General features: G+C 33.9%; 1 protein-coding gene and 1 long non-coding RNA gene across 2 annotated transcripts; one reads left to right on the top strand and one right to left on the bottom strand.

Annotated features, from left to right (window-relative positions):
- Positions 1-28,326: 28,326 nt before the first annotated feature.
- LOC112729291 (uncharacterized) lies at positions 28,327-29,939 on the bottom strand. Its single transcript, XR_003166463.2, has 4 exons — positions 29,646-29,939; positions 29,306-29,397; positions 28,839-28,991; positions 28,327-28,746 (listed from the first exon to the last, which is right to left on the bottom strand). It is a non-coding gene; the product is annotated as an uncharacterized lncRNA (long non-coding RNA).
- A 1,191-nt stretch (positions 29,940-31,130) lies between these two features.
- Positions 31,131-56,773, top strand: LOC112730165 (uncharacterized). The gene is made up of 3 exons (XM_072209413.1): positions 31,131-31,602; positions 36,034-36,263; positions 56,350-56,773. Exons 1-3 carry the CDS (start codon positions 31,263-31,265, stop codon positions 56,626-56,628), a joined length of 849 nt encoding a protein of 282 aa, XP_072065514.1. The 5' UTR covers positions 31,131-31,262; the 3' UTR covers positions 56,629-56,773.
- Positions 56,774-72,089: the final 15,316 nt, after the last annotated feature.

Here is a 72,089-nt window from a genome sequence, read left to right on the forward strand (position 1 = left end):
AAAAAAAATTCTAAAAAATCAAAGACCAACTTATACATAGAAAAAGGTCCATTGCAACATAAATGACTTCTTTCTTGTGCCTAACCAAGCCACCAACTCTCAAGAGCTGGCCAAGCTACTTTCCCGACATAATAGAAATCCCAACATAATAGAAATAGTATACGGATTACAAGAAGAGTTATATTATGAGAATATCTACAAACTTAAATCTATACCTTATAATTCACCTAATAATAATAATTCTTCAATGAGCCAGCGGTTTGATTGGTAGCAACCACCAGGACCACATGGAATCTAAATGGAAGTTGTCAGAGAAACGTGGCTGCCGGGAGAAGTTCGGTCTTTCAAATGGGAGCTGTGTTAAATACATGGACATGGACCTATGATTAGGAAAGGAATGTTAAATACATGAGTAATACTAAAGATTCAACTTTTTTAAGTCAGTTAAATTTTTAAATTTATTTATTTATTATGAATTATAGATTTTTAATCATAAATTCTCAATATTTGGATTATAATTTTAAATTTTCTAAAAACAAAATTTTTTAGAATTAATAATATTAACTAATTAAAAATTAATTCTGATTTAAATAGTTCCAAAATATTTTAAACTATTAAATAATTTTAGCAATAAAATATATTTTTCAATTTTTTTTAACAATTATCAAATATTTTTTTAATTTTATTTATTAATTAATTTTTTATATATTATTTAATTTTATAATCTTAAATTTAATTATTTATTTATTTTTTTATTTTTTAATATTTATTTATTTTATGTTTACAACTTTATCAATAACAATTTAATATTTAATGTTTTTTTAATTTCTATTTTGAGTTTGAAATTTTAATTTTTTATTATAATAATAATAATTTCATAATTTATCATTAATTTTTTAATTGTCTAATTTCAATAACTCTAATTGTTTTATGAATGTTCTTTACCTTTTACCTTTTATGATAATCGATTTGGATTTTCAGGATATGTCTAAAATAAGTTTAACAATTTTGTGCCGATTGAATGTGCTTTATTGTTATAAATTATTAGATTTCATTAAATATAAATTAAAAGTTACTACAAAAAAAATATTGATAGACTATAATAAATATAGAACACATTAGACATTATTAGTATATAAATAAATAAATATCTTTTAATATACAATACTTTAAATAAAAAACATAATTTTTTATTTTTAAATAATAAATATAAAATATATAAATACAAAAAATATAAATCTTTTTTATTTATTAAGATCAACAATTATCATGCAATAAAATTTTTTATAATATTAAAAAATTATATTAAAATAATATTTTTAACTACAACATAAAAATATAAAATAATTAAATTTTATTTTATATTATTTCATAAATAATTTAGATTGTTATATTAATATTTTATTAAATAAATATTTTGTTAAAAATATTATTATATAATACAAACTTTTATTGAAATATTTATACAAATATAATTTATTTAAAATATTTATTGACGTAATTAGTTAATAAATTTTCATTCCTTTTTTTTGTCGAAAATATTTCAATAAAAATTTATATTATATAATAATATTTTTATTAACTAATTACGTTGATAAATATATTTAAAATAATTTCCTGCAACATTCTCATTTCAATTTTTCTTTGTCGGAAGCTACACTCTTAAAATATTTATTGACGTAATTTATTATTAAATATATACAATAATATTTACTCTTTGTAGGAAGCTACACTTTTAAATAAATTACATTTTTATAAATATTTCAATAAAAAATTATATTATATAATAATATTTCTAAAAAAATAATTATTTAATAAAATTTTAATATAAAAATATAAATTATTTATCAAATAATATAAAATAAATTTAATTATTTTATATTTTTTGTTACAGTTAAAAATATTATTTTAATATAATTTTTTAATATTACAAAATTTTTATGGCATGATAATTGTTGATCTTAATAAATAAAAAAATTTATATTTTTCGTATTTATATTTATTATTTAAAAATAAAAAATTATGTTTTTTATTTAAAGTGTTGTATATCAAAAAAATATTTACTTTTTTATTTATATATTAATAATATCTAATATATTTTATATTTATTATAATATATTAATATTTTTTATAATAATTATTTATTTATATTTAATAAAATCTAAGTTAATAATATCTAATATATTTTATATTTATTATAGTATATTAATATTTTTTTATAATAATTTTTTATTTATATTTAATAAAATCTAAATTTATAATAATAAGACACATTCAATAAGCACAAAACTATTTTAGACATACCCGACTTTTTTTAGTTGTTGCTGTCGATGTTCTATAATTCTATCAGCTATAAATTTTGTTGTTCTTTGAAATCACACAAAATTGCACTGCGCCGGCAAAAGAATCAATTTGTTGAATTTAGTCATCAATTATTGGTTGGTTAGCTTAGCTGGCAATTGTATTTTTTTCTACAACAATAATCCATTATTTTTACATAGATGTGCTAATGTTTAGTTTCCGTCTAACCAATTGATTATATTATTTACCCGATTGGTTGATCTATCTAATTGATTAAATCTCTATAACAAGAAATTGACTTTTATATATATATACACAAGTATAATTATCCGTACCATACACGTGATAAGATTGAAATTATAATTTTAAATTATTTTTTTTAAATTATAATAATTTGATTAAAAAAAATAACATGTTAATTATGTATTTTTTTTTATAAATTTAGTGTTAATTGGATTAACTCTAAAATAGTTATTAATCGATTTTAATAATCTATTTTTTTAATAAATCAGACATATATACTGAATGTGATCATAAATAATATAGTAATAGTTAAATCCACCAATAAATATATTAGTTATTATCAAACTATAAAACAAATTAAATATAAAGGCTATTAGCACTTATAAATCTATAAAATCACACTGTCTTTGTTCGCGTGCAACGGTGCAAGGGTTTACTTATCAAATAAACTTAAAATATGAACCAAAAATATTTATAAATTGGACCTAGCATCACTTGAAAGAATAATAGAAAATAATCAACTTATCTTATCATCCATGAGAGCCATTTCTATATAAGTCGTCTTGTTCTTGTCAAATTTGGATGAGACTTTCCATAACCTTATATATTAATTTTGTTAAATAATATATATATATATATATATATATATATATATATATATATATATATATATATATAATGGTAGTTTTTCTTAATATATATATATGTATACATAATACATAAATAATTCTATACAAATATACATAAATAAAAAATATATGAATTATATTTTATTAAACTCTATATTACCGGTTATTAAAAACATTAAAATATATGAACCAAAATATTTATAAAATGGACCCAACATCACTTGAAAGAATCATGGAAAATAATCAACTTACCTTACTATCCATGAGAACCATTTCTATGTAAATCTTCTTGTTCTTATCAAACTTGAATAGAACTTTCCATGACCTTTTATATATATATAAATAATTCTATACATATACATAAATAAAAAAAATATGTGAATTATATTTTGTTAAACTCTATGTTACCGGTTATTAAAAACATCTAAATCACATATATTAATTATTTTTTTGTTATAATTATTTCGTTTTATATATATGATTATTTTTTATTCTACAATCGTGCAATAATTTTTTATTTTTATATCTATATATATTCCTCAATTCCGACTCCATTCATACGCATATTAACAATTTTTTTTCTAATAGTGATGTTTCAATTTTTCGTTTTCCTTTTTTCACGTATCTTTCTTTTTTTTTTAAATAGTGATATTTTAATATTTTTTTCTTTTTTTTAAATATATTTTTCTTAATAATTACATTACTAATCTAAAATATAAAATGAAAAAGAAAATAAATTTAAAAATTAGAAAAAAAAGAAATTTTATATTAAAAAATATAAAAATAATATATTCAAAAAGAATAGTCATAATATATAAATTGAGTCAACAATTTAAATTTCTCTAAAACTAATTTAATCAAATACCAATATTAGAAATAAATTACTTAAATAATATTTAATCTATTCTAATCCTTAGACACGTATAGATTAGAGTCATTCTCATAACGACAACGAACTGAAATAACGTCGTAAGTTCGAACATTTAGAATTCGTGCAAATTCAGACAATTCCTTTGTTCTTTGAAAACCTTCTGTATCCCTGATAGAGTTGAATCAAAATTCCTTTTATGGAAAAAGAGTTACAGAGATGGCTTTGATGTGTTGGAGACCGAAATTCGAAAGTCACTATTTATATTTGAGTGTCACACCCATTAAACCCGAAAGACCAAATAAAATAGTATCTCTGGTTTTATTCTCATTTAATTCAACATTTATGATAATAAATGAGATGACCATTATATAAGTCATTTAATGTAAAATAGCTTAATTTACGATTATAATTAATATATGTATTGCCTATAAATAGATTAGAAAATAATAATTTTCTAACAAAATAATGATTCAATTTGAATTACAATTAATTGATTGATAGAAATTATAATAAATTATATGATATTTAAAAAATTAACCAAATCAATTAGTTGATATAATTAATTTATTATAATAAAATGAATTTAATGAGTTAAAAGAAATAAATGGAAAAACACCATCAGAAATATGTTACGACAGTTTTATCATTACGTGCAGAAATTTAATTTTTACATAATAGAATAGGTATTTACAGATTATTATATTAAACACAAACTAAAAAAATATACTAAATAAAATAAAAGCATCAATGGTAAAATATAACCTAAAAAATCACTTAAATTAAAAAAGAACCTGTGATGAATTATAATAAATCTATATAGGAGAAGTAAAAATAAAATAAATAATTAAAAATAAAGTAAAAAGAGCAATTAAAAAAGTGAAAGATATAAAAGATAATGTGTGGAGTAGATAAAAATGTATTGCAATAGAAGATTAATATAATTAATTAATACAAAGGATGAAAGAGAAAAATTAAAATGCGATCTTATTAAAAAATTTCAAAAAATATTTTAAAAAAGAATCCATTAATCAACTTTTATAAAAATATTACAAAAAATTTAAATTATCTTTAAATAAAATAATAATACCCTTAAGAATTATTAATAAATAAAAAAACTAATATAAAACAAAATCATAGAAAAATATTAGTAAAATTAAGATAAAAAAAATAAAAATAAAAAATTACAAATATTTTACCTGAAGTACAAAATAAAGAAGGAGAAAAGGGATATATAAAATAATAAGATAATAATTTGAATTAATTGAGTTCATTTATTTTATTGCTTTATATATTATTTATTAAATAATTTTATATTTGTCTCGATCATATTAAATAATAAATTAGTTATAATTAATTTGGTTTAATGAATCAAACAAAATTTAAAATAATTTGATATTTACTCTAATTAAATTAAATATTTAAAGTTATGATTAATGTAATTTAATGAATCAAATAAAATATTAAATGATGAAATATTTATCCTAATCAAATAAAATTACATAATTGATTAGTTATAATTAATACAATTGAATGAATCAAACACATTAAATTGAAAAATAATTTAGTTAATTTGTGTCTTAAAAACACATTTTAAAAATATTTATTTTGTAACAACTTTTATAAACGATTTTTTATAATATTTTTAATCTATGGTTTAAAGGCACAGTTATAATAACCCATTAAAAAGTACTTAATTAGTTAATACAAATAATCAATATAATTGATTTAGTTCAATAAATTAAAAGAAATAAATGTGAAATGAAGAGATAAAGAGAAAGTAAAATTATAAAAATGTATATCCATTAGAAAGCAATAAAAAAGCCCTTTTTAGTTTTTTATTTATTAATTATTAATTTATTAAATTCATTTTGATTTTGTTAGTTGAACCAATTTGGATTTATGTCAGGCAGATCTACCACTGAAGCGATATACCTATTAAGAAGGATGATGGAGAGGTATCGTAGTAATAAAAGGGATCTACATATGGTGTTTATTGACTTGGAAAAAGCGTATGATAGGGTACCAAGGGAGGTCTTATGGAAGGTTTTAGAAAAGAGGAGAGTAAGGATCGCATATATTCGGGCAATTAAAGACATGTATGATGGGCCACAACTAGTGTGAAGACTCAAGGTGGTGTGACAGAGGAATTTACTATTGGTATAGGATTACACCAGAGATCATCCTTAAGTCCATACCTTTTCACATTAGTCTTGGAAGTACTCACAGAGCACATCCAAGAGCCTGTGCCATGGTGCATGCTTTTTGCCGATGATATCGTCCTTATGGGAGAGTCAAGGGAAGACCTAAATAAGAAGTTGGAGTTATGGAGAGAAGCTCTAGAAGTGTATGGTCTGCGCATAAGCCGTAGCAAGACAGAATATATGAAATGTAAGTTCAGTCTGAGAAGGGAAAACCCCAATATAGAGGTGAAGATTGGAGAAAACATCCTAAGAAAAGTTAAAATTTTTAAGTATCTTGGGTGCATCATATAGGATAATGGAGAGATTGAACAAGATGTAAATCATAGGATCCAAGCAGGTTGGTCAAAATGGCGGAGTGCATTTGGTTTTATATGAAACAAAAAAGTGCCTTTAAAACTTAAAGGTAAATTCTATCGCACCGCTATAAGACCGGCTATGCTTTATGGTATGGAATGTTGGGCGGCTAAAGGGGAGCACGAACATAAGCTGAGTGTGGCAGAGATGAAGATGTTGAGATGGATGAGTGGTCATACGCGATTGGATAAAATAAGGAATGAAGATATAAGGGAGAGAGTTGGAGTAGCACCAATTGTGGAAAAGATGGTTGAATCGCGTCTCAAGTGGTTTGGACATGTGAGAAGAAGACCGATAGAATATCCAGTCAGGAGGGTGGATGAGATAGAAGATGAACAAAGGGCGAAAGGCAGAGGAAGACCTAAGAAGATCATCCATGAGGTGGTCAAACGAGATCTACATGTAAACGGTCTCTTTGTAAACATGATACATGACAGAGCACAATGGTATTGTTTGATTCATGTAGCCGACCCCACTTAGTGAGACAAGACTTTGTTGTTATTTTTTGTTGCTAAAAAAATTTTTTACATATTTTTTTTATCTAACAACTTAATTTCATTAAAAAAATATGAGGGTCATCTTGGTGTTTCGAAAATGTAATTTTTTTGTCTTTTTGATAAATAGAAAAAAGCTATTGCACATTACTATAGAATTTTTTTTAAAATAATTATTAAAAAAATTTTTGCTTTTACTTTTTAAAAAAAAAAGTATTGTTGACTTAAAAAAATTACATTATTAATTTTTTTAATAAAAATATTTTTTTAAATATCTAAACATATTTAAAATTTTATAAAAATACTTTATTTTAAAAAAAAATATTTTTTTACTAAAGAAAGTCAATCCAAATAAATAAATATATATATATATATCAGTACGACTCAAATCTTATTGAAGTGGGATAAAATTTGCTGCATTAGTGAGCGAATTTACTACTTTCCATGAAGTTTAACCAATATGAGAAGTGATTTTTAATACGAATCCTCAAATTCGTCATAAACAAAATTGTGGGAAATAAATCAAATAATAATTATTTTAATTTTAATTCAGAAAAAAATTTATATATTCTAATTTATTATATAATTATTACATGATACGTCATCAATTTTTTTTAAATTGATATTTTATCTTCCATAATATTACATTATCAAATCATTCTATCCATTAAATTTAATTAAATCGGTTTAATAATTTATAAACACATAAAAAAAAAAAGAAGACACATAAAAATAAAAAATATAAAAAAATTGGATTAACTTTCAGCTATCTAAAATAACTTATTTATCTAATAATTTTCTTTTACCTTTAAGGACAAATGGCAGAAATAAGCCTGCTTGCATGAGATTTTACATGATTAAGTCAAACAAAAAAATGAGACATAGATCAACCAAAAGTATGTCTCTATATAATTTGAATCAACTCCATTCGAACTATGAAACTTAGTAATTCGAATCAACTCGGTTCGAATTAGTGAGGGTATTTGCAGTCTTAGTAATTCGAATCACCCAAATTCGAATTATGCATGGGGAGTTTCAATCTACCTTATTCAAATTATATGGTGAGGAATTCGAATTATAGTTCGAATATAGCTGATTCGAATTATGTGTATGTAATTCGAAAATTGCTGTTTGTGCATTGTGTCTTGTTGTTGCCGTTTTGTAACCATCAATTGGCCATCAATAGTGTTTCTAATGGTGTGAGATTACATCCAATGGTGAGAGATCACTCACTTTTCTTTTGATGGTTAAGTGATAGCCACAAATTACAAAAGTTGCTGGCTCCTTAGACTTTCTCTTTATAATACTCCTAACATTTTTAAGCTATTTTCTAAAATTATTTTGCATAGAATAAAATATTTTTTTGTGACATAATTTAAAATTAAAAAATATATTTTATTCTATGCATTAAAAAAAATTAACAAAATATTTAATTACAATATTTTTCAAAATATTCATGAGCTATCAAGAATGGATGGAACGGAAGAGTACTTTATGAAATTCGAATTGATAGCTCATAAACATTTTAAAGAAGTCTCATAATTAAATATTTTGTTAGCTTTATTTTTAATGCATGGAATAAAATATATATTTTTTAATTTTTAAATTATTTATTTTAATAAATTTATTTAAATTAAATTATGTCACAAAAAAAGTATTTTATTCCATGCAAAACAATTTTAAAAAAATGGCTTAAAAGATGTTAGGAATACTATAAAAATTTGTAATGTCCTCGTGACTTAAGTAAATACATGATAAAAATAATTTTTTTTAATTTTTAAATTATTATTGACTATGTAGAGTATTTTATTTAAAATTTGAGTACATGCATGTATTTACCTAAGTCACTAGGACATTATAAATTTGAGGGATGTTAGGGAGCCAGCAATTTTTAGGATTTATAGCCATCAAATAGTCATTAATGAGGCTTTTAATGGTGTGAGATTAGTGTGAGATTTCATCCAATGACTCACTCTTCTTTGATGGTTACATGTTGGCTAGAATTTGATAAAGTTGCTGGTACCTTAGACTTTTTCTATAAATTTTTATAGTACTCCTAACATCTTCTAAACTATTTTTTTAAAATTATTTTGCATGGATTAAAATATTTTTTGTGACATAATTTAAATAAATTTATTAAAAATATTAATAATTTAAAAATTAAAATATATATTTTATTTTATACATTAAAAAAATTAACAAAATATTTAATTACAAAAATTCAAAATATTTATGAATTATCAAAATATTCCATGCATATATTTACCTAAGTTGAAATCAATCGATTAACTATCTAACATCCTCAAAAACAAGACGTAATTTTTAACTACAAGAGCTTCATCAAAACTCCATGTAGTTTTCATAGAAAAAGCAAAAAGAATGGAACCTTGATGCACTTGGAGTAGGTGGCAGAGACAGATGTGGAGGGAGAATTTCTCACTATGTAATTCGAATTTGGGTGATTTGAACTTTCCCATGCATGGTTCGAATTAGTATGATTCGAATTACTAAGACTGCAAACACCCTCACTAATTCGAACAGGGTTGATTCGAATTACTAAATTTCTTAGTTCGAATGGAGTTAATTCGAATTATATAGAGATATATTTTTGGTTGATTCATGTCTCATTTTTTTTGTTTGGCTTAATCATGTAAAATCTCATGTAAGCTGATTTATTTCTATCATTTATCCTACCTTTAACATATCTTGCTTATTTAAAATTTTAATTAGAGTATTCTTATCTAATAGTAAATATTTTAGGGTCTAAAAATCTCTTGTTATCTATAATAATATTATACATGATTTTTTTATTATATTCTATGTAATTAAAATTTATTTATTTTATACATTGTAACTGTTAAATAAATTCTAAAATTTTTATTCTAATTTTTTAATTATTTTACTAAATTTATAATAATTATAGAAATAAGAATGTAAAACCAATTTCTCAAAAATAAAAATAACAAAAATGTAGTTGGAGAATAGCATCATATACTTTGGCTCTTCTTAGGCTTAATATTAATTTTTTTCCCTTTTGTTTTGGTCACGCGGTGGTTTAATATTAATTTTCATCTGATACTGTTCTAGTAAACTAATGGCCTCTATGGAACGATTTTCATATACCATAACAATAAATATAATAAAAAGCTTAAAAAATCAAAGTATTCTCCAAAAAAAAAGCCCATCAATAGTGACCCAAAACTTACTAATAACTCATCTGTTTATGTGGCTCTCTCCAGCTGAATATGGCTTGCTAAGGAGTTTTTTTTTTTGGAAAGAAAGAGTTCAATACTCTAGTGAAGTAAGTACAGATAGATAAGAGACATAAATAACAACTCCTATGTCATCTCCGGCATAGCCATCGATAACGTGAGTTATTTATCACACCACTCTGTAGCACATGTAAACGCTTGATTCACACAATCTGCAACTTGTGTTGTCTTACTCTGAAATATAACATCATTCCGTCTTAGCCAAATAATCCATATTACTGAGAAAAATCCCACTATCCAACTCTTACGTTGCTCCTTTTTCACTGGCATGTATCTCCAACTTTCGAAGTGTTCTTTCAAATTACCAGGAGCAGTCCACTTCTGTCCAAACAATGAGACCCATGCACACCACACCTGCCAAGAGAACTCGCAAGTCACAAATAAGTGTTGGATATTTTCAACATCTTTCTTGCACAACACGCACAAGTTATCATTCCGTTTTAGGATTCATAGTCTACTTAGTCGGTCCTTTGTGTTGATCCTCCCTACCAATACGAACCACGCGAACAACTCGACGCGGGATGGGACTAACCCTTTCCAAATTTTCTTTGTGAATTCATAGCTCATAATCTCCTCATCCAAGGTCTCTTCCTGCAGCACCTGCACAAATGAGTTAGTAGAATAAATTTCTTCTTTATCAAGCCTCCACACCACTCTATCTTGCACATCTGCTATTAATCTAACAGAATGCAAGACTTGTAGCAACTGGTCCAAAGTATCGGTCTCCCATTGGTGTAATTCTCTCCTCTATTGGAAGTGCCACACCCACTGTATCCCATCCCAGAACCCACAATCCCCAATTACCGATCCTTGTTGCTTTGAAAGTAAGAAGAGTCTCGGAAAGTATTCTTTCAGCTTTCCCACTTGGAGCCATGTATCTTTCCAGAATCTGGTGTGTCTACCATTTCCTACTTTCATAGCAAGGCCATCAATCATCTTCTGCCTGACGTGTTGCTCCTTTATTTGTAATTGACATATGTCTCTCCACGGGCCCCCTCGCTTTGGCAACGCCTGAGTTGACAACAAATGATTAGAATTCAAATTATTGCAGGAGCATACAATCTGCTTCCATAGAGGACAGTCTTCCTTTGAGAATCGCCACTACCATTTGAACAGTAAGGCAGTGTTACGGACAACTGCATCACCCACTCCCAACCCTCCCAGCTTCTTTGGAGCCTGGACTATCTCCCACTTCACGAGAGCCATACCCGGTCTTCCATCATCCTTTCCCCAGAAGAACTTCCTCTGCAAGGCAATGATTCTACGTGCAACCATATTTGGCATCTTATATAAGCTCAGGTAATAAATAGGTAGACTGTTGATCACCGACTTGATGAGCACTAGCTTTCCAGCCTTACTAAGCACCTTTGCTTTCCACAAACTCAGTTTCTCCTCCACCTTATCTAAAACCGGCTTCCAAGTTTTCACCAATCGGGGATTTGCTCCCAGGTTAATGCCAAGATACCTCACTGGTAAGGCTGCCTCCTGGCACCCTAGTAACTGACACATCCGGCTAACCCACTCCTGGCTACAATTCACTGGTATCAAGTTGGACTTTTCAAAATTAATGCTCAATCTAGACATAATTTCAAAGCACCTCAGTAGTCTCTGATAGTTTCTCACTGTATTCTCTTCCGACGGACAGAATAATATAGTGTCATCAGCAAATTGTAGGTGTGACAACTCTATATTATCCCTCCCGAATAAGAGTGAAGATATTCGTCCGTTCTTTACTGCATTTTCAATTATCCTGTTAAGCACATCGATTACCAGGACAAACAAAAAAGGTGATAATGGGTCGCCTTGCTGTAGGCCCCTCTCCATCTTGAAAGATTTTGACGGTGACCCATTCACCAGAATGGATATAGATGCCGAGCTAACACACTCTCTAATCCATGCCCTTCATGTTCTACCGAAGCCCATCTTCTCTAATACAGTATCGACAAAACACCATTTAACTCTATCATAGGCTATATGGAAGTCCAGTTTGATAATTGCTGATGTCTTCTTTTTCTGTTTTAAGTTTTAACCATTGCACCGTTTCACATGCAATTAAGGCTCCATCATGGATCTTCCTCCCCTTCACAAAGGCTGTCTGTGATTCCCCAACCAAACCTGGCATCACACGCCTCATTCTTCGAGTAAAAAATTTAGAGATAACTTTATATACATAACCAACCATGCTGATAGGTCTTAGATCTTTAATCTCTTTTGTCCCAACAAATTTTGGCGCCAACGCTACCCATGTGATATTAGATTCTGCTGGTAGTCTTGCTGTCTCAAAAAAACTTATCACAGCTGCAGTGAACTCCATTTCTATCTCGTTCCAGCACATTTTTATAAAGTTCATGTTGTACACATCACTCCCTAGAGCCTTAGAAGATTCACAATCCCACACTGCCTCTTTCACCTCCTCCACTGATGGTATCACCTCTAAGCCTTCTGCTTCCTCCCTCTCCAATCGATTGACTAATCCATCCCTGAAGCTCACACTTGGGGAACCTTCTTGGTGGTACAAACATTTATAAAAATCCCTTATAGCAATTTTGATCCTTGCTTGATTCTTCACTATCCTCCCATTAATCTCCAAGGATTCAATACGGTTATTCCTTCTTCTTGTCAAAGCAATATTGTGAAAATATTTTGTGTTCCTATCCATCTCGTGAGCATGCCGAGATCTTGACATTTGCTTCCAGTAAACATCTTGTCTCACATACCACTTCTTACAACATCGCACTAATGCCCTTTTCCTTGCCTCCATTGTACCATCATAGTGGCCACTACTAACCATATCATCCACCTTCTTTATTTCTTCCTGAAATCTCTTTATCCTCTCAGTCATGTCCCCAAAGTGCTGCTTATGCCATCTGCATATCGGTACGGACAGTGCTTTCATCTTCTCTAAAAATTGTACGTTACCTAATTCCTTCTATTCGTCATTCACCATTCTGAGAAACCCTTCATGTGTGAACCACGAGTCCAAACTTCGGAATGGTCTTGGGCCAGCAAATATCCTGCTGTCTTCCATTATTAAAGGGCAGTGATCCGATAAGCCTCTCGGGCCTCCCTTCAGACAAGTCTCCGGGTATACCTCAAGCCACCCCAACGAAACTAGACTCCGGTCAATACGACTACATGACTGTCCTCTGAACCATGTATACTTTCGATCATTTAGTGGCAAATCGATCAACTCCATGTCATTTATCCATGTTCTAAAATCTTCCGCAGATGCCGATAAAGTTGTCGCTCCTTTTCTTTCTTCCAAATGCAAAATTTTATTAAAATCCCCCAAATAACAAAAAGGCACCTGACACAGTCCTGTAATGTAGCTCAGTTCTTCCCACAATGAGCTCTTTTCAGTTCTCACAAGCGGTCCATACACTAAGCAAATAGCACAATAAAAATTATCTTTTACCACAACTCCTTCTACACACATCCATCTATCCTCTTTATAACAGTTATTCAGCTTGAAAACTGTTTCATCCCATATTAATAATAACCCTCCAGAAGCTCCAATTGAACTTACAAACTCCCAACCCGCACTGTCACTTCCCCATATACGAACTGCATCAAACTTAGTCACCATCTCTTTCTTTGTTTCTACCAAATCCAACATTTCTAAACTAAACTTATTTTTAAAATTTTTGAGCATGCTAAATTTTGCAGTACCTCTTAACCCCCTTATATTCCAAGAACTTAAAATCATTGATTAAATTTATTACACACCTGTTTTGGATTTTTTGGCCGGCTCCTTCGAGCTTTTGCTTTCTGCTTCGCCTGTCGTCGCTTCTCCACAATTGCGTCATTTTGCTCCTGCAGGATAGCCATGATATCCTCCTTATCACTACACTGAGCACCTGACTCTACCGCTAGCTTCCAAGCTTCTTTGTTCTCGGCCATTTCCTCATCCCAACTAGGTCTATGTTCTTCGCTTGTTATTTTATTATCACCCTCTGAACCAGTCCCCGCCTCTGATCCTGATTCTGTACCGTGCTCGTTAACATCCTCTTGCCAATTTCTGTGACCCTGTGTACCGCCCTCCATCAATGTTTCCCCTTCCTCCAGTCTTAATTCTGTCGTGCTTCGGATATGGCTCTCATCCTCTAGTGTATTGCCTCTGCTGACTATGCCATTATCAATACTATGCCCTGCATCTTCTACAGAGTTCTTCATTCTCGTCATATCTATGTTACAGGAAGTCCCTTGTGCCTGTGCTTGTTCTACATTTAGACCAAATACATCCCTCCATTGCCGTCGCTCTCTATCAACCTCGCTGGTCTCCACTTCGGCTTTCTCGCCGGCATCAGACCCCCCAGCCACCACCACCCGTGTCATCCCCTCTGGATCGCGCTCATGTCCCCTGCCTTCTTCTATGCGACGTCGCGATCTGCCTCCTGCACTGCAGTTGTACCCAGGCTCCACCTGCAACCCATCCCCGCTTACAAGGCGCTTTCCTTGCAGGGTTATCATGTCGGAAGGTTCCTTTAATTCCGACGGTGGCTGACTGTGTCCTTCCTCTCACCTGGTCATCTCGTCGCACTTCCCATTCCTTCTTGGAGTCGACGCTTAAGGAGCAGACTCGGTTAGAGGGTGCACTCCCTGCCGAGTCAAGATGGGACCCGTTTCTTTCCTACCCGGTTCGGCAACCTAGCAGCAGGAGCAGATTTTTTCAGCCCGGCCCGATCCTTAACTATAGGTCCATGTCCCATTGCACAATTGTTGGGACTGTTAACTAGCAACCCATTCTCTTTTATTGTAACCTCATATATTTGGTTCCCATATTAACGGTCCTCATAATTATTGGATACTGTATTTTCTGAGTCAATCTCCTCATTAATAGCAAATGATCCCCGAGAATTATGTCCCACGTTTAATGCTGCGCGATTAGCGTCTCCGATCTGAAATTTTGAATTCTTATGATTCCACTCATTCAAATCTACACATGAATTTACCATCCAACCCTTGTCTTGTTCATCAGACCTATGTTTTACCGCCATCAACACCGCCGCCATGTCCCCACCAATGGTCTTCCGATCACCACTACGAACGACTGTGCTACCAGTGCTACCAGTTTCTGATTTCTCCACCTCTGCTCTACTTTTGTGTCTATCTTCTGAGTTGTTTTTTCGCTTCCGGAAACATTCTTCTCGATACACCTCTCCACCCACTTCTCGTGCCATTACGTCAAACCCACTCATACCTATTGTAACATGTATCCATTCGTTAATCATGTCGAAAGCACACGTATCAATCAGAACTCTTCCTGCACTAAATGAGTTACACGATTCCGTCAGATTATCACATTCCACCACTTCACCCCACTGTTCTCCTATCCAGCAGAAAGTGTCTCTTGACCATGCATGTAATGGAACACCATAGTATTCCAGCCAAACTCTTCTAGACTCGCTCTTTGGTGCACGAAATTGTGATCATCAATGGCGCTAACAACTTGGTACGCACAATTGTAATCTCAACTCTTTATCACAACTCCGCACAACTAACCAGCAAGTGCACTGGGTCATCCAAGTAATAAACCTTACGTGAGTAAGGGTCGATCCCACGGAGATTGTCGGCTTGAAGCAAGCTATGGTCATCTTGTAAATCTCAGTCAGGCGGATTCAAATGGTTATGGAGAATTGATAATTAAAATATGAATAAAACATAAAATAAGATAGAGATACTTATGTAATTCATTGGTGAGAATTTCAGATAAGCGTATGGAGATGCTTTGTTCCTCCTAAACTTCTGCTTTCCTATTGCCTTCATCCAATCATTCATACTCCTTTCCATGGCAAGCTTTATGTTGGGCATCACCGTTGTCAATGGCTACTTCCCGTCCTCTCAGTGAAAATGTTCCAAATGCGCTGTCACCGCACGGCTAATCATCTGTCGGTTCTCGATCATGTTGGAATAGGATCCATTGATCCTTTTGCGTCTGTCACTACGCCCAACACTCGCGAGTTTGAAGCTCGTCACAGTCATCCCTTCCCAGATCCTACTCGGAATACCACAGACAAGGTTTAGACTTTCCGGATCTCAGGAATGGCCGCCAATAATTCTAGCCTATACCACGAAGGTTTTAATCTTAGATTAGAAACCCAAGAGATACACAATCAAGCTTGTTTGTATGTAGAACGGCAGTGGTTGTCAGGCACGCGTTCATAGGTGAGAATGATGATGAGTGTCACGGATCATCACATTCATCAAGTTGAAGAACGAGTGTATATCTTAGAGAAGAAGTAGGCGTGAATTGAATAGAAAAATAGTAGTACTTTGCATTAATTCATGAAGAACAGCAGAGCTCCACAACTTAATCTATGGTGTGTAGAAACTCCACCGTTGAAAATACATAAGTGAAAATAGTCTAAGCATGGCCGAATGGCCAGCCTCAAAGGTCTAAGGACTAAACGTCCAAAGATCCAAAGTCTATGTAAAAGTCTAGCAAAAGGTCCTATTTATAGAAAACTAGTAATCTAGGGTTTACAGAAATGAGTAAATGATGCAGAATCCACTTCCGGGCCCACTTGGTGTGTGCTTGGACTGAGCATTGAAGCTTTCACGTGTAGAGGATTTTCTTGGAGTTAAACGCCAGCTTTTGTGCCAATTTGGGCGTTTAACTCCAGCTTTTCTGCCAGTTCTGGCGTTTTGACGCCAGAATTTCTATGCTGACTTAGAACGCCAGTTTGGGCCATCAAATCTCGGGCAAAGTATAAACTATTATATATTGGTGGAAAGCCCAGGATGTCTACTTTCCAACGCAATTGAGAGCGCGCCAATTGGGCTTCTGTAGCTCCAGAAAATTCACTTTGAATGTAGGGAGGTCAGAATCCAACAGCATCTGCAGTCCTTTTTCAGCCTCTGAATCAGATTTTTGCTCAGGTCCCTCAATTTCAGCCAGAAAATACATGAAATCACAGAAAAACACAAAAACTCATAGTAAAGTCCAGAAATATGATTTTTATTTAAAAACTAATAAAAACATAATAAAAACTAACTAAAATATACTAAAAACATACTAAAAACAATGCCAAAAAGCGTATAAATTATCCGCTCATCACAACACCAAACTTAAATTATTGCTTGTCCCCAAGCAACTGAAAATCAAATAGGATAACAAAGAATAGAATATACAATGAATCCCAAAAACATCTATGAAGATCAATCTTAATTAGATGAGCGGGGCCTTTAGCTTTTTTGCTTCCGAACAGTTTTGGCATCTCACTTTATCCCTTGAGGTTCAGAGTGATTGGCATCTATAGGAACTCAGAATTCAGATAGTGTTATTGATTCTCCTAGTTCAGTATGTTGATTCTTGAACACAGTTACTTTATGAGTCTTGGTCGTGACCCTAACCATTTTGTTTTCCAGTATTACCACCGGATACATAAATACCACAGACACATAACTGGGTGAACCTTTTCAGATTGTGACTCAGCTTTGCTAGAGTCCCCAATTAGAGGTGTCCAGAGCTCTTAAGCACACTCTTTTTGCTTTGGACCACGACTTTAACCGCTCAATCTCAAGTTTTCACTTGACACCTTCACGCCACAAGCACATGGTTAGGGACAGCTTGGTTTAGCCGCTTAGGTCAGGATTTTATTCCTATAGGCCCTCCTATCTACTGATACTCAAAGCCTTGGATCCTTTTTATTTTACCCTTGCCTTTTGGTTTAAAGGGCTATTGGCTTTTTCTACTTGCTTTTTCTTTTTCTTCTTTTTTTTTCTTCTCTTTTTTTTGCCATTTTTTTCTGCAAGCTTTTTACTGCTTTTTCTTGCTTCAAGAATCATTTTTATGATTTTTCAGATTGTCAATAACATTTCTCCTTTTTTTCATCATTCTTTCAAGAGCCAACAATTTTAACATTCATAAACAACAATTTCAAGAATATGCACTGTTCAAACATTCATTCAGAAAAACATAAAGTATTGCCACCACATCAAAATAATTAATCTGTTTTAAAATTCAAAATTCATGTACTTCTTTTTCTTTTTCAATTAAAAACATTTTTTATTTAAGAAAGGTGATGGATTCATATTCATGGCTTTAAGGCATAGACACTTAGACACTAGTGATCATGTAATAAAGACACAAACATAGATAAACATAAAGCATAAAAATTCAAAAAACAGAAAATAAAGAACAAGGAAATTAAAGAAAGGGTCCACCTTAGTGATGGCGGCTTGTTCTTCCTCTTGAAGATCTAATGGAGTGCTTGAGCTCCTCAATGTCTCTTCCTTGCCTTTGTTGCTCCTCTCTCATAACTCTTTGGTCTTCTAATTTCATGGAGGAGGATGGAATGCTCTTGGTGCTCCACCCTTAGTTGTCCCATATTGGAAATTAATTCTCCTAGGGAGGTGTTGATTTGCTCCCAATAATTTTGTGGAGGAAAATGTATCCCTTGAGGCATCTCAGGGATTTTATGATGAGGAATTTCCTCATGCTCTTGTCCATGAGTGGGATCTCTTGTTTGCTCCATCCTTTTCTTAGTGATGGGCTTGTCCTCATCAATGAGGATGTCTTCCTCTATGTCAATTCCAGCTGAATTGCAAAGGTGACAAATGAGATGAGGGAAGGCTAATCTTGACAAAGTAGAGGACTTGTCTGCCACCTTGTAGAGTTCTAGGGATATAACCTCATGAACTTCTACTTCCTCTCCAATCATGATGCTATGGAACATGATAGCCCGGTCTATAGTAACTTCAGACCAGTTGCTCGTGGGAATGATTGAGCGTTGGATGAACTCCAACCATCCCCTAGTCACGGGCTCGAGGTCATGCCTTCTTAGTTGAACCGACTTCCCTCTTGAATCTCTCTTCCATTGAGCGCCCTCTTCACAAATGTCTATGAGGACTTGGTCCAACCTTTGATCAAAGTTGACCCTTCTAGTGTAGGGGTGTGCATCTCCTTGCATCATTGGCAAGTTGAATGCCAACCTTACATTTTTCGGACTGAAATCTAGGTATTTCCCCCGAACTATTGTAAGCCAATTCTTTGGATCCAGGTTCACACTTTGATCATGGTTCTTGGTGATCCATGCATTGGCATAGAACTCTTGAACCATTAAGATTTTGACTTGTTGAATGGGGTTGGTGAGAACTTCCCAACCTCTTCTTCGAATCTCATGTCGGATCTCCGGATATTCACCCTTTTTAAGCTTGAAAGGGACCTCGGGGATCACTTTCTTCTTGGCCACGACTTCATAGAAGTGGTCTTGATGCACCTTTGAGATGAATCTCTCCATCTCCCATGACTCGGAGGTGGAAGCTTTTACCTTCCCTTTCCTCTTTCTAGAGGTTTCTTCGGCCTTAGGTGCCATAAATGGTTATGGAAAAACAAAAAGCAACGCTTTTACCACACCAAACTTAGAAGGTTTGCTCGTCCTCGAGCAAAAGAAGAAAGAAGAGAGTAGAGGAAGAAGAAATAGAGGAGATGGAAGGGGTTATTGTTTCGGCCAAGGGGGAGAAGTAGTGTTGAAGATGAGTGAAAATGAAGGGGTGGAGAGTAGTTTATATAGGAGTGGGGAGAGGGTAAGGTTCGGCCATGTATGGGTGGGTTTCGGAGGGAAAGTGGTTTGAATTTGAATGGTGAGGTAGGTGGGGTTTATGATGGATGGATGTGGATTGGTGAAGGGTTATGGAGAAGAGGGTAGGATTTGATAGGTGAGGGGTTTTTGGGAAAGAGGTATTGAGTTGATTGGTGAAGGGTATTTGGAGAAGAGTATTATGAAAAGGTGTGAAGAAGAAAGAGAGTGAGTTGAGGTTGGTGAGGATTATGTGGGGTCCACAGATCCTGAGGTGTCAAGGATTTCTCATTCCTGCACCAATTAGGCGTGCAAAACACCCTCTGCTGCCAATCCTAGCGTTAAACGCCAGGTTGCTGCCCATTTCTGGCGTTTAACGCCAGCTTCTTGCCCTTTTCTGGCGTTAAACGCCCAGAATGGTGCCAGACTGGGCGTTTAACTCCCATTCTGCTGCCCTCACTGGCGTTTAAACGCCAGTAGGCTTCTCCTCCAAGGTGTGCTATTTTTCATTCTGTTTTTCAGTTTGTTTTTGCTTTTTCAATTATTTTTGTGACTTCACATGATCATCAACCTACAGAAAATATAAAATAATAATGGAAAATAAATATATATAATAAAATTGGGTTGCCTCCCAACAAGCACTTCTTTAATGTCAGTAGCTTGACCGTGGGCTCTCATGGAGCCTCACAGATACTCAAAGCATGATGATGGCCTCTCAACACCAAACTTGGAATTTGGTTGTGGCCTCCCAACACCAAACTTAGAGTTTGAATGTGGGGATTTTGCTTGACTCTGTATTGATAGAAGCTTTTCATGCTTCCTCTCCATGGTTACAGAGGGAGATCCTTGAGCTTTAAACACAAGGGAGTCCTCATTCACTTGAAGGACCAATTCTCCTCTGTCAACATCAATCACAGCTCTTGCTGTGGCTAGGAAGGGTCTGCCAAAGATGATAAATTCATCCATACACTTCCCAGTGTCTAAGATTATGAAATCAGCAGGGATGTAGTGGCCTTCAACCTTTACCAAAACATCATCCTCTACAAGTCCATAAGCCTGTTTTCTTGAATTGTCTACCATCTCTAGTGAGATTCTTGCAGCTTGTATTTCAAAGATTCCTAGCTTCTCCATTACAGAGAGAGGCATGAGGTTTATGCTTGACCCTAGGTCACACAGAGCCTTCTCAAGGGTCATGGTGCCTATGGTACAAGGTATTGAGAACTTTCCAGGATCATGTCTCTTTAGAGGTAATTTCTGCCTAGTCAAGTCATCCAGTTCTTTGGTGAGCAAGGGGGGTTCATCCTCCCAAGTCTCATTACCAAATAACTTGGCATTTAGCTTCATGATTGCTCCAAGGTACTTAGCAACTTGTTCTTCAGTGACATCTTCATCCTCTTCAGAGGAAGAATACTCATCAGAGCTCATGAATGGCAAAAGTAAATTCAATGGAATCTCTATGGTCTCAGTGTGAGCCTCAGATTCCCATGGTTCCTCATTAGGGAACTCCTTGGAGACCGGTGGATGTCCATTGAGGTCTTCCTCAGTGGAGATCATTGTCTCTTCCTCCTCTCCAGGTTCGGCCGTGTGGGGTATGTTGATGGCCTTGCACTCTCCTTTTGGATTCTCTTCTGTATTGCTTGGAAGAGTACTAGGAGGGAGTTTAGTAACTTTCTTGCTCAGCTGACCCACTTGTGCCTCCAAATTTCTAATGGAGGACCTTGTTTTAGTCATGAAACTTTGAGTGGTTTTAATTAGATCAGAGACTATGGTTGCTAAGTCAGAGTGGCTTTGCTTAGAATTCTCTGTTTGTTGCTGAGAAGATGATGGAAAAGGCTTGCTATTGCTAAACCTATTTCTTCCACCATTACTGTTGTTGAAGCCTTGTTGGGGCCTCTGTTGATCCTTCCATGAGAGGTTTGGATGATTTCTCCATGAAGAATTATAAGTGTTTCCATAGGGTTCTCCCATGTAATTTACCTCTTCCATTGCTGGATTCTCAGGATCATAAGCTTCTTCTTCAGATGAAGCTTCTTTGGTAATGCCTGTTGCTACTTGCATTCCAGACAGACTCTGAGAAATCATATTGAGTTGCTGAGTCAATATTTTGTTCTGAGCCAATATGGCATTCAGAGTATCAATTTCAAGAACTCCTTTCTTCTGATTTATCCCATTATTCACAGGATTCCTTTCATAAGTGTACATGAATTGGTTATTTGCAAATATTTCAATGAGTTCTTGAGCTTCTACAGGCATCTTCTTCAGATGAAGAGATCCTCCAGCAGAGCTGTCCAATGACATCTTGGACAGTTCAGATAGACCATCATAGAAGATACCTATGATGCTCCATTCTGAAAGCATGTCAGAAGGACACCTTCTGATCAATTGTTTGTATCTTTTCCAAGCTTCATAGAGGGATTCACCTTCCTTCTGTCTGAAGGTTTGGACTTCCACTCTAAGCTTGCTCAATTTTTGAGGTGGAAAGAACTTTGCCAAGAAGGCATTGACTAGCTTTTCCCAAGAGTTCAGGCTTTTTTTAGGTTGTGAATCCAACCATGTTCTAGCTCTGTCCCTTACAGCAAAGGGAAAAAGCATAAGCTTGTAGACTTCGGGATCAACCCCATTGGTCTTGACAGTGTCACAGATTTGCAAGAATTCAGCTAAGAACTGATGAGGATCTTCCAATGGAAGTCCATGAAACTTGCAACTGTTGCATCAGAGAAACTAATTGAGGCTTAAGCTCAAAGTTGTTTCCTCCAATAGCAGGGATTGAGATGCTTCTCCCATAGAAGTCAGGAGTAGGTGCAGTAAAGTCACCAAGCACCTTCCTTGCATTGTTGGCATTGTTGTTGTTTTTGGCTGCCATGTCTTCTTCTTGTTTAAAAAGTTCTGTTAGGTCCTCTATAGAGAGTTATACTTTAGCTTCTCTGAGCTTTCTCTTCAAGGTCCTTTCAGGTTCAGGATCAGCCTCAACAAGAATGTCCTTGTCCTTGCTCCTGCTTATATGAAAAGAAGAGGAGAAGAAAGTATGGAATCCACTATGTTACAGTATAGAGATTCCTTGAGATGTCAGAGGTAAAGAAGAATAGAAGGAGAAGGTAGAGAAGAGAGAATTCGAACTTATCAAGAGGGATAGAGTTTGAATTGTACATTGAGGAGGAGTGTTAGTCCATAAATAGAAGGATGTGAGAAGAGGGGAAGAATTTTCAAAAATAAAATAAAAATATTTTGAAATAATTAAGAGAAATTTTGAAAATTTGGTAAATAATTTTCGAAAACTAAGATTGGGAAAGAAATTAAGTGTTTTTTTTTTGAAAAAGATTTTGAAATTAGAAATAAAAAAGATATGATTGAAACTTAATTTTGAAAAAGATGTGATTGAAAAGACACGATTGAGAAGATATGATTGAGAATCAAATTTAAAAGAAGAAAGTTTTTAAAATTAAAGTTGATTACTTGACCAACAAGAAATTAAAAGATATGATTCTAGAATTAAAACTTTTGATCCTTTCTTAATAGGCAAGTAACAACTTGAAAATTTTAAATTAAATTACTAATTGTAGCAAGGATTTTCGAAAATAGTAATAAATAAATAAAAATTGAAAAGAAATTGATTTTGAAAAGATATGATTGAAAAGATATAATTTGAAAAAAAATTTGATTTTGAAAAATTATGAAAATTTGAAAAAGATTTGAATTAAAAACAAAATCTTCCCTCTAGTGTCCTCCTGGCGTTAAACGCCCAGAATGGCATCCATTCTGGCGTTTAACGCCCAAAATGCTACCTTTTTGGGCATTTAACGCCCAGCCAGGTACCCTGGCTGGCGTTTAAACACCAGTTTTCCTTCTTCACTGGGCGTTTTGAACGCCCAACTTTTTCTGTGTGATTCCTCTGCTGAATGTTCTGAATCTTCAATTCTCTGTGTTATTGACTTGAAAAGACACAATTTTAAATTTTTTTTTAAATTTTTAATGATGAGACACAATAATAAAAAGGATGCAACTAAGATCAAATAAACAATGCATGCAAGACACCAAACTTAGAAGTTTGTATACTAAGGACCATAACAAATTGAAAATGCAGATGAGAAACAACAAAAGACACAAAATAAGAGAAATTAAAGATCAGAGCTATGGAATCATCAAGAACAGCTTGAAGATCAATGAAGAACATATTACATATATTCGAAAAAATGCAAGAAGAAGAAAGACATGCAATTGACACCAAACTTAAAAATTGACACTAAGATACATAAAATATTTTTGATCTTTATGATTTTATAAAAAAATTTTGTGATTTTTTGAAAATTATATGGAAAGGAAAATAAAGGGATTCAAAATTTTTTTTAATGAGAATTCCAGAAATCATTGCAATGTTAGTCTAAAACTCCGGTCCAGGAATTAGACATGGCTTACTAGCCAGCCAAGCTTTCAGTGAAAACTTCGGTCCAAAACACTAGACATGGCCAATGGCCAGCCAAGCTTTAGCAGATCATTACTTTCAACAGCAAAATTGATAGAAATCATCAAGCTCTTGTGATGATAAGTTGAAACCTCAGTTCAAAAGATTAGACATGGCTTCACAGCCAGCCAGACTTCAACAAATCATCATGAAACTCTAGAATTCATTCTTAAAAACTCTGAAGAACAGAATAGAAATTTTTTTTTGTATTTTTGAAATTTTTTTTTTCGAAAATAAGAAGTAAAAAGCTTAAACATAAAATAAAATTACATAATCTAAGCAACAAGATGAACCGTCAGTTGTCCAAACTCGAACAATCCCCGGCAACGGCGCCAAAAACTAGGTGCACGAAATTGTGATCATCAATGGCGCCAACAACTTGGTACGCACAATTGTAATCTCAACTCTTTATCACAACTCCGCACAACTAACCAGCAAGTGTACTGGGTCATCCAAGTAATAAACCTTACGTGAGTAAGGGTCGATCCCACGGAGACTGTCGGCTTGAAGCAAGCTATGGTCATCTTGTAAATCTCAGTCAGGCGAATTCAAATGGTTATGGAGAATTGATAATTAAAATATGAATAAAACATAAAATAAGATAGAGATACTTATGTAATTCATTGGTGAGAATTTCAGATAAGCGTATGGAGATGCTTTGTTCCTCCTAAACTTTTGCTTTCCTATTGCCCTCATCCAATCATTCATACTCCTTTCCATGGCAAGCTTTATGTTGGGCATCACCGTTGTCAATGGCTACTTCCCGTCCTCTCAGTGAAAATATTCCAAATGTGCTGTCACCGCACGGCTAATCATCTGTCGGTTCTCGATCATGTTGGAATAGGATCCATTGATCCTTTTGCATCTGTCACTACGCCCAACACTCGCGAGTTTGAAGCTCGTCACAGTCATCCCTTCCCAGATCCTACTCGGAATACCACAGACAAGGTTTAGACTTTCCGGATCTCAGGAATGGCCACCAATAATTCTAGCCTATACCACGAAGGTTTTAATCTTAGATTAGAAACCCAAGAGATACACATTCAAGCTTGTTTGCATGTAGAACGGCAGTGGTTGTCAGGCACGCGTTCATAGGTGAGAAGGATGATGAGTGTCATAGATCATCACATTCATCAAGTTGAAGAATGAGTGTATATCTTAGAGAAGAAGTAGGCGTGAATTGAATAGAAAAACAGTAGTACTTTGCATTAATTCATGAAGAACAGCAGAGCTCCACACCTTAATCTATGGTGTGTAGAAACTCCACCGTTGAAAATACATAAGTGAAAATAGTCTAAGCATGGCCGAATGGCCAGCCTCAAAGGTCTAAGGACTAAACGTCCAAAGATCCAAAGTCTATGTAAAAGTCTAGCAAAAGGTCCTATTTATAGAAAACTAGTAATCTAGGGTTTACAAAAATGAGTAAATGATGAAGAATCCACTTCCGGGCCCACTTGGTGTGTGCTTGGGCTGAGCATTGAAGCTTTCACGTGTAGAGGCTTTTCTTGGAGTTAAACGCTAGCTTTTGTGCCAGTTTGGGCGTTTAACTCCAGCTTTTCTGCCAGTTCGGGCGTTTTGATGCCAGAATTTCTATGCTGACTTGGAACACCGGTTTGGGACATCAAATCTCAGGCAAAGTATGGACTATTATATATTGCTAGAAAGCCCAGGATGTCTAATTTCCAACACAATTGAGAGCGTGCCAATTGGGCTTCTGTAGCTCCAGAAAATCCACTTCGAATGCAGGGAGATCAGAATCCAACAGCATCTGCAATCCTTTTTCAGCCTCTGAATCAGATTTTTGCTCAGGTCCCTCAATTTCAGCCAGAAAATACCTAAAGTCATAGAAAAATACACAAACTCATAGTAAAGTCTAGAAATATGATTTTTATTTAAAAACTAATAAAAAAATAATAAAAACTAACTAAAATATACTAAAAATATATTAAAAACAATGCCAAAAAGCGTATAAATTATCCGCTCATCACTCTTCTCAGTCTCGTCCCATCTCCATACCGTATGAAACAATTTTAGTAAGTCGTTCATTCTAAAAGTGTAAGCCTCTTCCGCACTAATCACAGTGTCAAACGTTAATATTGCTTTATACGCTCCCAGCTCCCTTACTTGCGTCACACATGGCCAGTTCCTGTGAATCTTCTGCTATAGTGCATCAAAATCAATTGCCAATTTCGTACCTCCTATAATACTTCTCTGTAGCCAAACGATGTTCTCATTTGCTATCTGAACTTCTACCTTTTTTGTCCATCCATTATTAGTTGGATCCTTTCTTGGAGCATCTGACGGTTGCCTAACAGCTTTCTCTTCAACTACTCCCATGCTCCTTGTCTGTGGATTTCTTGCACTGGCATCCTGACCATTCATCCCCATCACTTCTTTTTCCTTCGTTTTCCGCTTCAAAGGTCCCCGTCTATACTTTGCTTTGCCAACATAAATTCTTTTGCCTTTCAACACTAGGCTGTTCATATCTACGACAACTTTCAAGGCTCCTCCTTTTGTAGTGTACCGGACAAACGCGAACAGGTAAACGCGGCCATTTTTATTCTTCCGCGACAAATATATGTCGATGATTCTGCCTGTTCATTTGAACATGTTAAAGAGTTCTCTTTTTGATATGTCCTCCGGCAGATTATCAACGAATACGGAAAAAGAATCAAGCTCCAAACGTTGATACTCTTCTTTGTTCCAAACCCTAGGATCTCTATCATGTTTACTCTTTGAAGACCTTTCCCCCCAGTGTATCCCCCTGGCTCTCTCGCTGTCTCTCTCTCGCTCTCTCGCTCTCTCTCTCTCTTTTTTTTTTGCTAAGGAGTTTAACCTATGAAGTACAGACACTTTGTTAAATTATCGTGTCTGCATCAGATACATTTTGGACACGATACTCATGACACTCGTTCGACACATATGTCTGTCGTAATCAATTGTGTTTTGATAAAAAATAAAAAAAATGTTTCCAGACATACTTGGATACACCTAATAAATACCATCACGTGTTAGCGTGTCCAATCTTATTCTTAACATGTATTTTTGAAATGAATTTAAAAATAATATGTATTATTATTTATCAAAACAAAAATATTTTAAATACTTTTATATAGTTAAAAGAAGACATTAAAAATAATTAAAAAATTATTTTATATTTTAATATCAATAAAATTTCAAAATTCATTGTAATTTATTTAAAAAATGCTTTATATTTTATATATATGTCGTGTTCCCGTGTCTTATAAAATTTTAAAATTTGTATGTTTGTGTATCCTGTGTCGTATCGTGTCCTATATCCATGCATCATAGAGTTTAACCAGAGGAAATTTGTGTATATTTGTACGAATTTAAATCTATATCGGAGAGCAACCTTCTTCTTCTTCTTCTTCTTCTTATTATTATTATTATTATTATTATTATTATTATTATTATTATTATTATTATTATCCAAGATAGAAATAGACCTAATCGGGTGGAGTTTTGACTTAGACGAATTTAGTTTATATTGTAAATAAATGACCCAAAATTAGGTCGCTTACCTTTTATAGTTTTGTTTTAGATTCTAGCATAGTCAGTTTAAAAATTTAATAAATCCATGAACCTATTTAAAAAATTTATTTCGTGAATTATAACTCAAAACAATAAATTTCAAGGTTCTGAAAACCGAATCGATCATCGAATCGTTCTAACTACTGGTTCACTGGTTCATAGGTTCAACTAGTTCAACCGTGGTTGAACCGAAAAAACCGTTTTATAATAAAATAATAAATAAAATATACACATGAAAATTATTTGAACTATAAATTAGTCATTTTTGTGACTAACTTTTAATTTTAAAATTTTTTTGATAGATAATTTAAAAAGTACATATGTATCTAGCTTTAGGAATTATTTAATCAACACTTTACTTTGTATTACAATTTACATGTTAGAATTTAAGTAGCCTTTGTTCTATATTAAATATTTTGGATTCAGAGATTATCCTTTGATGATAACCAAGCAAGAATTGGAGTTTTAGTTGTTCCATCAAGCATTAAAAAATTGTGTCTTCTTAACAGTGGTTGTGAATGAATTCACTGAAAATGGTTCACAGATCATAGTCCACTTTTATCTGTCAAAACAAAATTGTTAGGCTTCTCAAAATGAGCATGATATCAAAAAATAATACATGGAAGGAGAATAACTTTTACAATGAATCCTAGCGTAGGAGGGTCACACTCTAGTAGAGTATAAACTATAAAGTAACATAGTTTCATTAATTCTGAAACCTTCATTTCTTCACAAGAACATAAAGAACAACTCGGTTGCTGCGATAATCAGGATGCCACAGATTTTGATCAATGCGACCAATTCTGAAATTGTTCACTGCAGCTTCTAGGAAGTACTCAAGAATGGCATCTGAAACCAGAAAAGAAAAAAAGATCTCAGAACTTATAATACTTGTGAGGATTAGGGTCCAAAAATGAAGTTAAAAGAAACAAATCCTTCACCATTTCGAAGCTCGCCAGCCAAAAAGATAGTTGTATTAGGCCCAAAGAGCTGCCCTAGCGTCTCTAGCAGATTGAGTTGATAATTCATTGGTATATTAACTCAAAATCTTGAAACATCTTATAGCACTCTTTATCTTTATATTATCCAGTTCCCTAATATACCAAAATGGATCTTTCTTAATCATGTCAAAAGCCAAACTATAAGAACTAATTTAAAAGAAAATAAATGACAAACTATATCAGTTTATCATGTCACAAAATCCAGTTCAGTTTAGCAGGATCAGTTCAGAGTTCACAGTTTCAGAGTTCATCATGTCACAAAATCAAAGAGCTACTCAATCAAACTCATCAGGAGACAGAGACATGCAACAGTTATTCAATGATTCAATCAAACAATCACAACACCACCCCAGATGAAAAAAAGTTAAAAGAAGCTCCCAAGATTAATACTTGGGTGTATTATTGACCTGTTCAACAATGTTGCCTGCTGGAGAAAGAACTTCTTGCCTTTTAGCAGAGAGCTTGGCCAAAGTGGTTGTGTGAATGGCTCCAATGACAGCTACAGAGTAACAAATCCATTTTTAGCAATAATTTCAACAACACAAAATCAATTATTTGATTTCCATTCACAATTTCACATTCAGAAATTAAAAAAGCAGCAACAGAGTATCAAATCCATTTTTAGCAATAATTTCAACAACACAAAATCAATTATTTGATTTTCCTTCACAATTTCACATTCAGAAATTAAAAAAAGCAGCAACAGAGTAACAAAAATCAATTATTAATTACAAAAAAAATTAATACCTAGGCTAGAAGCTGGATCCTGGAAGGCTGGAACAGGGAAGAGCTGGCGAGGGTGTGGAAGTGGCCGGGGACGATGGCTGGGAAGACAGTGGCCGACGTGGTGGTGTGGAACAGAGCTGGCACCGGCGGGAAGTGGCTGCGCGACGGAGGCAAGAGACGAGACCGGCGACGGTGGCTTCGATTTTCGAAGCTCAAACGGTGGTGGCTGGACGGACGTTGCGCCGTTGCCTTCGAAGCTCGAAGTTGGGACGGCGGCGGTGGCTGGACGGACATGCGCCGGCGGCTTCGATGACGTTGAGACGAATTGGGGCTAGAGTCTGGACTCTGGACTGCTGCTTCGCGTTGTGGAGGCTGGAGACTAGAAGGAAGAGGGGTTAGGGAACTTAGGGTTGCCATCCCTGCACAACAAAACGCTGCGTTTTTGTTAAGATTCAAAAACCGGCCGGGTCACGGTTCGGTTCGACCGACCGGTTCTCGGCCAGTTCAACGGTCCAATGGCGGTTTTCAAATTTGCCAGTTTTGCCTTCTGTCCGAACCGTAATTGATAGCGGTTTGCGGTTCGACCGGTTCGACCGTCCGGTTCGAACCGGTTTTCAGAACATTAATAAATTTAGGAGTTTAATTTGACATTAAATACATTTTAAAATTTATAATTCATAATTATAAAACATAATTCATTTATATATCAATGATTAATCATATATCATAATCATACTTAAAATTAGAATGAATAGTTAAAAGTCTGTAATCATAGTCCGACTATTGATTTTTTTTTATTTAATACGAGTGAATAATGGAAAGTTCAAACTAAAAATATTTTTAAAAAAAAAATTGCTAAGCCAGTGCAATAAATTTTGTAGACTTTTTTTTTAATCTATGACTTGACTTTTTTAACTTATAGACTTTTTAAAAAGTTTAAATATGCTCTGACTTAATAAAATAACGAAATAGGTTGAGTTTAAAATGAGTCGAACTATGAATTTTTGTCGAATAACGCGACCCACTTCCATCCTTGACGATGATAAATACATATAAATACATACTAATATTAGATGAAACTACCAAAATGTATCCCAAAGTTCACATTGTTGACAAAAAAATCTTTAAAAAATGTTAACAACGAATAAGTTTTTGAAAAATTTAAAAATATGATAAAAAATTACATATTAAATATTTAAAAAAAAACTTTAAGTATCATATTCTGATGTAATTTTTTATAAATATTATTAAAAAATAAAAAAATGTCCTAAAAATTTAATAATTTTATGTCAATTAAAAATTTAATAAATTTTGTTCTGAATTTTTTTGTATATTTTTTAAATATTTATTTAAATATTGTCATAAAAATTTAAATTAAATATATAAATTATTTATTAAATATAAATTTTTTTTATTATTATAAAATAATATATCTTTTTTTTGTGTGTCTAAACTATTATAAAATAATATAATATTTATAAATTATTTTTATTATATTTTCAAATTATTGAAGGATTGACAAACTTCTTTTTAAGACTTTTTTGTTGCGCCTGAATCTCTCGCGTATAAATTGGGAGTTAACTCACTAATATTATAAGCCCAAAACCACTGATTTAATTGAAGCACCGAACTTATTAAATGGCGTCACAACTAGAGCCATGGAACTCCCTTGCTGGAAAAGTTGTTATGGTCACCGGTGCTTCGTCCGGCCTCGGCCGTGACTTCTGCCTCGACCTTGCTCGGGCGGGATGCCGGATCGTCGCAGCAGCTCGCCGCGTTGATCGGCTGAAGACCCTTTGTGAGGAGATCAACGGAATGACGACGCCCCCGGGTGGAGGCAGTACCAACGGGGGCCTCCGAGCAGCTGCAGCGGAGCTTGACGTTACCGCCGACGGCGCCACCATCGAGAAGTACGTGGAGAATGCATGGAATGCATTTGGCCGTATTGATGCGTTGATCAACAACGCCGGTGTTAGAGGTAATTGGAACATCACTGAATTTTGGGGTCAACAACCCTGGATTATGAGGAATGAGATCTTTCTTTTCTTCAAAAGTAAAAAATAAATAAATAAAAATATTATTGTTAACTATGCATTTTTTTTAACCGAGAAGAAGTATCAAAGGCTCAAGGCTTATCACTGTGTTGACCAGTTGACCTACCCTTTTGACTTTTGAGCCCTCAACAATAGCGGAGGGACGCAATTCCAATTTGAAGTTGGAATTCAAGTCCTCATATTGTTTTTACCATAAATTAAACTAAAGACTCTTAAAAAATATTTTAAGAATTCAATAAAAACCTAAGTTGTTGTATTTTTAATACACTTCTAAAATATTAATATGTTAAAAAAATATTAAAGAAATAAAAAGATTTCATTAAAAACTTAAGTTGTTGTATTTTTAATACACTTTTAAAATACCAAATGCATAAGAAAATTACTATTTGTGTCTTCAATTTCATATTTTAATTATCATATTATTGTTCGGTTAAATGTTTTATATCAAACATATATAACCCATACATAAAAAAAATTAACTAATTAAATCTATTTTTTCCTTTTTGTCTGTGAAAGAAGAGGAATGAAAATGAAATTGGTTATACATATATTGACTAAAATCTATTCTTACTATATTTTTATTTAAGTAAATATAAATTAAAGAAATTATTAAAAATATTTTAGTTTCAAATAAATTAAATTAATTATACAATATTACTTTGATAATTTATTTAACACTTATTCTTTCTTTCTAGTTTAATTTCTACTTAATTGCACATTTATTTAACGAAGTTACTAATGAAAAAAAATTAATATTATCTATATTTTGGGTAAACATTTATTTAAGACTAAATAAAATAATAAAAATAAGCACGCACTTAAAAGTTAAAAAAAAATTAGTAATCCTGCTTTTGTTTCAATGATGTGTGTGTTTAGATTGTGGTTTGTCAAATTGGATGTTGAATAAAAGTGATTTTATAGAATTGATTTTGGGTAGAAGTAAGTTTGTGTCAATATGATTTATGTTTGGCAACTCTTTACTAAAATTAATTTTGATAAAAAAATATTGTTTGAATAATATTAGTTAAAATCACTTTTAGATAGATAATTACTTAAAAGGATATGATATTAAATTATAATATTATTTTTTTATACATGTTTAATTTTTTTTAATATTTTTTTTCTTATATATTTTTTATATAGTATATTTTTAATACTCTTAGTATTCTTTTTTTAGTACGTTATAATTTTTAACTATTATTATTATTATTTATGGTTAACTTTTTTGTTTAATTTATTGTAAACAATGGGATCAATAAATTTTATTATAAAAAAAAATAATAAATATAATATACAAAAATTATAACTATAAAAATATACAATGTCAAATAAAAAATTAATAAAAAATATAAATAATAAATAATAAATAATAAAAAAAAGTTCATATGAAAAAAATAATAAGAATTTTATAAATAATGCAATAACATTAGAAAGTAGTGGCTAAAAGTACGTTAGTGCAACATAAAGTTAAAAATTATTATTTCTTGTAAATGTGATTTTATGAATAAAATTATTTTTGTATTTATAGAGAAAAAAATTAGACAAACAAAAAATTAAAATTTTCAAAAAATTTTAATATATTTTTTTCCTTTAAATTTGATTACCAAACACACCCTAGGATTCGATTGAGGTGTTTTTTTGTACTCGTGCTGAATTATTATAGCTGCGAATAATGCATATGCAATTACTGCAAGTCTGCAACAAATAAACAAGTGGCTATAATAAGCCCGTTAGCATTCAGAAGTAATAATGTTTCAGAAACAATAATACAAGACGACCAAAAAACAAGAAACAATAATACAACTTTATTTTATTTACTTTAATATTTTAAAATTATATATTTATTATATTTAAAATTATTTATTTATTTTAACAATAATTAATAAATATAACGTAAGAATAATTTAGGCTACTTTGTGTTGAAAAAATTATATGTAGAAAATAACGAAAATTTAATTGTGTTGTGATTTTAAGACATGATTAAATTATTTTTTAGAGATATTTATTTCCAAACAAAATTGTTATTGGATAAACAATAATATTACGGTTGCGAGAATTGAATCGGTCAAGTGACTGGTTTAATGGTCTAATCAAAATCGAATCATAATTGAACTAATTTAATTAAATATACAATAAAATCATTAAAAATTTACTATTTTACATAATAATTTATTCATATTTTATTATTAAGAATTCATAATAAAAAAAAATTTAATTAACTTCTAAACTCTAATCAAGCTCAATTACTTGACTATTAAGATAAACACTCCAAGAAAAGAATTCTTGTGATATAAGAAATAAAGAAATAAATTCAAAGACTTAAAATTGAGAATTAATACACATTGATCGTATTATTTTGAACTAAAAACTCAATCACACTTCCAAATACAAGGTTCGCATATATATATATATATATATATATATATATATCTGAAACAAAATAACTAACTAATTAAGAGTCTACATGCTCTTCTTTCACTCTTTCTTAAGTCGAATCTTGTCTATTACATTTGTATTCTCAATACTAATCAAGTATTCAACAAAAATTCAGAATCCAAAAATTTTTTTTCATCCAAAGCCAAGGAATCTAAAAACAAAAAATTAAGCAAAGAATCCAAACTCAGCATTCAAAGTAAATTCAAAATTACATCTGCAACAATCCCAACTCAAAACACAAAATTATTTCAGAAAATCAGCAACTCAGAATAACAAAATTATTTTAAAAAATTTAACAAACAATATCAACTATTATCCATCAATATTCAACAAAATAAGCAAAAGTGAAAAAAGAAAAAGAAAAATCAACAACTCAAAATCAGATTTTCAGCAACTCAAAATCAGTAAAATAACAAAATAAGAAAACATAAATTGAAGTACCTTTGCTTACGTCGACGAGGGAGGAAGAAAAATGAGCTTAGAGAGAGGTGATGACACCAACAGCAGCTCCGAGAGAAGAGAACCAGGAGAAGAAGATCGGCGACGGCGGCGCTGGCTACTGCTGCTGTTGGCTGGGAGAGAGAAAGACTGTTAGGGTTCTGTGGAGAGAGAGAGAGAGTATGTATTTTTTTTAACTTTTTAAATTAAAAACTGGAAAAAACCATCTAGTTCAAGCAGTTTACTAGTTAACTGTCGGTTCGACTGATTTTTTCCTTTTTTTTTTGTCAGACAATTTTACTGACAAAGATAAATGAAACAAAGAAGAGGGAGGGAGTGATGGGGCACTGTGATATTGCCAGAACTAGAGGTGCCAAAGGGTGGCCGTCGGAGTGTGGAGAACTCTGGAAATAGAGAAACAGAACACTTCTGGTGTTGTGTTTGAGAAAAAGTTGGAGAGCTAGAGAGATAGAGAATGAAAAAAAGGAGGTGAGAAGAGAAGAGAGATTCGGGATCGCGGTGGCGCTGGGTGGCCGGTGACAGAGTCAGAACAAAGAGATGAAGAGAGGAAGAGAAGGCCGACAAAAAGAAGAGAAAGAAGAAAGGAAGAAAGGTGGTATGTCGGACGGCGATGGAGATGGCAGAAGGTGATGTTGCAGTGGTGGTTCGGTTAGGTCGCAAAATGGCTGAGGATGGTGGTGGTGGTGGTTACAGTGCAGTGAAGTATAAGAGAGATTGCAGAAGTGAAGGGGAAGGATTTTGACGGTAAAGTGATCAGCGTTGCCTAAACGCTGTATTTCATTGATATTTTTTTATCGTCAGAGAATTTCGACGGAAAATTCGATGCTAAATTTGGCACTAATAAAATTAGTTTTTGCGCCTTTATTTACCGTCAAATTTAGGTACAGAATTTTAAATCCGACAGTAACTAATTCGACGGACGAATTTTCGTTCATAACCGTCGAAAAATTCGCCACTAAATCTGCTGGTAATGTGTCTTGCTAAATTTGACAGTATTCAGTGTTTTTCTTGTAGTGTAATATTATTAAATAATATATTAATTTTGTACATATTCTTTATTTTGGAATAATTTTTATTTTCTTTTAAATAATTTTTACTTTTAATTATCGTTTGCTGAGAGATCATAATATTATGAACATAAATAAATGAATAAATAATTGATACTAGAGAGTAAGAGAAACGATTGATTTCTAGCCATAATAATAATTGGCAACTACTCCCATGAAGATGGCAAAAACATCTTCTCATGATGATCCTTGTTCAAAAAGTGTAACTTATTTATTTAGCAACATTTTAAATAAAAGTAACACTTTTACTTCAAATCAAATCAAGCCCTACAATCTATCATCCAATGGTCAAAATGATGTATCTTCACATGATGATAATCATTAAATCTTCATTGGAGTAGCCACCATAATAATATTTGCTGTGTTTCAATTCCGAATTTTTGTTGTGCTTAGGAAATGTGAAACCGGCTTGGGAATTACCTGAGGAGGAATGGAATCAAGTGTTCAAAACTAACGTAACTGGGACTTGGTTAGTGTCAAAATATGTATGCGTACGCATGCGTGCTGCTAAGATAAAAGGATCCATTATCAATATCTCGTCAATTTCTGGTGAAAACAGAGGTCAGGTGCCAGGGGGTGTTGCCTATGCTTCTTCAAAGGCAGGTGTCAATATGCTTACCAAGGTAAATAAGATATTATTTGACGTGCAAATTTCTTTTGGAGTATTTAATTTGTGTACACATATATACATGTTATTCTTAGTATGATTTATTAAAATGTTTAATTATGTATTATCATGTTAAAAATAACTACTACATTATTGAATGTTCATCTTAAAATTAACATTGGAGATTTTTACTAATGTATTATTTTTTTCAAAATCTATTATCAAAATATCATCTTTTAAAATTAATTATCTAAATGTATCCTATTGTTAAGATGATAATTGATTTACTAATTTACTTTTAATTATAATTAATTATAATAATATAAGTAATTAATTAGTCACTAAAAATTTTAAATAATTAATTTAAAAGAATTTATCTAATATGTATCTTTAGAACATTCTAAAGACACATGATAATATTCTAAAGACACATTATCAGTACAAAAATTTAAATATTTTTATTTAATAAACGTAAAATAAATATATTGAAAACTTAATTTTTTTATATTTTTAATAAAAAATTTTAATTCATAATTTTAGCTTGTATCTTTAGAGTATAAAATAGATAAATTTAATTTAAAAAATTAATATTTTAATATTAAATTTTGAAAAAAATATACATTAATTAAAAAAAAACGCCTAACATTGGCTGTTTAAGAGAGCACTAAATAAAGGGAGAGAAGTTTTTCTTGATTTTTGATACACGGTCAAAGGCTGCCACACAAAGTAAGATTTCTTTTGCAAGTATCTATGGTTCCTAATAATGAATAATGTTCAAATTATTGTTGAAATGTATGATATAATAATATAATAAGTGTTTATCCAAATTAGTTTTTAAAAATTTTAAAAATGGATATTAGTTTTTTAAAAAAAATTAATATATAGAACAATTTTTAAAATTTTATTTCAGCAAATAAATCAGTCTTTAGTTTATTTTTTGGCAAAATAATTATCCAAATCAGTATTCAAAAATTTTAAAAGTGGACAATTTAGTCCCAAAAAAATTAATACACAGATCAATCCCTAACATTTTTTTCCGTCAGATATAATAGTTCTCCATCCAAAAAAAATAAAATAATAATAATAATAATAATAATAATAATAATAATAATAATAATAATAATTAATTATATAATAATACTCTACCATAATTTTTTATATTTTTTAGACAAAAATAATGATAAATTTATTCATTAAATTCTTATATATATATATATATATATATATATATATATATATAGTCACTTAATAATAATAATAATAATATTCAATAAAACCATTTGATATTTTTGTATTGAATATAATCAAAAGATATCCCATTTTAAAAAATAAGTTTGTATTAAAAGAAAATATTTTAATTTAGATTTTAAAGTATTATTATTCATTTTACTTGTTTTTAACGAAAGGACCAGAGTATATTAATATATTAGTATCATCATTTACATGTACAAAGCTAAATTAATAATAATAAAGATCGACTTATAGTAAAAATAAAATAGATAGGAGACTGTTATATGTGATAAAGAAAAATATTGAGGATTGATTTGTATATTTTTTTTTTTGTGATGAAAATGTCCGCTTTTAAAATCTTTAGAAATTGATTTGGGTAATTATTCTGTCAGAAAATAAACTGAAAACTAATTTATCTATCAAAATAAAATATTGAGAATTAATCTGTGTATTAATTTTTTTTAAATTAAAATATCTATTTTTTAAAATTTTTGAGCACTAATTTAAATAATTACTTATAATATAATATGGAGTAATTATTTTTTTCAGTTTCCTCTGAGTGACATCAAAATTAAATAATTGTCTTTGTCCAATTGCTGCCACCCTGAGACATATTATAAAGCTTTGTTGGAAGAGTGAAGTTCTAAATATTTTATCCGCTTAGATGGTATAGTTTAAAAAGGGTAAAAAATCTTAATAAGCCAAGTCAAGAATCATGTAACGTAAATACGCCAAATCATATTTTTATATAATTCGAACCATGCTGGTTCGAATTCCATTTCTACATAATTCGAACCAGCTTGGTTCGAATTATACACAAACACATGCATACACGTAATTCGAACCAGCTTGGTTCGAATTACACACAAACACACGCACACACTAATTCGAACCAGCTTGGTTCGAATTACACACAGTAATTCATGGTATAATTCGAATTATGCTGTTAAAAAATTAATAATTTATTTAAAAAAATTTATTAAAAAAATTAATAATTTAAAAATTAAAAAAATATAGATTTTTATTTCATACGTTAAAAAAAGCTAACAAAATATTTAATTACGAGACTTCTTTAAAATATTAATGAGCTATCAATTCGAATTCCATACAATACTTTTCTGTCCATTTTTAATAGTTCATGAATATTTTTTAATAAATTTTTTTAATAAATTTTTTTAAATTATAGTACAAAAAATATTTTATCCTATGCAAAATAATTTAAAAAAAATTGCTTAAAAAATGTTAGGAGTACTATAAAAATTTGTAATGTTATAATAACTTAAGTAAATACATGCATGTACTCAAATTTTAAATAAAATACTCTACATAGTCAATAATAATTTAGAAATGAAAGAAAATATTTTATTCCATACAAAATAATTAAAAAAATATATTTTATTCTATACAAAATAATTTTAAAAAATGGCTTAAAAGATGTTATGAGTACTATAAAAGTTTGTAATATTCTAGTGATTTAGGTAAATACATGATAAAAATATTTTTTCTTTAATTTCTAAATTATTAGTGACTATGAGGAGTATTTCTTTAATGTCTTAAGTCATTAGGACATTACAAATTTTTATAGTACTTCTAACATCTTTTAAGCCATTTTTTAAATTATTTTGCATAGAATAAAATATTTTTTTATGATATAATCGATAATATTTTTTAATAAATTTATTTAAATTATACCACAAAAAAATATTTTATTCTATGCAAAATAATTTAAAAAATGGCTTAAAAGATGTTAGAAGTACTATAAAATTTTGTAATGTCCTAATGACTTAGGACATTAAAGAAATACTCCACATAGTCACTAATAATTTAGAAATTAAAGAAAAAATATTTTTATCATGTATTTACCTAAATCACTAGAATATTACAAATTTTTATAGTACTCATAACATCTTTTAAGCCATTTTTTAAAATTATTTTGTATAGAATAAAATATATTTTTTAATTATTTTGTATGGAATAAAATATTTTCTTTCATTTCTAAATTATTATTGACTATGTAGAGTATTTTATTTAAAATTTGAGTACATGCATGTATTTACCTAAGTTATTATAACATTACAAATTTTTATAGTACTCTTAAAATTTTTTAAGCCATTTTTTTAAAATTGTTTTGCATAGGATAAAATATTTTTTGTACTATAATTTAAAAAAATTTATTAAAAAAATTTATTAAAAAATATTCATGAACTATTAAAAATGGACAGAAAAGTATTGTATGGAATTCGAATTGATAGCTCATTAATATTTTAAAGAAGTCTCGTAATTAAATATTTTGTTAGCTTTTCTTAACGTATGAAATAAAAATATATATTTTTTTAATTTTTAAATTATTAATTTTTTTAATAAATTTTTTTAAATAAATTATTAATTTTTTAACAGCATAATTCGAATTATACCATGAATTACTGTGTGTAATTCGAACCAAGCTGGTTCGAATTAGTGTGTGCGTGTGTTTGTGTGTAATTCGAACCAAGCTGGTTCGAATTATGTGTGTGCGTGTGTTTGTGTGTAATTCGAACCAAGCTGGTTCGAATTATGTAGAAATGAAATTCGAACCAGCATGGTTCGAATTATATAAAAATATAATTTGGCTTATTGCTGAAACGATTTTCGCTTTGGCGTATTTACGTTACATGATTCTTGACTTGGCTTATTAAAGTTTTTTACCCGTTTAAAAAATTAGGCAAATAAAAGAATTGCGTGGTCTAGCAAAGCTACATGAAAAGAAACGATTACCGAAAAAAATAATTTGATATTACAAAAAAGTGTTCGTGTGAAAGAATCGGCTGGAACTGAAGCCGACTATTATAATGAGGTATACTAATAAATGGGTTAGAGACAGAATTTTTCGACACAATATTTGATGGACTTATTTTTGTTTGTTTAGTTCTATAGTATAGCTGTATAGATCATTAAAAGGTGAATATTTGTGTGGACTGATCCACAAAATATAATGGTCTAGTCAAATTAAAATTATATTACAATTTTTTACTAAAATAATATAAAAGAAAGAAAAATTATATTGTGTTTTAAATGGAAAAAAAAAACAAATTAAAAACGACATAAATGTTTTACGTGAGGTAATGATAAATTTTTTAAAAAAAGAAAAAGATATTTAATTGAATTTGATTATATCCTTAAAAAAATACAAATAATTATAAAAAAAAGTTCAATTTTGTGAAATTAAATTAAGTAGTTATAAAGTAGTGAAACGTTAGACTGTATATGAGTTCTGATATGACCGTTATACATCGGTTACGAGTTATAATTCGGCTGACCTCCTTGTAACCGACGCATCAGTTCTACCGAGTTTATGGCAATAAATGGTTTTTGATCGGTTACATCAGAGACAATAAATTAAGGAATATTGCCGTTATCATCTCTCGGTTATAAAAAGAAACAATTGAAATCAGTAAAGGGAGATCATTCTAAGCTAAAAAGAAACCTCTTCAAATAATTCTCTTAAACTGACTTGAGCGTCAGTGTACTTTTTGCAGATACTTCCCTCCTTTTTGTTTTGCTTGCTGGTGGAGGAGCATTGGGACTCGGTGATAAGGTCGGCCTCCTACTTCTCGGAGACAAATTATAGTTCGGCTACAACAAGGCAAGAACATTTGGCGCCCACCGTGGGGCCGAGGTTTGAAATTTTTTCTCTCTTGGGTCCCAAACACCCTGGCGACTACTAATGGCTGACGCACCTCCCCCCACACCATCCGAGCTCCTTCATATGGTAACCGAGCTTCAGCAGGCAAACCAGCAAATGGCCGAGGCAAACGAGCATATGAGGAACGAAAATCAAAGAATGCAACAACAAATTGAGCAATTAATCAACGCTCGCCTCGAGCATGGTAACGATCACAATGAGCGAAACAACGATGATGAACGCCGCACACATGTCTCGGAGACGCCCCAAGACGACGAAGGTGGGGGTCCTCGGGATAACGAAAAAAGAGCCGAGGCTGAGGGAGACGAGCTTGACAATTCTACAGGACCGTTTACAGCAGACATCATGAATTTCCAACTGCCTAGACAATTTACTTTACCAATGACGTTAACTCCTTATGATGGATTAGGAGATCCAAAGCAACACATCAAGAAATTCCGATCGATTATGATCGTTAACGGTGCATCTGACCCTATTTTATGTCGCTGTTTTCCGTCCTTTTTAGATGGTCCTGCACTTGACTGGTTTTGCTCTTTGCCTGCAGATTCTATTTCCCGATTTCAGGAGCTGGCAAAACAATTTGAAGATCACTTTGCGGCGTCTGCTATATACTTGCACGATTCCGACTACTTGACGACCGTTAAACAAGGTCCTCAGGAAAGTCTGAAGGACTACATCACCCGTTTTACGAAGATAGCCATGAGGATCCCTGATCTCCACCCTGAAGTCCATTTACACGCCATCAAGAGCGGCCTCCGCCTTGGAAAATTTCAGGAGACTATCGCGGTAGCTAAGCCAAAGACTCTAGCCGAGTTTCGTGAGAAGGCCAAAGGACAGATAGACATTGAGGAGCTTCGTCAAGCTCGGAAGTCTGAAAAGTCGGCAACCACCAAAGACGACGAGAAACCTCGAGAAAGTAGAAAGAACTTCAAGCCCACGCCTCGTTACGAGACATACACACAGTTTAATGCAAAAAGGGATGATATTATCAAGGAAATACTAAATTCCAAGTTGATCAAACCCCCTCGGAAGGCCGGAAGTTATCCAGAACCAAAGAATGTTGACAAATCCAAGTATTGCACGTTCCATCAGAAGTATGGTCATACAACCGATGAGTGTGTGATCGCAAAAGATCTTCTTGAACGCTTGGCGAGACAAGGGCATCTTGATAAATTCATTGCAGGTCATATGCAGAAGAGATCCACTTCTACCGCAGACCCATCCCCTGTAGGAACCTCATCAAAAGACAAGGAGAAGATCCCTACTCAACCCAAAGGCATAATTAACTGCATTTCAGGGGGCTATGCTGGAGGAGGGCATACAAGCTCGGCTAGGAAGCGCACGTACAGAGCAATGCTCGCCCTTGGGGATACAACCAAAAATTCTCAGCCAACACAAAAAATTCCTGAGATGACGTTTTGCCCGACTGATTTTCGTTGTAATGATGCAAATTTGGATGACCCTGTTGTCATCTCCATCGAGCTGGGCGACTTAATAGTTCGGAAAGTGCTGCTGGATCCAGGCAGCAACGCCGACGTTTTGTTCTTTACTACATTTGAAAAAATGAAATTAAGTACTAACATTTTGCAACCATCTGTAGGAAACTTGATCGGCTTTTCAGGGGAACAGGTCCTAGTCATGGGTTCAGTGTGGTTACAAACCACACTAGGTGAACAACCATTATCCAGAACGCAGGATATCCAATACCTTGTGGTTGACTGTTTTAGCCCCTACAATCTTATTTTAGGACGACCTTTCTTAAATAGATTTGCTGCAATCATATCTACTGTTCATCTATGTGTCAAGTTTCTTGTGTAGGATGATATGGTGGCCACAGTTCATGGCCACAGCTCGGCACTGTTATAACACAAGCCTGAAGCCCATCAAGAGAAACAACGAGCGACGTGTAAATTCCATAGGAACTGAGCAACCAATGCTAATCGAGTTGGATCTCAGAGCCGACCTTCAAGATCACCCTTTACCCAATGAAGAACTAACAAAGCTTACTTTAACGGATGATCCCACCAAATTTACTTTTGTTGGAACATCCATGAAAGACGAAGAAAAAAACAAGCTTATCAGTTTTTTGCGACAGAATGCCGACCTATTTGCCTGGACATCAGGAGACATGCCAGGCATAGACCCATCTATCATTACACATAAGCTTGCCATTAATCCGGCAGCCCGACCAATAGCTCAGAAGAAAAGAAATCTTGGAACAGAAAAAAGACTTGCATCTATGGCCGAGGCTAAAAAGCTAATTGACGTGAACTTCATATGGGAAATCAGGTTCACCACTTGGCTAGCCAACATTGTAATGGTAAAGAAAAAAAAACGGTAAATGGCACATGTGCGTCGATTTCACTGATTTAAACAAAGCATGCCCCAAGGATGCCTATCCTTTGCCTTCAATTGATACTTTAGTAGATAATTCTTGTGGTTATGGTACATTAAGTTTCATGGATGCATATTCTGGTTACAACCAGATCTTTATGCATCCATCAGATCAAGAAAAAACAGCTTTTATTACTGAATATGGTAACTGTTGCTATAACGTTATGCCTTTTGGCTTAAAGAATGCAGGAGCAACATACCAACGGCTGATGAACAAGGTCTTTGACCAACAGATAGGGAGGAACGTCGAAGTGTATGTTGATGACATGGTCGCCAAAACAAAGATCGGCGAGTCCCATGTCAATGATCTTGCTGAGATATTTGGTCAGATCCGAGCTTATAACATGAGACTTAATCCAGAAAAGTGTGCCTTTGGTGTCCAAGGTGGAAAATTTCTTGGCTTCATCCTTACTAGCCAAGGAATTGAGGCAAATCCGGAAAAATGTCAGGCAGTCCTCGACATGAACAGTCCCACAACCATCAAAGAAGTGCAACGACTGACAGGACGACTAGCAGCACTGTCCAGGTTCCTGCCATGTTTGGCGTCTAAATCGGCGAATTTTTTCCAATGTTTACGGAAAAACACAGCTTTCCATTCGGACGAAAGCTGTGAATCCGCATTTCAAGGCTTAAAGCAATTCCTTTCTAAATCACCTGTTTTACAAAAACCTAAGGTCGGCGAGCCATTATATTTATATTTGTCTATCACTGATATAGCAGTTAGTGCTGTTCTTGTTGCAAAAAATGATAAAGCACATCAGCCAGTTTACTTTGTGAGCAAATCACTCCAGAATGCCGAGCTTCGATACCTGAGGTTAGAAAAGTTGGCGTATGCTCTCGTTTTTTCAGCAAGGAGGCTTCGTCCCTACTTTCAGAGTCATACGATCAATGTTAGAACTTCTCAGCCACTGCGTCAGATACTCGCCAGATCCGAGCTAGCAGGGAGACTGATCAAGTGGTCCATTGAACTCTCAGAGTTCGATATTCACTATCAACATAGATCATCTGTCAAGTCACAATATTTAGCCGATTTTGTTGCTGAATTTACGGGATCAAGCTCAGGCGAAGAAAGCCCAAACTGGGTGTTATTCGTCGATGGAGCATCAAACCCCCAAGGATCTGGCGCAGGAATACTTTTGGAAAATCCTGAGAGAGTTGTTATTGAACATTCTCTTCGGTTTTCCTTCAGAGCCAGTAACAATCAAGCCGAATATGAAGCCCTCATTGCCGGGCTCAGGTTAGCAATTGAATTGCAAGTCATTAATTTGCAGGTTTATTGTGATTCCTTGTTAGTTGTTCAACAAGTAAATCAATGTTTTCAGACAAAAGATCCTATTCTATTAAAGTATCTTGAAATTGTCAAAAAACTTATAACTCGTTTTTCAAAATTTGAGATTACCCATATAAAAAGAGATCAGAATCACAGGGCAGATATATTATCTAAGTTAGCTACCAGTCAGTCACATACTGCTTTGCTTTTACAGTCAACTCTGCAGGAGCCGAGCATAAATATGATCGGCAACTTTCATATAGAAACCGAGGATACTTGGCAAAAGCCATATATCCAATACCTCAAGAATGGGGAACTTCCATCAGAAATACAAGACATTAAAATGTTTAAACGGCAAGCGTCTTTCTTTACATTGTTGAATGACAAATTGTATCGGCGAGGTTATTCTCGACCATTGTTGAAATGCTTAAACAGGTCAGAGGCTAATATAGCCTTAGCTGAGGTTTGCGAGGGCATCTGTGGGATGCACTCAGGGGCAAGAAGCCTAGCACGCAAGATTCTCTGCGCCGGTTTTTACTGGCCGACCATATGGGAGGACAGTCAGAAAAAAGTCCGAACTTGTGATCACTGCCAAAAGCACGCCCCTATAATAAATATCCCAGCCGAAGAATTGCACCACTCAACTGTAAGCTGACCATTTAATAAATGGGGAATTGACATCCTCGGACCTTTCCTGACCGCACCAAGACAGGTAAAATATTTAGTTGTGGCAATTGACTATTTTTCCAAATGGATTGAAGCTCAACCCCTGACTAGAATTACATCGGCACAAATGATATCATTTGTTTGGCAGCAAATAATCTGTAGATTTGGTATACCTCAACATATCATAACTGACAATGGTCGCCAGTTTACAGACCATAATTTTCAGAATTTTTTGCAGAATTTAAAAATAAAACAGCATTTCTCTTCAATTGAACATCCTCAATCCAATGGTTTAGCAGAAGCTGCAAACAAGGTCCTCCTCCAAGCTCTGCGAAAGAAACTTGACGACGCTAAAGGCTTATGGGCCGAGCTTGTTCCGGAAATTTTATGGGGATATAACACCTCGGGGTACACTCAACAACAAAAGAAACACCATTTCGTTTGGTGTATGGTTCGGATGCAATGATTCCAATCAAAATCTCACAGAGCTCCTTAAGAACGCAACACGAAGGCCATGATGATGCTCGCCGAACTGAGCTTGATTTGGTTAAGTTCGAGCCATAGCAACAGTTCGCCACAGAGCATTGCAGCAACGAATAGCTCAGCGTCACAATAGAACCGTCAGACCGAGATCCTTTCATGAGGGTGATTTGGTATTAAGGAAAACTGAAACAGCGCGAAGACCACCTTCACATGGAAAACTCGTCGCAACATGGGACGGACCTTACAGAATACGTAATGTGATCGGCAAAGGTGCATCTCGTCTAGAAGAGTTAGATGGAACAATACTACCTAACACTTGGAATGTTAGTTCATTGAAGCAATACTTCAGCTACCAAAATGCAGCACGCTGGTACTCTTTTTCCTAGCTTGGGATTTTTCCCAAATATGGGTTTTGCTCAAGGAGGTTTTAACGAGGCTAGCTTACCTATTTCAATTGTAAAGGTACTGCATTAAATAAAATTTGTTTTTCAGGTTATTTCTATTCACGCATAGTTTTACTGCACATACTTTGTATCAATCATTTCCTATTACAGTCCTAAAAGGTCGCCAACCAAACTTAAAGTCGCATTGATATCTCATGCGCAAAACGGAAGTTGACAAAATCTTAATCAGCACACTGAACTAATCAGACCCTAACATTGGGATGCATAAAAATTGGGACTAACCATATCCTAATTTAACAGATATACCAATTGCAAAACAAACAGTATAAATACCATAGTCCTCAGTAGGACCCAACATAAACCATTCAAAACAAACAGTTTTCATAGGATACTGATCATTCCATTTCAAAAAAAAAAAAAAAAAAAGTTCAAAATACTCTAGTCGGCCAAATTATCATCGCCTTCTTCTGCCACATCCTCATCATCAACTAGTTAACCATTCTGAACTACTTTGCTCGGATCCATAGCAGTAAAATCAACTCCAGGACACAGAAACTTTGCTTGGATGACAGCGCGTTCGAAACCTTCTGCGAAGGCATCAAGGATATCAGCTTCTCGGCTCGATTCGATCTGTTTCAATTTCAGTGTTACCTCCACAATTTGTTCACTCATGGTACTCAATTCACTTTCCTTCTTCCCTAATGATTCAATTGCCCTCTCGTGCTCTTCTTTTTCGAGCTTCAATTTCTCCTTCATAACAGAAAGCTCTTTCTTCAGCTCGGCTAGCATAGTTTCTTTGTTTCCAGCTGCCCCTTTAGGTCGGTGCTCTCAGAAACACTCTGTAACATCTTTCTATGCCTTTTTTCCTGACTTCGACCAATGCTAGCCAAGCGAAAACCTAACACCTACAAAACATCATCACAGATACAAATTACTTTTTCAAAAAAAAAAAAAAAACAACAAGGGGGCAAGTTTCACTTTGACAAAAGCACGAATATTAAAATATATAGCTGACCTGCATAAACTGATCTATACCAAGGTCTCCGACTTCATCAATACGACTCACGTCAGAAGCAGATTGCACAACTTCGTCTGCTAAGACATTAAAAGGAAAATTCTTGTCTCATAATGACGACCCATCACCCTCTTGCTCAAAGGAGTGGAGCTTTTCTTGTTTAACAGTAAAACTCGCCAACTCACTAAGCTCGATCGTTTTCTCTCCTTCATCCAGATTTATTACCTCGGACTTTCTTTTCTTAAAAATAATTCCCTTTTTCTTAGGTGCTGGTTGATTCACTTCAGCCTCACCTTCCACTTTCTCCGGGTTAGAGGAAGACCCTTCAAAATTTTTCATCTTAAAACGAGCTCTCATGCTCGATGCTGAGACCCCAGGATATTTCCCACCTAAAAATAGAGAAGAAAAAGAAAATGTTTAGCAAACAAATGTTCAGTTCAACACAGATCAAATACTCAATAGTACCTCACCTAAATATTCCACTACAGATGCCCTATTTTCCTCCCAGGGCAGCAAGTTTGAAACAGATATCAACCCACCCCGATCAACCATTTCCATCAAAAAGCCTATTATACATTCGTTCCGAGGCATTATCAGTTCGGGATCCAATATATGATTAGGGTGACAACACCAATAAAGGGAAAACTTTTTCCCGAGATTTTCGTCCAAGTAAAACGGAAATTCCTCTTCTACCGATCTCACTTTGAAAAACATTTCCTTGAAATCTTTGAAAGAGGATTTGTACAATTTAAAGACAGAAAATCCAGGGGTACTGTTCAGGTTTACCCAAAGGCCCTTCCAAACACCTTTTGCTTGAAAGAGGGAGAAAAATAGCTCTACATCAGGTTCAATCCCTAAGAATTCCATTAAAACTGCAAAACATTTTATGAAAGCCCATCCGTTAGGATGAACCTGAAAGGGCGCACAGTTCATTTGCTTCAATATATCGCATTCGAACTTCGTAAAAGGTAACTTTACAAACAACTCCTCAAGGACGCAGCTATACATGTAAAAATTTTCAAAATCTTTCTTTCGGTGATAAACCCGATCCATACGATTGCATGGAATCAACTCGATGTGAAAACCAGGCCTCACTACCCTTCCTAAACTTATTCCTTTAACACTTTTTTTGTCAAAAAACAGAGAGGCTCTTATCTTCACATCTTCATTGACCCACTCATATGATCCATCATCTTCTACCTTAGGCAACGCCTTTCCTTTCTTATCACTCATTTCTTCTCTCTCAGACAGTAGAAAATCAAACGAAGTAAAAGAGTAGGGAAGTGATGTTACTAACCTCTTCTACTCATTCTTTAAACCCTCTTGAGAAGACACAGAGGTTAGCGCAGCAGTTGAATCCTCACACAAACGTAACTCAAAGTCAATTTTTAACCACTCATTTAAGAAAAGCTTTTCAGTTCCAAGTTAAAATCATGGCCCTTCATTAAAGCCCACTTTCAACGGTTTCAAGACCACCTTGGAACTTGCACCTTGCATTGAAAAAACAAACACCATCATTAATTTTTCACATAACTTTTACTATTCTAAAATAAATACACTTCATTCGATGCGTCAAGTTGACCTGGGGGCTCCTTACGCCGAGCTATAACTCGGTCAGTTCAAATTTTAAAGCTCAACCTGCCTTATCTAAACCCAGGCTAAACTTGGAGGCTGTGATATGACCGTTATACATCGGTTACGAGTTATAACTCGGCTGACCTCCTTGTAACCGACGCATCAGTTCTACCGAGTTTATGGCAATAAATGATTTTTGATCGGTTACATCAGAGACAATAAATTAAGGAATATTGCCGTTATCATCTCTCGGTTATAAAAAGAAACAATTGAAATCGGTAAAGGGAGATCATTCTAAGCTAAAAAGAAACCCCTTCAAATAATTCTCTAAACTGACTTGAGCGTCGGAGTACTTTTTGCAGGTACTTCCCTCCTTTTTGTTTTGCTTGTTGGTGGAGGAGCATTGGAACTCGGTGATAAGGTCGGCCTCCCACTTCTCAGAGACGAATTATAGTTCGGCTACAACAAGACAAGAACAAGTTCCAATTAAAAAAAAAAGAGTAGAGTAGATAGAATTTTGAATAAATTTTAAGTTACATTGTGACATTAAATTAGATTACAGTTGCGCGGTGGCGCGGTGCAGCATAAAGCTGAAAAATGTTGCAATACATGAGGTGATTTGTCGAGAGTTCCACACAATTTTGATGCAATATAGTTTGACAATGAAAACGAGGAAAAGTGTTATTAGGTGACAAAATAGTAGGACTGTCAAACGGGTTAGCCCGGCCCATTTAGGCCCAGCCCGTTTAAGCCCGCTTTATCCGCGGGCCAAAATTTTCTAATCCGAACCGTTTATGGTCAGCCCGATGGGTTAAACGGGCCAGTCCGTTTATCATTTTATTTTATTTTTTGAAAAATATTTTGACAAAAAATACCACTTTTAGGTAAAAAACCATTTAAAAAATAAAATTTTTTTTAGTTGATGGGTCGTATTTCGGGTCGGATTGGGAGAAATATTAACTAAAAGTACTACTTTTTAAAAAAAATAAAAAAAAATTAAACGGGCCACCCGCGGACTAGCCTGTTTAACCCGTCATTTTTTTCGGATTAATCGGGTTCATCCCGTTTAACCCAAAATTTAAACGGACTTAATTTTAGAGACAAAGTCCGCCCATTTAAACAGGTAAATGGACTGGTCCGATGGATTTAACCCATTTTGACGGCGCTACAAAATAGTTAAAAAGTTAGTTCATAATTAACAAGTTTACAAAATATTAAACCTAGAAAAAAGATACGATAGTGACATACTGACATCTAGTAAGAGTCGTGATAGCTTATAAAACACATCATGCTGAAATAAATACAAATTAAAACCAAACAAAGACATTGTTTATGCAAATAGCACCATGTCTAGTGACCATTTACAAAACTAGAACACCATTAATGTTTCTCTTAAGCAGATACACCTCTCCCATCATACTCACAATTTTTCTCTTAGACAAATAGCACCACAAAAAAATTTCAACTGAATTTTCACGTTATCACCTCCGATATCGAAAGAATAATATTTCATCCTATCCGACAAAAAAAAAAAAAAAACCCAAAATTTAATGAGCTTTTCACTATTCCTTCGTCGGTTGCCCATTAAGTCAATCAAATAATTATGTGCTTTAGCTAGGAGATCGTGCCATTCATGACTCATGTAACCATATTTTTATCATTTTAAAATTTTTTTTGAGTGATTCGGTTGAACTGATTTTTTACTGATTTTCATTAGTTTTAATCGATTTTCATCGATTTTGATTGGTTCTTATCAATTCTGGTCCTTAAGAGCAATTTTAATGCTAAGAAATAGAGTTCTTCTTTTGATATATGGGGACTCAATTACCATTGGAGTGAAAAGAGAAAGAAGACTCTTCACGGAAATCAAGGTTGAGAGTCTCTTTAAGCAAGAACTTGCAACAACCAATAAAATCATGCCATGTGGTAAATTAATAAAAAATAAAAAATATATTAAATATATATATATATATATATATATATATATATTAAATACTTATATATCTATTTAATTAATTATTTATATTAATTATTTAATAATTAGTTATATTAAATTATAATTAATATAAATAATTATGTTAAATCAATATCAAATATTATTTATATTGTTATATTAAATCATAATTAATAAAATTTATTTTACATAAAAAATAAATTTAATTTTTATATATTATAAAATAATTTTTAGTTTGATTATTTATTTTTATTTATAAAATTTAAAATACTAATCAAATTTAAGTTATTTATTTTAATATTTTATAATATTAAATTATTTTAAATTTATAAATTTAAATAATATTATTATAAAAAAATAATAATTATATTAATTTTAATTATTTAATTAATTAATTAGGTGAAACCATAATAGGGATTAAAGTTAGTTCCTTTTAATGGAGAAGAGAGAGATTTATTGAGTTCCTATTTATTGGTTATGACACAAAATCTGATGTGGAGTCACTTTTTATGACAAGTGAGCCATAAATAGGAACTGAAATGAGTTTTCTACTGGAGATAGTGTAAATAATCCTGATATTAGATCGGATCGATTGAAAATTCAATTTACTGGTTTTTTAGTTAAACCGATCAAATTAGTCTAGTTCTTACAACTATGCACTCATGTCTATAATTGAATAACCCCTATTAGCTACCCCTTAATGTTTTTTAATGCCTCTTTAGATGAACATTTATAGTATTTTTGCTAAAAAAAAAAACAAAAAACAAAAAACAAAAGAAACACCTACAACTATTTCGTACTTAAAATTTTGTTCTTCTAAAAAGCACATTGGAATGCCAGAAAGTTTTTTTTTTAACTGATCTTTTCTATCTTCTCTTGCATTTTAAAAAATGATTAATACATTTTCTATTAAAGTCTTTTAAAGTTTTTTTTTTAAAGAAAAAATAATTGTTTATGCATTATTTATTTTATGTTGAATTATAATAAAGGAAATTTTATTTTTTGTATATATAGGCATTTATCCAAATAAACACATTAATAACATAAAATGTTATTTTTCCAATCTAATAAAAATGTTCAAAATATAATCATTTCATATATAGGTATTCTATTTTTTATTGGTTTTGAATAATTTAAAAATTGCTGTTTTAATTTTCTCATTAGTTTATTTTATTAAATATCGATATAGCAAGTTGAATACTTGAATGTGCGCAAAACTAGCTAAAACATGATGTCTTCACAAAACACTGTCGCATTAATATATAACTTCTTATATTTTTTAGGTTTAATTATTACTTTGTCGGTACTATAGTTTAACCAAATTTTTTATTAAATTTCTATATTTTTTTTAAATTAGATCTTTATACCATATCAAATTTTGTAATTAAATGCTTACTGTAACAAAAATATTGAAATTAACAAAATATTTTATTAAATTATATAGAATATTTAGTCAAGTGTTAGGCATATTCATTTATTTTATTTAACGAAATATTTTGTTAATTTCAGTATTTTTGTCACGGCAAAAAATTAATTACAAAATTTAATATGGTATAGAGATTCAATTAAAAAGAAAAAAAAGTATAAAGACCTAATTAAAAATTTAATAAAATTATAAAAATTAACAGAATAATTAAATACAGAGAAAACCCGAAACAGCCCACTGACAATTACTTCGAAAGACAACGAGGCCCTTGACAAAAAAAAAAACCCAACCCGACCCCTGATAATTATCTCGAAAGGACAACGAGGCTCTTGTGCAAAAAAAAAAAGTCAATGTTGTTTTTTTTTTCACAGGGACTAATCAGTCTCGAAAAAAGATCAAGAACTAGATTAGGTATATTTTTTTGGAGGCCTTGTCTTTTCGAAATAGGAGTTGGGTGTGTATTCACTCTTAAATATATTATTTAATAGATCAAATTAACAATGAAAAGTCAAATATTTAATGAACAAAACATGAATAAAATAAACTTAAAACAACAAAAAAATGTTTTTATAAAAATAAAAACACTTACAGCGAATTCGAAGAAGATGTCATTTTATATGTGTAGAAATGTAATGTATGATGTAACTATGTGACAAGTATCCTACTAGCCACTAGGAGATAGAATATGTTTTTATTCAGTCTATCCACAAATTTACTACAGTGTATTTTCACGTAATGAGACTGATAAATATAATAATGTGAGGTAATAGCAGTAAATTATGCTAGCATAATTATGGACTTATAAGTTGGGTCTTTTTGATTTTTTTTTTTTGGACAAAATGGTGGGTTTACCGTTTACGTATATGTACGCACAATAAAAACCTAAGCATGCTATGTTGCGATCCTCATCATTCATTTATTATTTTCTCTCTTTTTTTTCTCCTTAGTTTTCTCTATAATAGTATAGGACCATAAAACCCGAAAAATAAAATCTCTTTTTTTATGGTTAATTTAGTCTATTAATTAACATATATATGTTTATTTAAATATGATCTAAATAATAAAAATAATTGTTTAAGATGATAAATTCCTTAAACCTAATAAATTATAAACAAAATTTGTGATAGATATATATAACAAAAAATATTTTAGGAACAAAATCATTAAACCAAACAATTTTAATTCTGGTATATATAGTAGATTTTTTATCTACCTTTTCAAACAAAAAGAAAATAAATTCCTCAAAAAGTAAAAAGAAATAAGAATTTCTAATTCATTTTCATAATTTTTTTTCATTACAATATGAAATTACACGAAATATATATTTTCTTCTTCTCATTGACAACTACAAACAATGTAGCATAAATTATAATGTATTCTCTAAAAGCTTAACTTTAATTCACGGGTAATTTACTCACTAAATTTTTAAAATATATAATTTGACCGAGTTATCAAATATTTTCGTATAGTGTATTTTTTATATTTATATTTTTTATAATTTGGTTTTAATCTAATAAAATTTAAAAATAATCCATTTTAAATTCTGACAATTAAAATATTCTGCAACGAACAATAGGTTAGATACTTACGAAATGTTTTTAAATAAAAAAATTGAGAATTTTAATTTATTTTTTTAATTATTTTTTAATTTATAAATAAAAATTTTTTGAATGTTTTTTTTATAGTTTTAAAAAATAATATATATTTAAATTTGAGGATTAATTACGGCTTTTAATAATTACTCTAAAAATATGCAATTTTAAATTTTTTTACTATATCAAAACGATAAAACCAACAAAATATTTTTTAAAAAACAGAAAAAGATATTTGAGGGGCTAAAATGCCATAAATAAATATTGAGAGAGTAAACTGTCTAAAAAATATTAGCAGCCTTCATCGTAAACCCACTCTTTTGTCCCAAAAAAAAAAAAAAAAAACTAACTTATAAGTCCATAATTATGCTAACATAATTACTATTAATAATATATTTATGTAAGTTCACAAATAGAAAAATTGGTTTTACGTAAGTTCACAAAGGGGATGATCGGTTGTGTTTTAAATTTTTTTTAAAAAAATTTAAACTTCACAAATTGAAGAGTCAGATTTATGATTTTTATATAAAAAAAATGCATCAAGTTTCATACATTGTTAAAAAATACTACTATGAATTCAATATTAAAATTAAAAAATATTTATAAATTAGTTAAAAAAATTCTTTAGTACATGAATTATTTATTTTTTTAAAATTAATTTATAATATTTTAATTTATAGTATGAATGATAATTTATTTAAAATTATAAATATAACAACAAAGTTAAATTTAAAAAGATGAGAACAAAAAAACTTAAAAGAATAAAACTGGAGTGAACATAACTGAAATTATTTGGTGCATATGAATATTCACTTATGTTCTAGTTTTGCGTATAAATATTTTCTTATTTTTTTATATTTAACTTTGTTGTTATATTTGTAATTTTAAATAAATTATCATTCATATTATAAATCAAAATATTATAATTAATTTGAAAAAAATAAATAATTCATTGACTAAAGAATTTTTTAATTAATCCATAAATCAAATGACAATTTTTTTTAAACTACTCTCATAAAATAAAAATAACACTTATTAGTTTTTTATACAAAATATAAAAAAAATTCAAAAATATACACAATAATTTAGATACTAAATTTTAAATGTTTATTTTTTTAAAATATTTATTGCTTGTAGTATTTAACATTATTTATCGTATACTTAGAATATTTAATAAAAACTAATAAATTTTATTGATAAAGTAAACACAATAAAATATATTCTTTTAATTAATAGCAATAATCCATTATAGCTCAAAAATTATTTTTTTATGGGTCTAATACAACAAAAATAATAGTAAGAAATAGATGTCATTTTTAAATTCATGCTACGTTAATTTTTTTATATGTAGAAAAAGTTTTATTTCTATAACATAGAATTCATCTATTATTATTATTATTATTATTATTATTATTATTATTATTATTATTATTATTCATCCTAAAATTTTATACCATATGGAAACTAAAAGTAATTTGAAAACATTATTCATACTTTAACAACTATGCCAGATCTCCATGGATCCTTTTTCTAATTGACTAGCTTTTTGTCTGCCATGCAAGCAATCGTCGTCATTCCCTTTTGTTACAAATTTTGACAAGTAATAATTTCATAATTTGAATTAATTTATACAATTAAATAAATTTAAAACTAAAAATAATTTTTAAATTCTAAATATTTAACAAAGATTACAAATACGAAAAGTATTCTTCGACTAGAAAACTGACTTAATTTTTCTTTTGGGTGAATATTTATTAAGACACTTCTGTTAATTTTTTTGAACGACTTCAAAATTTTCGATAAAAAAAATATATTTTTAGATTATTGATATTTAATTTTATAGGATTGATTAGTTTTTTTTATTAATGATCTTCTTTTAAAATATGTTTATGTAATCCTTAATATATCTTTTATTTAATTTTTATAAATAAAGATATTTTAAAAATTATTAATATTTTTTAGTTTTACACAATAAATTTAATTAATATATTTCAAAAAAAAATATAAAAAAATTAAATGACTTTGACAATTATATATTCTTAAAAGATAACTGAGATTCTCAATAAAAAAGATTTTGCCAATTCTTGTTAGCTTTTGATGGATAAATCAACAATTTAACATGTCATGTAGGTTTATTCTATTAATACAAAAAAAAATATTAATAAAAAAGTTAACCAGTCTCATAGAAATAAAGATTATAAAGTAAAAAGAGTATCGTCTTTTTTGTTGAGAACATTGTTGTTTTTCAAGATAATTATAAAAAATTGTTTAAGATTTTTTTCTTTTTTTTTTCCATTATTTATGCACTTTTTTATATTCATATATAAAAAACAAAACTAAAAAAAACCTATACATATTTTTCTGAAATTCTAAAACAAAGGTATATTTTTTCTTCTCTCTTATATTGATAGGTTATGGCATTGGAACTAGGAGTACACAAAATTAGAGTGAATTCTATATCACCTGGACTTTTCAAATCTGAAATCACTGAAAAATTAATGGAGAAAGATTGGCTGAATCAAGTGGCCGCAAAAACAGTACCTTTGAGGACATTTGGCACTTCGGATCCAGCATTAACAACACTTGTTCGTTACTTACTTCATAATTCTTCTGCTTATGTGACCGGTAACAATTTTATTGTTGATGCTGGAAACTCCTTGCCAGGTGTACCTATTTATTCGTCTTTATGATTATTGTATGGGAAAGTCTGGGATAAAATTTCCTATGTAAAAGTTTATGAAGTTTATGGGTTTTTATGAAAGAGAACAAAATGATACTTAAAAAGCTGTAAACTTACGTCATTTTCTTTATCTATTATCTATCTGTTATCTATTATATTATAGAGTAAAGTATGGTTTTTTCTCCAATGTTTGGGGTAAGTCCTAAAGTTGTTTATAAGGTTTCAATTGTCCTATTTAATTCCTTTACGTTTTAAAACTGACTCAATGTTATCCTGCCGTTAGGGATCCGTTAACAGAATTGACGGCAGAACAAAATTGAAACGATTTTAAAACGTTAGGAACTTAAATAGGACGAAAACGTTGGTAGGGACAAAAATGATACATAGAAATAAATTTTAATTTTATCCTTCAATAATATCAATTTTTTACTATACATAGTATTCAATTATTTTTTAATCACTTTTAAGTAAATTACACTTAATCATATTACTTTCATTTTAAATGAATTTATTTTTTTTATAATTTTACTCTTAAAGATTTTTAGTTATCATGAAATATTTGTAGAATGACTAATATATAAACTTGCAAAAAAGAAAAAAAAATATATATACAATAAAATATAAATTATACCTTTTGTCTCTAATGTATCAAAATTCTTTAAAATTATAAAAAAATAAATTTATTTAAAATGAAAGTAATGTGATTAAGTGTAATTTATTTAGATGTAATTGAAAAATAATTGAATATTATATACAGTAAAAAATTAATATTATTGAAAGATAAAATTAAATTAAAATTTATTTTTGTGTATTGTTTTTGTCTCTAACGTTTTCGTCCTATTTAAGTCCCTAACGTTTCAAAATCGTCTCAATTCTGTCCTGCCGTCAATTCTGTTAATGGATCCTTAACAGCAGGACAACATTGAGTCAATTTTGAAACGTTAGGGACTTAAATAGGACGAGTGAAATATTAGGAACAACTTTGGGACTTACCCCAAACGTTGGAGACAAAATTGATACTTTATTCTATATTATATAAAAATTAAACTTTTACATTTAATAATAGAACTGTAGTAGTATATTTTTAATTTATTTTTTTAACAAAATAAATATAATTTATTATAATAAATTAATTATATCAACTAATTAATTTAATTAGATACTTAAGTATCACACTAATTAATTTAATTAAACTCATAAATATCAAATTGAATTTCAATCATTTAATTATGAACTAACATAGCTTCATCTTAAATATATTTTTCAATTTTATTTATTTGATTGATTAAACTAAATTAACTAAAATCCACTGTAAATAATCTATTATTATATCAATTATTTAATTTTAGATGGAATTAATAACATGTTACAAGTAATATTTTTTTCCAATTCATTTAGCTTAACATAGTGAATCTAATTATATTAATATGCTAATGTTAATCTAAGTCAATAATAATTTTTTTTCATGAAAATAATAATGTTTCACGTTAGCTTTAAAATTTTGCTATTACTATATTAAACTTGATTTGTCATTGTTTAAGGATTTTTCAATTATGCGATATGATTAATATTCAAATGAATAACGAACGTGAATTTTTCTCTTGCAAATCACATTAATTAAATACATGATTTTAATTTGTTTACATATAATTTTAAGTTTTCATGTATTATTTAACGCTCCTTATGTTTTTTATTTTTTTAGATGATTCTTTTGTTTTTTTTTTCACTCTTTAGAATGTTTAAATAATAATATTTTATATTTTATTTTTTCATCTATTTTTTTTATATTTTATAATTTTTTTATTTTTCTAATATTATTTTTTAAGATTTTATATAATTTTATTTTATTATTTTCAATTAATTTTTATATTTTATTCCTACAAAAAATATCAAGTTCCTTTAAAAAAAAGAATTCCATCCGTATAAAGTTATTAGAAATATTTTATTCAATTTTTTATACTAATTTTAATTTTTTATTCATTCTACTAAACTATTGAATTCGTATATTAAGTTTTATATTGGACTTATTTTTCTGATCCTAGGATAACGTTTTATGACGGAAGTGAGAGAAAGTCGTATAAAGGCGCTTTCTCGAAACCCTTATTTACTGGAAAATTGTGGAGTTATAAGAGGTTGCACACTAGAACGATTAGAACATAATGTGTTATTGAATTTGTGTTTGTTCTAATTTATGTTTGCAGCTGTTTTTACTGTGAAAATTAATATATTTATTTGATGGATGTCTCTGAATTATGGAAAAATTCTGCCAAAATTTTGTGTAATTTGTTTTAAAACTTCTTTGGTTTGTAGAAAATGATAACAATATCTGGCGAAAGATTCTAATTATAGGGTATGCTCTGCCAGATTTTGTAATAAATTTAATAATTTTGTCTTGTTCGTTGAATTTTAGGGTGTGTGTTTTAATATGATTCTAAGTCATTATCTACGGATGTATGATAGGGATAACGATGCACATGGTGATTGTTCATACCCTGGGTCGAGCTGTCCGACCCGGGATGTTTAGCGACAAGGCGACCGACCTCTTCAGGTCAGACTATCCGACCTCTTCTCAAAGAGCTCGGCCAAATTGCCAGGAAAGCCCAATGAAGGGCCAGATAGAGGAACACGACCCAAATCCAAAGGCAGCCCAAGCCTATAGAGATAAAGGCGGTTCCTTTGAAAATAAGATGATCTCACTCAAAGACAAGATAAGATAACTATCTTATCCCCAGAAAGGTCATCCTCTACTATTATAAATACACTGGAGCACCCAGGTATAACTCATACTCTGATTCTACTAAAAAACCTGCTTAATACCCTTGCTAACTTAAGCATCGGAGTCCCTTGTAGGTACTACCACCCTCCGGTGACAAAGGATCAGCAGCACAGCCAGTCCAGTAAGTCGAGCACGACAGCTCCGGTCACCATCCACCAGCCGGACACGTCAGCTCCGACCAGCACAGAAGATCTCGTCCGAGATCGACCTACAGTTTCAGGTAACTCCTTGGAACATTGGCGCCGTTACCGGGGAACCTGGAAGTCATCCCACCACCATGGCAGACGACCACGACAACGACCACGACTCGGATCTAGAAGATAGAACGCCGCGTAAAAACACAGACTCTACACCAAAAGATACCCGCAACCTAACAAAGACAAAAATTCGCCAAACGCGGAAGCCATGGAGGCACTTCAAAACTGCCTAAAACAACTCGAAAAAGAGGTGGAACATCAACGAGAAGCTGAGAGAGACCTACAAAGGAAAGTTAGGCGATGCCGTGAGTTAGAGGACAAATTCCTAAAACTCGAAGCAGATCTCAAGGCCAAAAATACTCGATCCAAGCACAAAGATGACCCCCGTAAGGACCAAGACCCATTCACCAAAGAGATCATGAGGACCAAAATCCCAAAGGACTTCAAACTTTCTGACATGACTTTATACGATGGCATGGCAGATCCCGGCCATCATCTCAGTAATTTTAGAAGTAGAATGTACCTCACCGACGCCTCATATGCAGTCCGCTGCAAAGCCTTCCCGACTACTTTAACAAAGACAGCAATTAGATGGTTCGACAATCTACCCCCTAGGTCCATCTCAATCTTCGACGACTTAGCCAAGAAGTTTCTGGCCAAATTCTCCATCCAAAAAGACAAAGCTAAGCACGCCCCAAGTCTATTAGGAATCAAGCAAGGAGATCGGGAAAGTCTCTGCAGTTACATGGAAAGATTCAACAAAGCATGTCTGGACATACAAAGCCTACCAACAGAGGCCGCCATTATGGGTCTCATCAATGGCTTGCGAGAAGGACCTTTTAGCCAATCTATATCGAAAAAACACCCCACATCTCTGAACGAAGTGCAAGAACGAGCAGAGAAGTACATCAACATGGAGGAAAACTCTCGACTAGGAGAGACCTCAAAATCTGGATTCTCCTACTCCTCCCGAGATAAGGATAAAGAGTCTAAAAAGAAAGAAGATCAACATGGGAAAAAATAAAAAAATACCACAATTACACCCCTCTTCGGGTGTTCCTTGCGGATGTCTACAGAGAAGTTTGCCATACTGAAAAAATATCCCCAGCTCGACCACTCAAAAGCAAAAAAGGAGGAGGAAATCGGACTGAATATTGTGAATACCATCGAATCCATGGACATTCCACCAACGAATGCTTTGACTTAAAAAACGTCATAGAAAAACTGGTAAGAGAAGGGAAATTAGATCGGTACCTAGCTGTTCATACCCTAGGTCGAGCTATCCGACCTAGGATGATTCGAGATAAAGCGACCAACCTCTTCATAACAGACTATCCAACCTCGTCTCAAAGAGCTCGGCCAAATCAACAAGAGAGCCCAGTAAAAGGCCCAAATAGAGGAACACGACCCAAATCCTAAGGCGGCCTAAGCTATAGAGATAAGGGCAGTTCCAATAAAGATACGCTGACCTCAACTCTAAAGATAAAGATAAGATAAGATAACTAACTTATCTTACCCAACGAAGGTCACATCTCAACACTATAAATACACTGGAGCACTCAGGTATAACTCATACTCTGATTCTACATAAAACCTGTTTAATACCCATGCTAACTTAAGCATCGAAGTCTCTTGTAGGTACCCCCCACCCTCCGGTGGCAAAGGATTAGAAGTGCAACCAGTCCAACAAGTCGGACACAACAGCTTCGGTCGCCACCAGCCAGCTGGACACATCATCTCCGACCAGTACAGAAGATCTCGTCCGAGATCGACCTACAGTTTCAGGTAAGCCTCGGAACATTGGCGCCATTGCTGGGGAACCTGGAAGTCATCCCATCACCATGGCGGACAACCATGACAACGACCACGATTCAGGTCTGGAAGATCGAACACCGTACAAGAACGCGGATGTCACGCTACAAGACACTCCGAAGACCAGCAAAGACAAAGATTTGCCAAATTCAGGAGCCATAGAAGCACTCTTAAATCGCCTAAAACAACTGGAAAAAGAAACCCAGCAACAACGAGAAATCGGAAGAGATCTACAAAGAGAGATGCGGCGACGTCGGGAGTTGGAAGAAAAACTGCAGCAATTGGAAGCCGATCTCAAATCAAAAGCCCCTCGCGCTAATCTCGAAGAAAATTCACACAAAGAGCAAGACCCCTTCACTAGGGAAATCATGAAAACCAAAATTCCAAAAGACTTCAAACTCCCGGATATGACCCTGTACGACGGCACCACGGATCCCAACCACCATCTTAGTAACTTCAGAAGCAGAATGTACCTCACTGACGCCCCAGATGCTGTTCATTGTAAAGCCTTCCCAACCACTCTCACAAAGACAGCTATTCGGTGGTTCGATAACTTACCCCCAAAATCCATCTCAAGCTTCGATGACTTAGCCAAAAAATTCCTAGCCAGATTTTTCATTCAAAAGGATAAAGCTAAACATGCTCCCAATTTATTAGGAATCAAACAAGGAGATCGGGAGAGCCTTCGAAACTACATGGAAAGATTCAACAAAACATGCATGGCCATACAAAGTTTACCCACGGAGGCCGCAATCATGGGACTCATCAACGGCCTATGAGAGGGACCCTTCAGCCAATCTATATAAAAAAAGTACCCGACCACCCTCAACGAAGTACAGGAGCGAGCAGAAAAATACATCAATATGGAAGAAAACGCTCGGTTAGGAGAGTCCTCGAAGTCGGGAGCTTCCCACCGTGACAGAGACAAAGAATTCAAAAGAAAAGACGACAGACAAGGGGAAAAAATTAAGAAGTACCATAACTATACTCCTCTTAGAGCATCCCTGGTCGAAATATATAAAGAGGTCTGCCATACGGAAAAAATTCCCCCAGCACGGCCGCTCAAAGGCAAAAAGGGAGGAGGAAGCCGAAAGGAGTATTGTGAATATCATCGGGTCCGGGGACACTCCACCAACGAATGCTTTGACTTGAAAAATATCATAGAAAAATTGGCAAGGGAAGGAAAACTAGACCGATTTCTGGCCACACGAGATGACGAGCAAAGAAAGAGACGAAGGGATGAAGACACGGAACGAGCGGAACGATCACCTCGGACGCCAGAAAGACATGTCCACATGATACATGGCGGCTTTGCAGCAGGAGGGATCTCCAAATCCTTTCGTAAAAGATACCTCAAAGAGGTATACCATGTCGAAGGAGAGGAGGGAGCACTCAACATCCCGGCAATAACATTCACTAAAGAGGACGCAACCGGCATCATTACAGGACACGACGACCCAATGGTTATCACTATCATATTGGCAAACGCCAACCTACATCGGACGCTAATAGATCAAGGGAGTTCTGCCGACATCTTATTCAAAACAGCCTTTGATAAACTCGGCTTAGAAGAAAAAGAACTTAAAGCATATCCAAACAGTTTGTTCGGGCTAGGAGACACTCCGGTTCGACCATTAGGATACATACCACTGCATACAACCTTTGGAAAGGGAGACCAATCCAGGACCCTCAAAATAGACTACATTGTAGCCGACATAAGCTCAGCCTACAACGCTCTCATAGGCCGGACCACGCTCAACCAACTCGGTGCAATAGTCTCGACCCCACACCTATGCATGAAATTCCCAACTCCAAAAGGGATAGCCACGATAAAAGCAGACCAGAGGATGGCGCGTCGCTGTTACAACGAGAGCCTCAACCTCAGGGGCAAAGGAGAAGAGTTCCACACAATAGAGCTGGGCGGAGTTCAACGACGAGAAGAGTTTCGCCCCCCAACCAGAGGGCGAGATAGAAAAAATTCAGATCGGGGACACCTCGGGAAAAACAACTAATATCGGCACAATCCTCAAAGGAGATTTAAAAGAACTGCTAATACAATTTTTGCGAGATAATGCTGACCTTTTTGCATAGAAAGCCACAGACGTGCCAGGCATAGACCCTAAACTAATGTGTCACAAGTTGGCAGTTTATCCAGGATCTCGACCGGTCCAGCAGAAACGAAGAAAACTCGGGCCAGAGCGATCCCAAGCTGTGGAAGAGCAAGTGCAGGCACTGCTGGAAGCTGGATTTATAAGAGAAGTCAAATACCCACTATGGCTAGCCAACGTCGTTTTGGTGAAAAAATCAAATGGGAAGTGGCGAATGTGCACCGATTACACAGATCTTAACAAAGCTTGCCCAAAAGACCCATACCCACTCCCGAGTATTGACGCCCTGGTAGATGCTTCCTCTGGATATAAATATCTCTCGTTTATGGACGCGTATTCAGGATACAACCAAATCCTCATGTACCCACCGGACCAGGAAAAAACCTCGTTTTTAATGCCAAAGGCGAACTACTGCTACATCGTAATGCCTTTCGGCCTTAAGAACGCAGGAGCCACTTATCAAAGATTGATGAATAAAGTCTTCTCGGATCACATCGGGAAAATCATGGAAGTTTATGTGGACGACATGCTAATTAAAACAAAAAGCGAACAGACACTATTGACCGACCTAGCCCAGGTGTTCGACACCATCAGGAAGCATAATATGCGACTCAATCCAGCAAAATGCACCTTTGCGGTAGAAGCAGGCAAATTCTTAGGCTTCATGCTCACACAGAGAGGAATTGAAGCAAATCCAGATAAATTCCAGGCCATACTCAACATGAAAAGCCTAACCTGCGTAAAAGAAGTACGACAACTCAACGGGAGGTTGGCCGCCCTATCCCGATTCTTAGCAGGAGCCGCAATAAGATCTCTCCCCTTCTACGCTACCTTAAGAAAGGGAAAACAGTTCGAGTGGACGACCGAATGCGAACAAACGTTCCAAGACTTTAAAAAGTTCTTAGGACAGCCACCTATCCTATCCCGACCTCAAGAAGGAGAACCACTCATACTATATCTTGCAGTAGGAGACAAGGCAGTAGCGTCAGCACTGGTCCGCGAAAGCGAAAACGGGCAACAACCCGTCTACTTCATTAGCAAAGCACTGCAGGGATCCGAGCTGAACTATCAGAAAATAGAAAAATTTGCTTACACTCTCGTTTTAACATCTCGGCGACTCCGCCCCTACTTCCAGGCCCACACCATTAAAGTTCAAACTAATCAGCCTTTAAAGGGAATACTGCAGAAAACAGATTTAGCAGGCAGAATTCTACAATGGGAAGTCGAGCTATCAGAATTCGACTTCCAATATGAAGCTCGGACCGCCATCAAATCACAATACCTGGCCGATTTTATCGCCGAATTCACAGATGCCCTAGAAGCCCCCATAGAGTGGAATCTGTATGTGGATGGTTCTTCAAATAAAACGGGAAGTGGCGCAGGAATTATAATAGAAATCAACCAGGGAACCCAAATTGAGCTCTCCCTCAAGTTCGGATTCCCGGCTTCAAATAACCAGGCAGAATACGAAGCATTGCTAGCTGGTCTAAAACTGGCTGAAGAGGTGGGAGCTCGAAAACTTAACATTTATAGTGATTCGCAAGTGGTCACATCACAGATAGCAGGGAGCTACTAAGTCAAAGATCCCACCATGAAAAGATATTTGGATAAGACCAAGCAACAGCTCGAACGAATCGGGGAATACAAGATTTGCCACATACCCGTGAGCAAAATGTTCGAGCTGACGCACTCTCAAAACTGGCCAGCACCAAACCAGGGGGCAATAATAGAAGCCTCATCCAGGAAATGTTACAGAACCCATCAATCTCGGAAACGAAAAAAGTCCTAACCATAACAGGCCAGGACCAAGGATGGATGATCCCCATAATTAACTACCTCAAAACAGGAACACTCCCCGCAGAAGACAAGGAAGCAAAGAAGCTAAAAAGGGAGGCACAGTATTACACCATCATAAACAACATCCTATACAAAAGAGGGATCTCGGTACCATTACTAAAATGTGTGCCGACCTCCCACACCAGGGAAGTGTTAGAAGAGGTACACAGCGGCATTTGCGGCAATCATCTCGGAGCATGGGCTCTTGCCAAAAAGATACTCCGGGCAGGGTTTTACTGGCCAACTTTACAGAAAGAATCTACAGAATTCGTAAAGACATGTCCACCATGTCAGAAACATGCCAATTTCCACATCGCCCCGCCAGAAGAACTCATCAGTGTGACTGCCCCTTGGCCTTTTGCGAAATGGGGACTCGACCTTCTCAGCCCCTTTCCCCAGGGATCAGGGCAAGTTAAATTCCTCATAGTAGGGGTAGATTACTTTATAAAGTGGATCAAAGCAGAACCATTAGCCAATGCCACTGCCTAAAGAAGCCGAAAATTCTTATACAGAAACATTGTCACAAGATTTGGGGTCCCGTACTCAATAACCACAGACAATGGCACCCAATTCACAGATACGGGCTTCAGAAAATTAGTAGCCGATTTGAATATAAAGCACCAGTACACCTCTGTTGAACACCCCCAAGCTAACGGATAGGCCGAAGCCGCCAACAAAGTCATATTGGCAGGGTTAAACTGGAGATTGCAGGATGCGAAGGGAACCTGGGTAGGGGAACTCCCACAAGTCCTATAGGCATATCGAACAACGCCACATTCCACCACAAAGGAATCCCCATTCCGGCTAACATACGGAACGGAGGCAATGATTCCAATAGAAATTGAGGAAGGATCACATAGGGAAGTCCATTATAATGAAGGAGCAAACTCCCAACTCCAGAGGAAAGAACTCGACCTATTACCTGAGGTTCAGGAAAGAGCTCAGATCAGAGAAGAAGCGCTAAAACGCTGAATGGCTTCTAGATATAATCAAAGGGTAGTACCAAGAAGTTTCGTTGAAAACGACCTCATCTTAATCCGAAACGACATCGGAACAACACGACCCGGAGAGGGAAAGCTGGCAGCCAATTGGAAAGGACCATACCGAGTTATAGAAGTACTCGGGAAGGGCTACTACAGAGTGTCCGAACTCGACGGACGGGAGCTTCCAAGGTCACGGCACGCCTGCAACCTAAGAAGGTACTACAGTTAGAAAAGGTAAAGGATCTCATCAATGGATGCGCTCTTTTTCCTGAAAATGTTTTTTAATGAAGCACCAGTTTGAGACACACCCAACGTAAGAGGATGAGAAAATTCCCATATGTATATATTTGTATTTTTCTTTGAATAAAATTTATCTAGGCATTCTACAAAGATTTCAAGACGCATGAATCTGAAGTATTCATCGTCTGATTATAAAGCTACAGGTCGGCAGAAAGTGAAAAACAATTTCACTGCACGACCACGATAAAGATGAGTCGTCCGATAAAGGTGAAAACGCAATTCACCCAAAGGACGAGCTAAAGATGCCAACCACTTTCTACAAATCGGTAAAAATGAACACAGAATAATGTAAGAAGTTATAGAAAGCAATCTAAAAAAGAACCTGACGAGGTCTTACGGATAGCTAATAAAATAACTTAAAGACTGGCCGGCGTTCGGAAGTCGGACCAAGTCAACCCAAGTTATAAGTAAACCCTGGAAAGAGGTCTGGCCAACCCTATTAAAGAGGATTACTTTAACTTAGAAGGGCTCGACCTAGCAAAGTCAGCCTAAGATAAAAAAGTTATAAAAGTAATCCCTGAAAGAGACCTAACCAAGGTCCAAAAAAGAGGATTACGAAATAACTTAGAAGAGATCGACCTAACGAAGTCGACCTCCTACAAAAGACAAGTTATAAAAGTAATCCCTGAAAGAGACCTAACCAAGGTCCAAAAAAGAGGATTACGAAATAACTTAGAAGAGATCAACCTAACGAAGTCGACCTCCTACAAAAGACAAGTTATAAAAGTAATCCCTGAAAGAGACCTAACCAAGGTCCAAAAAAGAGGATTACGAAATAACTTAGAAGAGATCGACCTAACGAAGTCGACCTCCTACAAAAGACAAGAAGTAATCCCTGAAAGAGACCTAACAAAGGTCCAAGAAAGAGGATTACGAAACAGCTTAGAAGAAGTCGACCCAACGAGGTCGATCCACTACAAAAATCCAAGCAATCCCTGAAAGAGACCTCACGAAGGTCCGAGAAAGAGGATTACAAAAAAGAGTCTATCAGGGGACCAACGCAAAGAAGTCGGTCACAAGGCAGTAAAGAACACACGTAAAGCAAGAAAACCAAATTATATAAAGTTATAAAGGCCTTGAAGGGCCACTAACACTGACTACCCAAAGGGTAGCAAGCTACTTGTCCGTTTTTTAAAATAAAAAGTTGCTAGGAAAGCAACTAAAAAGTCAACATCTTAATAAAGTTCCAAAAAACGCCCACAAGCCGGGCCAACTACAATCAACAAACATCAGAAGTTTTCTCGGCAGCATCATGAGCTTTCTTGGCGACATCAGGACCAGGAGAAGGAGGGCGAGTTTGAAGCGGCATCGCATCAACAGTCCCATCCTCCCGATTCAGGATCTGGCAATCCAGGTCAGGTACAACAGGAGGAGTGGAAGAAGTCGGCACTTTGGTGGAAGACACAAGGGGAGGAACAACTTCATCATCATCACCCTCATCATCAGGGACAATCTTGCCATCTCTGACAACATTATCTAGGCTAAAAAGGGTAAGATCGGCCTCGCGAGCAATAATTCGGACTTGCTCTTTCAAGTTCTCGTAAGTAGCAGTTACGCTGCCAACAAGATGACTTTGGAGCTCAGCATAATCCTCTCGGACATTGTCGAGTTCTTCCCTCAGGCGCCTCCCCTCCCTATAGGAAGTCACATAGCTGTCCTTGTGCATCATGGCCGCATCCTCAGCCAACCTCAAGGAAGCAGCCAGCGCCTCGGAACTCGCCTTCTCATTTTCGAGGTCCTTCTCCAATTTGACCACCTTCACCTCGAGCTCCTCCTTCAAACCCTTCATCCAGTCAAACTCTCGTTTCGCCTCCTCCATAAACGCCTTGGTAGCGTGGAGAGGAAGATTCTGGGCAGTGCGATGAAGTGCAGCCGACATAAAGGCCATCCTCACATGATTCTGAGCCATAAACTCCAAATGATGGAGAATGGACACATCATCCATAGGAATGGTACCATATGGCCCAATTTGTTGATCTATAAACTCAATGGCGTTGAAATCAGGAGCGTTGAGGTCGAAAGGCTCAGAAGTCTTTTGCTTTTTACTCGGAGGAGCGGCGGATGGAATCGCAGAAGAAGAAGGAGGATCCACCAAACGAACCCGAGGTACCGGGATCGCCTTCCTCACCCCGGGAGAGCTCAGCACGGCTGGCTTCTCACGGGGCTGGGAGGACCCCTTCCCAGCAGCCCGAGCGGCAACATTCCTGGCAGCAGTCGCCTTCTGTGCCCTTTTAAAAGCTTTCATAGACTCATTGTTCTTCATTGCCTCTGCAAATAAAATAGAAGTCAAGCTACAAATCAAACAAGTTGAAAATACAGCTAGAAGCATCGTAAGACAAACAGCAAAGGAAACACAAGATACCCAGTTCAGATTGAAGTTGAGAAGGGGCAACATTACAAGACCATAACAAGTCGATTTCAAATGGAGTAAAGGGAAGAATAACCCCGAGTTGACCAAAGAAAAAATCATAAGCATAAAAGAAAGGGCGATTGTCAACAACTCGAGTCGAGAAACAGACTTTCTCATCAAAGGAAGGAGGAACAAGCTCATAATTCTTCTCTTCACCAGAGTTACTACAGACGCTGTGAAACTGCCTAAGCTGAGAACAAAACTCAGAGTCAACCAGTGAGACACACATGAGAACCATGGAGTCCACCCAATCGGCCATACCCGCAGGGACCTGGGAAGGCGTCGCTACGACGTTATTTCGGGAAGACATGAGGTCAACTAAGATCCTACAAAAGAAAAGAAGAGCGGATTACTCAAAAACATCTCGGGCACGGGTCAAAACATCTCGACGGGCGGATAAACAAAAGGAAAACCCCAAGACTCAAACCAAAAGTCCTGGGGCATCCTTTGGAGGCAATAACAAAGCAAGATTCCTAGAAAAAACCTACACCCCAGTATCTCTCAAAACAAGGAAAGAAGACCTAAAGCAGCAAGCATTTCGTCCATCAAGTTAAAAAATGCAAAGTCATCAAAGTAACTATCTTTCTACAGTCTACCAGCGAAAGCACTGTCAAACGTCAACAATGCCAAACAGAAAATCACCAAAGGCACAACCTTTCTCAGAATTAGGCGAAAACGACCATCGAAAGCACAAAACAGGAAAGACGATAGCATGCGAAAACCCTAAAAAGCATTAAGCAAAGGCAATCATGCAGAAAATGAAGAAATCCCAAAGCATGCAACAAATTCAAGCATGATAAAAACAGAAAGATCCAAACTTTCTCCAAAAAGAAGATCAAAAACTCCATCGCAAAGTCAAAAACGACGAGGAAAATATGAAATGGGACTAACCTGGAGACGAAAGAAGCTTCGAGGAAAAGTGGAAGCGCAGGGATAGAGGCTGCCCAGAAAAATGCCGAATGACGCCGCAAACACAAGAAAGCAGAAGTGCAAGCGAAAGACAGAGAGCAGATGAGAGAAACGGAAAACGAGAGAGTAAAGGGAGAAGTTACGAAGAAGAAATGAATAAAAGAAACCGTTTTTGATCGCGAAATTCAAAAAGCCAAGAGAGAATGAAGGGCAAAATTAATACCAATTAAATGCGGATATTAAAACCGCTTGCATTCCCAAAAAAGCGCTAATACAAAAGCGCGCGCTTCTAGAGGGAAACATTCTACATTCAAAAAAGACCCTACAAAGAAAAGAATCGACAAATGCTTGAGTTCGACTTTAAGAAGGACCGAAGTCAAGGACTCGACCTCAAAGAGAAGATCGAGCTCAAGCAGGGGCACTGTTCATACCCTAGGTCGAGCTATCCGACCTGGGATGATTAGAGATAAAGCCCTCTTCAGGACAGACTATCTGACCTCGTCTCAAAGAGCTCGGCCAAATCAACAAGAGAGCCCAGTAAAAAGGCCCAAATAAAGGAACACGACCCAAATCCTAAGGCGGCCAAAGCCTATAGAGATAAGGGCGGTTCCAATAAAGATACGCTGACCTCAACTCTAAAGATAAAGATAAGATAAGATAAGATAACTAACTTATCTTACCCAACGAAGGTCACATCTCAACACTATAAATACACTGGAGCACCCAGGTATAACTCATACTCTGATTCTACATAAAACCTGTTTAATACCCATGCTAACTTAAGCATCGGAGTCTCTTGCAGGTACCCCCCCACCCTCCGGTGGCAAAGGATCAGAAGTGCAACCAGTCCAACAAGTCGGACACAACAGCTCGGAGATGACGTGTCCGGCTGGCTGGTGGCGGCCGGAGCTGTTGTGTCCGACTTGTTGGACTGGTTGCACTTCTGATCCTTTGCCACCGGAGGGTGGGGGGTACCTGCAAGAGACTCCGATGCTTAAGTTAGCATGGGTATTAAACAGGTTTTATGTAGAATCAGAGTATGAGTTATACCTGGTGCTCCAGTGTATTTATAGTGTTGAGATGTGACCTTTGTTGGGTAAGATAAGTTAGTTATCTTATCTTATCTTTATCTTTAGAGTTGAGGTCAGCGTATCTTTATTGGAACCGCCCTTATCTCTATAGGCTTAGGCCGCCTTAGGATTTGGGTCGTGTTCCTCTATTTGGGCCTTTTACTGTGCTCTCTTGTTGATTTGGCCGAGCTCTTTGAGACGAGGTCGGATAGTCTGTCCTGAAGAGGTTGGTCGCTTTATAAAAATAATCACGTTGTAAGTATAGTTTCTAAACTAACAGAGAATCCTTTCGTACAAAAGTTTGGTTGTCACAAGTAACAAAACCCAATAAAATTTATAACCGAAGTATTTAAACCTCGGGTCGTCTTCTCAAGGAATTGCAGGGAGGTGTATTTATTATTGGTTATGAGTTTTCTGGGAAATTTGGAGTTTGGGCAATCACTACAAAAAAAAAGTTTAAAATGACATTGACATTGCGGCGGTTTTAAAGAACCGCCGTAATACCCGGTTATTATGGCATTTTTGGTTGCTGCCATAATTAACTGTATGTTTGCTGGCGGTTCTGGGTGATTATGGCGGTTTTGAACCGCCGTTTTCACACATATATAAAACAAAAGAATTGCAACCCTAGCCTTAAACGAAACACAGTATAACGGTGCTCTCGATCTTCCTTCTCTCTCCCTTCGCTCTCGATCTCCGACAACGCCGTTCTTCCCTCTCGACTTCTCCTCTCTCCACCGGTTACAATTTCTCTAGGTACTTTTCCCTCTCCGCCAGTTACTAATTTGTTTCTCTGCAGCTTCCTCTCAAGTTCTCTAGGTACCTCTCCCTCTCCGCCAGTTACTGATTTCTTCGTTTTTGGGGATTTTTGTTTCTCTGCAGCTCTGCGATCAGAGCTTGTGTTGAAGTATTCCATTGACGTTGGTGTGGGGGTGATTGACGCCGATCGGGTCTTGTGTTCAACTAGTCGACGATATCAGATCTTGGATTGACGGTAACTTCACTTTCTCTTTCCTTATGTATTTACTTCGATGCATGTGTCAATGGTTCAATTGCTGCCACTCTTATTA

Source organism: Arachis hypogaea, chromosome 12 (assembly GCF_003086295.3).
Source record: "Arachis hypogaea cultivar Tifrunner chromosome 12, arahy.Tifrunner.gnm2.J5K5, whole genome shotgun sequence".
Taxonomy (NCBI): Eukaryota; Viridiplantae; Streptophyta; class Magnoliopsida; order Fabales; family Fabaceae; genus Arachis; species Arachis hypogaea.

Coding starts and splice junctions, on each gene's coding strand:
- LOC112730165 (XM_072209413.1), top strand. CDS start 31,263: ATGGCGTCACAACTAGAGCCATGGAACTCCCTTGCTGGAAAAGTTGTT. Junction 31,603..36,033: donor CAACAACGCCGGTGTTAGAG/GTAATTGGAACA, acceptor TGTTGTGCTTAG/GAAATGTGAAACCGGCTTGG. Junction 36,264..56,349: donor GTGTCAATATGCTTACCAAG/GTAAATAAGATA, acceptor TTATATTGATAG/GTTATGGCATTGGAACTAGG.